Below are 60,948 nucleotides of genomic sequence, written 5' to 3'. Positions count from 1 at the left end.
CCAGGCTTCCCTGTCCTTCACTATCTCCCAACTTTGCTCAAACTCATATCCATTGAATCGGTGATGCCATCCAACCATTTCAACTTTTGCTGCCCTCTCCTCCTCCTGCCCTCAACCTTTCCCTGATGCTGGGGACTTTTCCAATCAGTCGGCTCTTCAATATCCATGGGTGACTCATAATGAATATTCCTGGGGACATGCTTAAGAAACATTTTAGGAATGTTAGAAGGGTACTGTGCTTATATAACCCTTTGAATGGGGTCTTAGAATTCTATTTCTTGAACCAAATTCTCTCTTAGGAAGATAAACAATCTACTGTATGTGTGTGTGCTCAATCTCTCAGTTGTGTCCAATTCTTTGTGGGCTCATTGACTGTAGCCCACCAGGCGCCTCTGTCCATGGAAATTTTCCAGGCAAGAATACTGGAGGGGTTGCCATTTTCTACTCCAGGGGATTTTCCTGACCCAGGGATCAAACCTGTGTCTCTTGCGCACACTGTATTGTATCCTCCCAACCCACATGAGCAAATGCACACATTTAAGTTCCAACCCCACTACCTCCAAATATCACTACTGTTTTGGAGACAGGGCTTTTAAAGAGGTGATCAAGTTACAATAAGGCTGGAAAGAGTGGGCCCTAGTCCAATCTGACTGGAGGCCTTAGGAGGAAATTTCCTTAAGTGGAAATCTGGACAAATGAGTTAAATGTTATGCTTCAAAAGATATTATTAAGAAAGTAAAAAGACAAGGGCTGGGAGAAAATATCTACAAGTCACACACCTGACAACGGACTTTTGTATCCAGAATATATAAAAAACTCCCACTTCTGTTATTAGTATCCTATAATAATATAAACTATGATTCTATAATAAGAATACAAGTTAACAGAATTTAAACATGGGCAAAAGATGTGAACAGACATTTCACCAAAGATGACACATAAATGACCAGTAAGTACATAAAAAGGTACTTAACATCATTAGTCATCAGGAAAATGCAAATTAAAACCACAATGAGATACCACTTCACGTAAGAACGGCTATAACAAAAAGAGAGATTAAGTGTTGGTAAGGATATGGAAAAATCAGAACCCTCACAAACTACTGGTAGAAATATAAAATGATACAGTTCCTTTGGAAAAGTCTGGCAATTCCTCAAAATGTTAAACATACCACATCACCCAACAATTCCAATCCTAGGTAAACACCCAAGAATACACAAAAACTTGTTCATAGATATTCACAGAAGCATTATTTATACTAGCCAAAAGGTAGAAACAACCCAAATGTCCAACTAATGATAAAAACAACACAGTATACAGGTGACCTTTGAACAACATAAAGGTTAAGGGTGCTGACTTCCCCTTAGAGCTGAAAATTCAAGTAATGCTATGTCTGCCTCAAAAACAAAGGAAATGATCCATAAAATGAAAATACAGGTAACTATATTGAAAAATATCCAAGTTTAAGCAGACCTGACCAGTTCAAACAAACGTTGTTCATGAGTCAAACTGTATAATCATACAATGGGATATTATTCAGCAATAAAATGGAATCAAATACTGGTATGTGCTACACCATAAATGAACCTTGAAAACATGCTAAATAAATGAAGCTAGTCATAAAAGGTCCTATACTGTATAATTCTGTTTACCTGAAATGTCCAGAATAGGCAAATCCATAGTATGAAACATACATTTGTGGTTGCCAGGGGAATAAGAGGAACAGGAGACGTAGAGTGACTGCTGATTGGTACAGTGTTACTTGTGGGGTAACTGAAATGCTCTAAAATTTGATTGTACAGATGGTTGCACAATTCTGTGAATAAACTAAAAAGCACTGAATTGTGCTATACTATTTTGAAGGGTGAATGTTATGGTGTGTGAATTACCTCAATAAGCAATTTAAAAACACAATAAACAACAAAGCTCTCCTTTGGGAAAGCCCAATGTTCCAACAACAAGGTTTTCCAAACTATTTACTTATCTGGAGGAACAACAATTTCTTGGATACACTTCCTAACTTCTATTAAACACACTGCCATTTTAAATTAAAAATACTTTTTAAAGGACAGTTACATTGAGTTATAGCAGGGTTTCTAATCCTCACTGAGGGTCAGGATCACCTTATGGAACTTTAGAATTAACACTGACTAAGACTCTATTCCTTAGAGATTTGGATTCAAGTGGTCTAGGGAAAGACTCAAGCAGTGTTACATTTTTAAAAGCTCCCTCCCATGGATTTAAACAAGCAGCCAGGATTGGAAATCATATTGCAATTCAACAGAATATTAAACCATATTTTAAAAATCTTCTTTTAGGTGAAGGCAGACCTTTTCTCAAGCAAAACAAAAAGCAAATATTTAAGAAAAATTTGTTTCCAATCATACAACTATAAATAAAAAGCCACATAAAACAGTCATAAAACCAATTATTTAATTGAAGCTATAAAAAGAGGCAATACACTTGATAAAATAATTAGGAAACAATATTTAGCAAATTTTAAAAGATTTAAAACAGAACACTTTACAAAAAGTTGTGTGGGAAATAAAATCCTTAAACTATGAATAGAAATGTAACATTACAGAGTACGTTATAAAATACAATGACAGAAATATAAAAGGACTATGTATACTCTAAGCTGAAAACTATTAATAATGACCAGATATTTAAGTTTAAATTTACAGTTCCTGGGTAAAAGGATCATATTACTTTACACATCTTCCAGACCAATGGGCAGTATTTTCCAATTAACCATGAGTGGTATCATCTTCTACAAAGTCTTTGGCCATCTCTGCTGTGATCACATCAATATGACTAACCTGAAGAATAAACATTAAAAACAGAATCTGTTAAATTGTAAAGAAACTTACCAGTGTTCCCACTGGATACTGTAATATTTTAAAAATACAGCCAATTACCTATAAATTTCATATTTCAAGTCAACTGACTCTAAAACACTGACTGATAAAACCCTTATTTTAATGCTGTTTGTTAACTGCTAAGTTGCTTCAGTCATGTCCGACTCTGTGCGACCCCACAGACGGCAGCCCACCAGGCTCCCCCGTCCCTGGGATTCTCCAGGCAAGAACACTGGAGTGGGTTGCCATTTCCTTCTCCAGTTTGTTCAACACATGAGTTTAAAAAATATTTTGCATTTTAATGCTCTGAAGATACAGATAAGTACTAATGTCTAAATATCTGAACCACATTTTTGTTCAGTTTTTTATTACTTTGCTATTTCAAAGAATTTTAAGGCTGAAAACACCTGAAGAGCCATGTGGTCTAACCAAATATAAATCAATGTATGTAAATGTTAAAGACTGCATTAAATAAGCACTAAATAGACTAGGGAGGAGGATAATGTCTCTTAATGCCAATGAAAATAAAACTATGCAATGAATGCCAAAAAAACCCCCTGATAAGCTTCATAAACATTTTAAGGTTTTTTTCACAAAGACTTCATCCAATAAGCAACAAGTTTCTGAATTTTTTCTCATGACTTAAGTAACAACAACAAAAAGAACTGAATGGATACAATGGATTAAATACTATATGAACTTAAACTTCATGTAAAAAAATTTTACCTTATTTCTGAACTTCACACCATAGAATTTGTCAGCTGACTCAAGCAGTTCAGGCCTAAAAGTAGTTGTAATGAATTGAGCATGTACAGCAAGCTCCATAATCATATCTGTAAAAAGAAAGAGTAATAAAACCGTTTTCTCAGTAGAACTAAAAATTTAAAAAGCAATGATCTTTAATCTTACCTAAAATTTAAAACTGCCTGTTTGCATACATCTATAGAAAGCATCCATTTATTTCTTAAGCTAGGGATAAACCTTTAACACCGATATCTTAGTTACAGAATATAAAAGCAGCATTTTCTAACTGGATTAGAAAATGTAGGATTAGAAATAATATCAAAGTAAATTTTTCTCATCCAGAAAAACCAAAAACAACCTTTTCCTGCTACCCACTCCCCCAAGATCTTTTGAACTTACTAAAGATCAGGTATAGATTATTTAAACACTGAATAAAATCTGTTTATGAAAAACAAGTTTTAAAAGGAGAGACATTTGTATAAAAAGCTGAACTGGAGTTGGATTTCCAATTGTTTCATGTTTCTCATAGAACTAAACTTTGTAGTCTAATAAAGAGAAATTATTTTGTTTATTGAATAATACCCTGTCTAGTCTCCCCAGATACCTCAGGCAGCAAGAAATATATGATAGAAGAGGCAAGCTATCATTTCTAGTAAGTTACTATGAAACTATGAAATCAAAACTGTACCCGACACAGCCTTTCTGTGCTGAGCATCCAGAGCCTGGTCAATCTCATCAAACAAGTAAAAAGGAGCTGGGTCACATTTCTGAATGGCAAAAATCAGAGCAAGAGCTACCAAGGATTTCTGTCCACCCGAAAGCTGTTGCATTTCTCTCATTTCACCTTGTTTTCCTGTAAATGACACCTAAGAAAATATTTAATTAGAGTTACTATTTCAAAGGGGTAAAATCACCATCATCACTTAAAATTAAATTGCATACAGTGTACCAATTTAAGATTTGCAAAATATTCCACTATGATAATGCTCTCAGGAAAATTGAATATAAAGTTATTTTACCCTAATTCCAACTCCAGTGAACTGGTCAACTGATGGAACACTGCTTTGTGATCCAGAGCCCCTCTCACTTTCACCACTCCCTTCTCCTTCATCCTGAGACTGACTGCCTTCCACATCTCCTTTCTTCATCACCAAAGTAGCTTTGCCACCAGGCACCAACTTCTGGAATACTTCACTAAAGTTTTTGGATACCTTAAAATGAATAATATATAAATAGGTGTCAAATGGATATGTACTTTTTAAAACAAAGACAAAAATTATTTAAAAGGAATAAAAAATATTTTCATTTTTTAATCTTAAGAACAAGAATAACTTGAAAATAGAACAAGAAGAACAAGAATAGCTGTATATATACTGGATGTCTGTAAATATTAGAACAATTATCAGTGGAAAAAAAGCTTTTAAATCTTTACAAATTGAATGATAAACTTTTAGCTTGTGTATTAACTACAAACAGAAACATACCTGTTTGAAAGTTAACTGAATAGCTTCATATTTTCGAAGTTCAAGTACATTCATCAGTTCCATGATTGATTTGTACCCCCTGTCCAACTCTTCTTGTCGCTTTATTAACTTTTCTTTCTGCTCCGAGAAATTTACAAACTGATCTAAAGCTTTTTTGTTAACATGGCTATACTTCTTCAATTCTGTGTTGCACTGTTCAAGTTTTCGAAACAACTATAAAGAGAAAAAAACATAAACTCACATGTAGGAAAATTTGTAATGAGATTTCATATTTAAAACAAATTAGATTTACCTGTTTGAGGCTCAGTGTTTGGTATTTTTCAAATGCTTCCTGTGGAAGTGATCCAAGTTCTCGAATTTTCTTCATACACTCTTCTTTCTTCTTCAGCAGCATGCCTTGTCGATTTGTCATCTTTTCTAGTTCTTTAGTATCATGATTTATAGCATCCATGTGTTCTTTTTCCATATTTTTCCAGCGCTCCATACTCTTCTGCAGCTCCTTAATTCCAGCTTCTGTTTTATCGATGGAATTGTCCAAATCTAAAATGGGGGGAAAACCAAATTAGGCCATAACACTTTTGTATTTTGGCTGAGCCATGCGGCTTGCAGGATCTTAGTTCCCTGACCAGAGAGTGAACCTAGATCCTTGGCATGAAAGCAAGGAGTCCTAATCACTGGATCGCCAGGGAATTCCCCATAACACCTAGGTTTAAGGTGTTATCTGACCAAAGATTTTAATGGTCAAATCTATCAAAATAAATAGGTTTAAATTTTCCTGTGAAAATTTATGAAAGAATTCAGAATAAAATTGGGAGTATATACAAGCCATTCAGTTTATAAAAACCTAAAATAATTTTCTTCTCAGCAATTAAGTGTCAACAAACTTGATTCAGCTATTCCATGCTTTTGTCAATGAAACTAATAATGTATGGTCTCTTAAAAACTGCCACAAACATTTCAATAAAATGAAGGTGACTATAATCAACACCCTAAACTCTGTTCACTAGAAACTGTTTACGACAAAAACTTCTGGTACATGCTTTTGCCTATTTGGGTATTTCATTTTGTAATACAGTCTTATAAAATGAATAAGCTAAATTTAACTAGATATCAAAAACATTTTTACAAAATAAACATTCACCTTCTGATCTTGCCATGGTATCTTTCACCCTTTTATTGATGGCTTCAAGTTCTGAGGTTGTAGCAGTGAGAACAGTACCCCCTTCTGTCTCTCTCAGTTCATTGAGTTCCTATAACACAAAAGGAACACAGGAGCATTAAGCCATAAAAATATAAACTTAGTTTCAAAATGCTATGACTGCCAATGTTTATATAGCTGTTGATATGTTTGAATAAACACTTAAGGAAACCAAAAAACATACTTCAAATAGTTGTAAATACTTAAGGTATCCATTAAGCAAGAAAAAAATGATTAATGACTAAAAAATTTCTTAGCATCTGACCACTACTGAGAAAATAATTGTAACTAATATTTACTGAGTACCTACAATGTGCCAGATAATCACACAAAACATACTGCTATGCTTATTTTACACAAGAGGAAACTGGAGCTTAGAAATATCAAATGACTTGACCAACACAGCACACTAGGTGGCAGTGTGAGATCTCCAAGCCAGGGCAGGTCGTCAGACTGCTAGTCTTTCTGTCCCCAGAGTCCATACTCTAAATCAGAGCCTCTCACGTAAGCATATTCAAAAGGTTGTGCTCATCAAGAAACCATCAAAAGAGAACGTACCTGTTCTACTTGGTCCAAGCGTTTTCTCAAATTCTCATTGAGGTAAGTCTCTACTCGAGTAATAATACCTTCTAATTTAATTCTTTCATTCAGTAGTTGTCTGTTTTCCTAGAAGAAAAAAGAAAAACAAAATTGTTTGTCTACATAGGCATGCACATTTCACATACAGGAATGCTGTTAATCTGTTGTTGTCTCCATTCAGATCAGATCAGTCGCTCAGTCGTGTCTGACTCTTTGCGACCCCATGAATCGCAGCACCCCAGGCCTCCCTGTCCATCACCAACTCCTGGAGTTCACTCAGACTCATGTCCATCGAGTCGGTGATGCCATCCAGCCATCTCATCCTCTGTCGTCCCCTTCTCCTCTTGCCCCCAATCCCTCCCAACATCAGAGTCTTTTCCAATGAGTCAACTCTTCGCATGAGGTGGCCAAAGTACTGGAGTTAAAAGACCTTTATTTTCTTCATCTACTCTCTTATCTATCCAGAAAGGCTATTTTTGTGCCTGGTTCTTTTTATAAGGCATACTACCAAAAATATCTTTCTTTTCCTGCTTTTCACTTTTTGAATTTAGTGTTAATTATTTACATCTATATTTAAGAATCAAATGTTATTAAAATGTTTAATCAAAAGTATTTTTAAATATGTAAAAGTGGTCACATCAATAAATAGCAAAGCTAATAAGCTCGATTTTACTAATGACAAACAGGCATTAAATAAGATGAAAGAAAATAAAGATTTCCTATACAACCTTATCATAAGGTTTAGAAAAACTTACTAAAATCTCATTTACTTTAATGGATACTGGAAGTCTTAATCTTATATTTTCTCAGTATCTCACACTCTTTTACTAGCAAGAAAGACACTTTTCACAACAGTTGATTACCAACAAAATTTTTTTCTGTCAACTGTACTTGCCTGCTGAAGTTGACGAATTTCATCATTCAGTGCATCTACCCTCTTCTGATCTTCAAGACTAAGTTGAGAAAGCAAATCAGTTCCCAGTTCTGCTTTCAGTGATTCTCTGGTGGACTCCATAGCATGCAAACTTGCCTCCAAACTTTGTAAGCTACGTTGCTATATGACAGATTTTCCATTTATTAGTAACAGTATTAGTCAGTGTACACTTACAGTAGTGAAAAACTGGAGACCATCAATATTTGATATTAAAGTGAGCTTAAATAATATTATCTCAAATATTAGATGCCCATTACATTTGATAATTAGAACTATGCAACAACAAGAAAAATGTTTACAATGCAATGTTATGCAGGATCTGTGGAATAAATATATCATATTCCATGGTCAACCTATATAAAAATCATTATGCATATTCATAAGAACAGAAAGAAGTTGCTAGAATGTTAGGGTGGTCTAATTGTGGGTATATACACTACACTTTTAACTTTGTTGTTTTAGTGTAATTGATGTACAAAATTAGTAGTTTGTGTCAAAACTGCTCATGTTTATGAGACCAATGGATATTATCATTTGTAATAGCAATAACAATTCACTTTCTAACTCATTTTAATATAATTTGGGCAAAATGCAGTCAAATAAATCCATAAATAGCATTTACAGACACAAATGGTACCTGGCTGACTATCAAACAATACTTTTATGTCATGGCTCAAAATGCCTACTGGCTTAATGAAGTTGGAAAATATGAATTTGGCATACAAAAGTAGACTCTTGAGTACTGATGAGTAAAAGTGTGATAAAGATACATGCAGATACCCAAAGTATGGGCCTAAATGAAAATGGAACATAATGTATATGCTATATAACCTACACAATATATAGTCTACCCCAGATCTATATAATTAAATATATTTTTAAAAAGCATATTTACGAACCTTGGGCATAAAGGTTTTCTCTGACTGCTGCCTCTTCTCTTTTAACATCTTCATTTCTGATAATATGCTATCTCGAGATGCTTTAAATTTCCTTTGCTGAGTCTCTATTTGCTGCATTTGGTTCATAAGCTGATCAATTTCATTATTAATCCCTATACAAGGCTAAGGAAAATTCTCTTCAGTGTCTACTAACTTGTATCCCCTTCCTTTTCTTTATCCCTAGATTAAGCTATTTCCCCAAATTTAAGTACCATAACAACACAGAATTAAATCCTATGTCAAGTCTGTTCAGTCATAAAAGCAGCTTTAAACATTTTAACCCACTTCTCTCTCAAAATAACATACAATTTTACCAACTGCTATATAAAATAAATAAAACCATGGGAAAGTCCTAAAGGAAGCTAAATGATACACATTTTAAAATATATATCTTTTTCATTCAGCAAGTATTTACTATATAAACTTATGCTTAAAGCACTATATAAGACAGTCAGATGTAAAGAGGAGGCTTCACGTATTTTCCCAGGCAAGATCTGTGCTCAAATCTTGCCAAATTTGGGCAGATTTCAAAGTATGCAAAGTCAAAGCTAAGACGTTTATTTACCTTCTTCTCTGTGCTCTTGCTTCCAACTGATGACAAAGAAGCTATACACTCACAATTTTTAAAATGCCAGTTTCAATAAAAATATCCTAATGAAGCAGTAAAAATAATTATTTTCACTGCTTGACTACCTGTATTTAATATTGTGTGACATAATGCAAGGTATAGACACAAAGCACTTTTGCCTTATACCATGGTTATTTTAAGAAAATGGACATGCACAACTGTTTTAGTTTTGAGCCGAACTAGTCACTTTTCACAGAAAACCATTTTTATCTGAAAAAACGGAAAGAACCATGGTTACTAAGACTTGCATTTTGATGGACATTTCCTCCACTAATACTAAATCTTAAACTCAAGATAATAACCCCTAATAGACATTTTTCAATCCTTATATATTTAACTTCTATGTAATATGTGGCATTCCTGATACTGCCCACTCTTCTTCCAGTGAAACCCTATCCTGGTTTTCTTCCTATAATTGTCTGACAAATCCTCCTCAGCTCCCTTTACAATCTTAAATTTCTGTGTTCCTCAGGTTCTTTTCTCTCAGAAATACACTCATTGCCATTAACTATGTAACAGTTAAGCAAAGGATATTACAATGGTTTTTAGTTTTCTCCCTGTTTTCGGAAGTTAAACGGACATACTACACAAGCCTTAAGTAAAAGTCAAAATAAAACACATGGGATACTTCCCCCCACTGTGTATGTGAAAATACATCTAACACTCAAAAGATTGTATATTCCAACCAAAACACAGGTCTTTCTCTATAGCAACATAAGACAAAAAGATATTTTCAATATTTCTGCGCAGATTTTCATTGAGCTTTGCTTCAAGCTCACCAAGTTCTTCTTCCGCTTTTCTAACGTCTTTTTGTAATTCAAGTCTAGACTTCCTTGTATCATAATAGCCTCCAGTCAAAGCACCTCGATGACTAACTTGGTCACCTATTAATAAAACACAATAAAATTAGTAATTCTGTATAACAACATCTTTATTCAACAATAAATTGATTCATAATCAAACGCCTAGATTAATCTAAAGGTTTTACCTATTTAATAAGAACTTAAAAGTTAAGAGTTTAAGCCACCCCGGAAAAAATGTTGTTTTACAATATGAACACTTGCACTTAAAAAATATACCTTCCAGGTAAACCTGAACATTTGCCAGAAAGGAAAGAAGTGTTAAAGACTAACAGGAACATGTCAACAAGACACAGAACCTAGCTTGCAATTCCCAATGGCCATAACTGGAAATATGAAAATCAAAAATAATAATGGCAATCTGGAACACATTGAATAATAAAAAAAAAATCCATGAATCACAGCAATACATAAAAAGGAAAAAAGGAGGGGGCTTTTCTTTACAGAAAAGTGACAGCTAATAAATATAGAAGCAATCACGGAATTTTAGAATGATCATTTTGAAATCCTCAATGTATTAATCAAGTCAGGCAAGGGTCACCAAAGGATGCTCAGCCCTTGGCAAAAAACTTTTGGGAGAACCTGATATTCATGTGTCCATATCATTTATTACTTACAAAGGGGAAAAGGTACCTTTACAACCAAGATCTGCTAGAGGTCAAAGCTGACCACTAACAGTGGGACACGCAGTAAGAAGTACACATCACCCATGCCAAGAATGCTTAACCTAACCTAATAAAGAGGAAGCAGTAAGACAAATCCACAACACAAAAGATTTTTGAGAGGGCAGACAGAAGAAGCAAGAACCACAGTCCCACAGTGGCTAAAACGAAAACTACATCAGAGAAAGTTAACCAGGATGAAAAAACCAGAGGGTTTTGTCCCAGATGAAGGGGCAAGACAAATCCCAGAAAAACCACCAAATGAAGTGGAGAGAGGCAATCTTCCAGAAGAACTCAGAATGATAGTCAAGATGATCCAGAATCTCAGAAACAGAACAAAGATTGAAAAGATGCAGACATGTTTATCAGAGACCTAGAAGAACTAAAGAACAAACGAGATGAACAATACACTAGAAGGAATCAATAGCAGAACAACTGATGCAGAAGAATGGATAAGTGACCTGGAGGACAGGATGCTGGAAATCACTGCTGCAAACAGAATAGAAAAAAGAATGAAAAAAAATGAAGACAGAACACAAGAATTTCTTTGAAAAAGTAAATTTCTGGGGGTGGGAGGAAAACTGGAGAACTGTGCTATACTGAAACTGTTTATGCTCCCCTGTAAACATATAGGGGAAAAAAAAAAAAGAAAATGAGGACAAGTGAACCTATATACCAGAGGTTCTTAACCTTCACTCAAAATAAAATTCAGGAGGTCCACTGCTAAATCTCGTTTTTAATATCTTAAAGAATAAATTACTATGTCATATTTCTAGAAATACCGTGATAACCATGCCAACTGGTTTCTTTGGTGATCCAAAGTATTTTGTTTAATACATTTAAAAAATTTTTGAGAAAGGTGCCAGAGGCTTCACCAAACCAAGTCCATGGTGCCAAAAGGTTAAGTAAGAAATTAATTCTACTATGCATTAAATGATTATACTTATGAGACATCAATTAAACATAAAGTGTTGACCTTGTTTAAATTCTGACTTGAATAAACCAACAGGATTTAAAAATGAGAAGTAACTGGACATGAATTTTCAAATACTTTTAAAGGAATTTATTTGTTCAAAGCTAATAATACTATTACGAACCTTCCAAGGTTATGCAGTCCATAGTGAAAGCACGGGCCAACTGGGTTGAAACTTCCATACTACGACAAATAAGTGTTTTTCCAAATACATGTTTGAAAGCTTTGTCAAATCTGGGATTGTACCTCAATTTACTTATCATAGGAATAGCATCCTAAAAATGAGTATGTTGTTAGCAAGCAAAGAAATCACAACACAATTAAAATGTGTTAGCAGAATTGTAAATTACATTTTTCTGAAATACAAATAAACAAAATGCCTTTACATTTCAAAACTGTTGATTTTTATACTGAACAAGTGAGAAAAATCATTCTACTGAAATATCCTGGAAATTGTACTCATGTAAGTCATCCAGGTTTTCAATAGTATAGAGGTTTTCAGAGTACGGTGATAAAGAGCTCAGTGGCTTTGGAGCCAGACTGCTCAAGTTCAAATCTCAGTTCTGCTTCTCAGATGTGTGCTCTGGACAAGTTGCTTAACTTCTATACTCATCTATAGAGCTACAGTAACAACAGTACCTTCCTCACAAAGTTGTTAAGATTAGGCGAGTTATAAATGTGAAACATTTAGGGTAGCATCTGTCACACAGAAGGGACAAATATAAACTAGTAGTATATTCTCAAAATATTTTCATTTTATTTTCATCTAATAATACACATATAACCTTAGTTAGATACTCAGAAAAATATTTTTTCAGATAAAATTTATTTTCCCTTTTTTCTCTCTCAACTGGCAGAATCAAATTTTTACATTAGGAAATACATCCTACATACAGAAAAAAGCAATAAATATGTTGTTGCTGCTGCTAAGTTACTTCAGTCGTGTCTGACTTTGTGTGACCCCAGAGACGGCAGCCCACCAGGCTCCCCCGTCCCTGGGATTCTCCAGGCAAGAACACTGGAGTGGGTTGCCATTTCCTTCTCCAATGTGTGAAAGTGAAAAGTGAAAGTGAAGTTGCTCAGTCGTGTCCAACTCTTAGCGACCCCATGGACTGCAGCCTATCAGGCTCCTCCGTCCATGGGATTTTCCAGGCAAGAGTACTGGAGTGGGGTGCCATTGCTTTCTCTGAATAAATATGTTAAGCTTGAATTAATAATTACAAAGCAAACACCAATATAACCACCATGTAGGACAAGAAACAAAACACTGCTATAAAACCCAGAAGTCATGCGTGTAGCCCTCTTCTAATCATAGCGGTTATCTCCAATGGTTACCTGCTGGTGATGACCACTCTTATAATTTTGTGGCAATCACTTCCTTGCACTTGTAGTTCTGTCATCTAAGATTACTTTTGTTCAGGTATTGTAAAGGGAACAACACTATATGCGTTCTCTCGTGACTTGCTTCACTCACGTATCACATTTAGGATTCAATTTCTCCTCCTCAAACTTCAGAGAGTTTGTAGATTTAAAAGAAAAGGCTAGACTACTTAAATAGCTCATAAGATTCTCACTGTTCCTCTTCAACTGTAGCTCATTCTCCTGGGTTTTAGCTTTAACCTTAAAAAACAGTGAAATAACTGCTACTACCATCAACATTCTGAAGCCAAATGCCTCAAAGCAATTACATTTTTATCAAGGATGATGTCTAGGTAATATTTTTAATCTGTTAAAAAGCATACCAGCTAATAACAAGAGCAACATTATGCTTTCAGAGCCTATCATCTTGCTAGATATTTTTAATCTAATTTATAAGCTGTTTCAAAAAAAGAATATTCAGAAATCTTATTTACTTTAAATGATACTTCCGCAGGGAATTCTTCTCCAATTATTAAATCTTAATTTTGTCTCCTTGAGTTACACTCTCAGAATACCCTGTACTGATGTATTTTAACACTTTGCACATTTTGCAATGGTTTATGTCATGGCTGTGACCTCTGTCTTCCTTCCTTTCCTCATCCAGCATTAACTATCCTCTACGGTAAGAAAGGAATGTTTTCCTCACAGACCATGTGAACCAGTGTACAGTGCTAAACCAAGAAAAAAACTTACTGAAAGACAGACTTTAACACACATCAACTCACATTGGTTTCAGGATAGGCAGTATCCCTTACATCTAACTTGTTAAGAGGCAGGAAAGTAACCTCTCCAGGAAGATTCATTTTATTAAACTCCATCAAAATCTTCGTGCTGACTTCATCTGAATCAACAATGTGATAAAATAACCTACATGTAAAGAGAATGAGATAGGTCCAAAGTGCTTTAAACATTTAAGCAAACAAGTTACTTTTTTCTGTGCAATCCAATTTGTATGGGGAGGGCTATAATATATACTCTAGAATTTTAGAAGAAAAAAATTTATTAATAAAATTCTCAAAACACTGCAGTGCATACTTTTCACATGGACCCCTCCACACACAATGGAGGGAGAGAAAAGTACAAAAAGGAGAAGTTCTAGTTTCTACAACTAGGAACAAACACTTAGCATCAATGTCTTTAAGTGGAATATTAAATAAAAGAGGATTGGAATATTAAATAAAAGAGGATATATTTAAACTACAAAAGGTTGTTTCTTAGGTTATTCTTATTCCCTCTTTTCTTTAAAAACTCAAAACACAAGCAAAAAAACAAATCTCACCTGTTTCCAGCAGTGACTTCCACACATGTGTAGAAAGCAGGCTCACATTCAAAGTTATTCATCACAATACCATGATAGCCATTTTGAACATGCTGGTTTATTCCTTTTCGACGGAAGTGGTCTAGCACTTTATTTATGCTATCTATTCCATTTAAAATGGCCTGTTCAGAAACAAAAAATTGTAAAATATTGCTAATGGCACTCATGCTGATATAAAATGCCCCTATTACTCTATACATTAAAAAAATATACCAAATTGGGAGACTGGAATTGACATATACACAACTACATATAAAACAGACAACAGTAAGAATCTACTGTACAGCACAAAGAACTCTACTCAATACTCAGTAATGCCCTATGTGAAAAAAGAATCTAAAAAAAGAGTGGATATACTTATATGTATAACTGATTCACTTTGCTGAATACCTGAAACTAATACAACTCTGTAAACCAACTATTTTCCAATAAAAATTAAAAAAAATAAAAAATATACCACAGATTAAACACCTTCTCCAACAACAGGTCAACTCCTTTTAAATATGCCAACTACGTGCAACACCTTGTATTATGGATTCTGTCCCATGACATTAGCATTAAAAATGGACCCTTCATCTAGAACTCAAAAGTGCTATTTTTAATAGCATGGGTGCTTAAATGATATCCAGTATTTCATATTTATAAGACAAGTTAATTTGCATTCTTCTCTTGAAAGCTAATAAATTCTTATGCAGTGATAACTGACTCAATGCAAACTGAGGTAATGAAAGAACCTACCCACCTTTCCTGTTGCAGCTCTAAGGAGTTGCTGTTTCTTTTCAAGATCTTCTCTTTTAGCAGCAAGTGCCTGCTGTTCTGCATTCTCTTCTCTCCACAAGTAACTAATCAATAAAAAAGAGACTGTCTTCAATTTTAAAATTAAGACAATATGCTAACAGTATACAATTTTGAGGGAAGATAGTTAATTTATAATTTAAATACCATTTAACAGCCAGTAACTACCATTACTCAAAAATATTAAGGCATACTTTAGTCTATACTAACTTTCTTTCACTTTGTAATTCATCTTTCTTATTTTTTACTTCATAGTATTTTCTGTCCAGTTCTTCAACCCGAGCTTTGACTTCATTAAGATCCTGATCCAGTTTCTATGGAAATAAAAATACATCAAATTTAAAATCTAATTTCATACAAACTAATCCCTAGTAACAGAAAGCAGGTCAGTTGTTACCAGAGGATGGAAGAGGCCAGGAAAGGAGAGAGGGAGGAATTACCAAGGGATATGGGAAACATTTTGGGGTGATCAATAGGCTTATCTTAATTGTGGTGATGGTTTAACAAGCACATACACGTATCAAAACAATTAATCTGTTCATTAATGACCTTACTACTTCTATAATATATACTCTAGAATTTTAGAAGAAAAAAATTTATTAATAAAATTCTCAAAACACTGCAGTGCATACTTTTCACATGGACCCCTCTACACACACACACACACACACACACACACACACACACACACGAATACAAGAGATTTAGGAACATACTAAGAAGCAAAAGGCTCTTTTGCACAATGTACTTAACACTGTAAAATCATCTCTATCCAATATAAAGAACAGAGTTCACCCTCACAAGTGGTCATTTTGATACACTTAAATGCAACTGAAATATTGAAAAATAATTTCAAACTTGAAAAAGAATGAATAAAACCTCTCACTGCAAACTCCTGTTTTAGCACCAAGCTTTTTCAAAAAGGGCATCTGTTGAGGTTGGTATTTCCATGAACTCAAGATAAAAATGCTTTTTATTTCAAGACAGGATGTAGCTATCTCAACTAAAACTATACTAACAAATTCCCAAAGAACTGACTACCTCAATCAATCTGTTTTCCATTCCTGACCAAAGTCCAAAGCACACTGGCCAGTAGTCTATTACTCCTGGTCACTTGTCCTACCAGCTGAGCTGTTTATGGTTACAGAATCGGTTCTGTTTGCTCCCTATTATGTTTTTGTTTTTAGGTGACTGATTACATTAAACATTAGATAAACTGATGATATGAGTACAAGGAAAAGTTGTTCCTTTAAAAAACTGATTTAGTTTTGAACACACTCAAAGACTAGTCACTGAAAATTGGATTAAAAGAACAAGTGAAAGTGAAGTCGCTCAGTCGTGTCCGACTCTTTGCGACCTCATGGACTGTAGCCCACCAGGCTCCTCCGTCCATGGGATTCTCCAGGCAAGAATACTGGAGTGGGTTGCCATTTCCTTCTCCAGGGGATCTTCCCGACCCAGGGATCAAACCCAGGTCTTCCGCATTGCAGGCAGAAGTTTTAAACTCTGAGCCACCAGGGAAGCCCTAAATGGGCAAAAACCTCTAATATATAAAATGTAAGTGCATATGGTAACAGATAATATGTACTTTATAATGGGCTTCTCAGGTAGCTCAGTAGAAATGGAGTAGCCATCATAGTCAACAAAAAAGTCTGAAAAGCAGTACTTGGATGCAATCTCAAAAACAACAGAATGATCTCTTTTCGTTTCCAAGGCAAACCATTCAGTATCATGATAATCCAAGTCTATGCCCCGACCACTAATGCTGAAAAAGCTGAAAGTTTCTATGAAGACCTCCAAGACATTCTAGAACTAACACCCAAAAAAGATGTCCTTTTCATTACAGGGGACTAGAATGCAAAAGTAGGAAGTCAAGAAATACCTGGAGTAACAGGCAAATTTGGCCTTGGAGTACAGAATGAAGCAGGGCAGAGGCTAATAAGAGTTTTGTCAAGAGAACACACTGGTCATAGCAAACATCCTCTTCCAACAATACAAGAGAAGACTCTACACATGGACATCACCAGATGGTCAATACAGAAATGAGATTACATTCTTTGCAGCCAAAGATGGAGAAGCTCTATACAGTCAGCAAAAACAAGACTGGGAACTGTGGCCAGATCATGAACTCCTTATTGCCAAATTCAGACTAAATTGAAGAAAGTAGGGAAAACCACTAGACCATTCAGGTCTGACCCAAATCAAATCCCTTACAATTATACAGTAGAAGTGAGAAATAGATTTAAGGGACTAGATCTGATAGACAGAGTGCCTGATGAACTATGGACGGAGGTTCATGACAATGTACAGGAGGCAGGGATCAAGACCATCCCCAAGAAAAAGAAATGCAAAAAGGCAAAATGGCTGTCTGAGGAGGCCTTACAAATAGCTGTGAAAAGAAAAGAAGTGAAAGCAAAGAAGAAAAGGAAAAGACATAAGCATCTGAATGCAGAGTTCCAAAGAATAGCAAGGAGAGAGATGAAAGCCTTCCTCAGTGATCAATGCAAAGAAACAGAGGAAAATAATAGAACGGGAAAGACTAGAGATCTCGTCAAGAAAATTAGAGATACCAAGGGAACACTTCATGCAAAGTGGGCACAATAAAGGACAGAAACAGTATGGACCTAACAGAAGCAAAAGATATTAAGACGAGGTGGCAAGAATACACAGAACAATACAATAAAGATCTTTACAACCCAGATAATCACGATGGTGTGATCACTCACCTAGAGCTAGACATCCTGGAGTGCAAACCAAGTGGGCCTTAGGAAACATCACTATGAATAAAGCTAGTGGAGGTGATGGAATTCCAGTTGAGCTATTTCAAATCCTAAAAGATGATGCTGTGAAAGTGCTGCACTGGATATGCCAGCAAATTTGGAAAACTCAGCAGTGGCCACAGGACTGGAAAACATCAGTTTTCATTCCAATCCCAAAGAAAGGCAATGCCAAAGAAAGCTCAAACTACCACACAATTGTACTCATCTCACACGCTGGCAAAGTAATGCTCAAAATTCTCCAAGCGAGGCTTCAACAGTATGTGAACCATGAACTTCCAGATGTTCAAGCTGGATTTAGAAAAGGCAGAGGAACCAGAGATCAAATTGCCAACATCCGCTGGATCACTGAAAAAGCAAGAGAATTCCAGAAAAACATCTATTTCTGCTTTATTGACTATGCCAAAGCCTTTGACTGTATGGATCACAACAAACTGGAAAATTCTTAGAGAGATGGGAATACGAGACCACCTGACCTGCCTCCTAAGAAATCTCTATGCAGGTCAAGAAACAACAGTTAGAACTGGACATGGAACAACAGACTGGTTCCAAATTGGGAAATGAGTACGTCAAGGCTGTATATTGTTATCCTGCTTATTTAACTTACATACAGAGTACATCATGAGAAATGCTGGATTGGATGAAGCATAAGCTGGAATCAAGATTGCTGGGAGAAATATCAATAACCTCAGATATGCAGATGACACCACCCTTATGACAGAAAGCGAAGAGGAACTAAAGAGCCTCTTGATGAAAGTGATAAAGAGGAGAGTGAAAAAGTTGGCTTAAAACTCAGCATTCAGAAGACTAAGATCATGGCGTCTGGTCTCATCACTTCATGGCAAACAGATGGGGAAACAGTGGCTGACTTTATTTTTGGGGGCTCCAAAATCACTGCAGATGGTGACTGCAGCCATGAAATTAAGATACTTGCTCCTTGGAAGAAAAGTTATGACCAATCTAGATAGCATATTAAAAAGCAGAGACATTACCTTGCTAACAAAGGTCCATCTAGTCAAAGCTATGGTTTTTCCAGTGGTCATGTATGGATGTGAGAGTTGGACTATAAAGAAAGCTAAGGGCTAAAGAATTGAGCCTTTTGAACTGTGGTGTTGGAGAAGACTCTTGAGAGTCCCTTGAACAGCTAGGAGATCCAACCAGTCCATCCTAAAGGAAATCAGTCCTGAATATTCATTGGAAGCACTGATGCTGAAGCTGAAACTCCAACACTTTGGCCACCTGATGCATAGAACTGACTCATTTGAAAAGACCCTAATGCTGGGAACGACTGAAGGTGGGAGGAGAAGGGGACAACAGAAGATGAGATGGTTGGATGGCATCACCGACTCAATGGACATGAGTTTGAGGAGTTGGTAATGGACAGGGAGGGCTGGCGTGCTGCACTCCATAGGGTCACAAAGAGTCAGACAAGACTGAGCGACTGAACTGAACTGAAATGGTGGCTCAGTGATAAATAATCTGCCTATCAAGGCAGGAGACACCGGTTCGATCCCTGGGTGGGGAAGATCCTCTGGAGGGGGAAATGGCAACTGACTCCAGCATTCTTGCCTGAAAAATTCCATGAACAGAGGAGTCTGGTGGGCCACAGAGTTGGACACGACTGAGCACACATGCACATATTTTCTAACAGTAATTCAAAATGTCAAGTCACAAAGTCAAGGAAAGACTGAGGAGCTGATGCAGATTAAAGCAGATAACAGAAACATGACAACTAAATGCAATATATGATCTTATATTGAATCCTGAATTGTTTTCATCCAACTTTAAGGAGAACTGTATTTACATGTGCAGCTCATAACAGGGAAGTCCCCTTGGAATGCTAATCACTACTCATATTCATAAGAAATACCTTGCGTGCTACATCAAGATTGGTATACACTCTGGTGAAGAATGCTGATAAAGAAGGCTATTCAGGTGTCGGGGGTAGGCAGTATATGGGAAATCTCAATACCCTCCTCTCAATTTTGCTGTGAACCCAAAGATGCACTTTAAAAAATGTCTAAAAATAAAGACTGGTACATAAGCATACACTTATCTTTAAATATTTATATATAAATACATGTAAATATTATACATTAAATGCATATAAGTATACGTATTTAAGATTTTATGTTTTCAGTGACTTTTCTGATAAACTGACCATACCAATGGTGAAGACCTTGTAAGGTAAAAAGGTTCCTTCTAGGTGTGTGTATATATAAATAAATAAATATATATATTCTTACCCTACACCTGTCCTACACACTCCCTTCTCACCACTTCGATCATCTTCCAATCACCTATATATATCCACAAGTATCACTTAAGAAAGCATTTTTCTCTTTCTAATTTTAAATAATTTACAATCTTTCTTATTCAAAGTAATAGTTTTATCTTCTACTTCAATTTTTAAGAAAATGCTAACTAAACATGCAGAGTGAATGTTTAATTCATTTAGAAAGTGTTATAAAATCACCAATGTGTTAACAAAATATATTCTGCAGTAAGTTATTACATTGATAGAATATTACATTATTACATAAAAATGGAAAACTTTTAAATTACTATAGTCATTTTAGATTTGTATGTTACTTAAAGTTAAGTGTACAGTCCAAGTGCATGTTACTGACTCATAAATATATTTTAAAATATATTTAATCTATATGGACACTCACTGACATGGCAAAAAAATCTTTAAATACAGAATTACCATATGTATAATATTAAACTGTCCTGGTCTTATCTAATTAAGTATCTGTCTTGTGTATTTTATGATAATTATTTACAAATAAAACTTAAAAGAAACAGATAAACCTGCACATGTTCACACTCAAAGATTTCACAAAGCAGCTATAAAAGTTCTTACATTATACTGCTCCAGATTTTTCTCTTTATTTGCCTCAGTGTCCTCCAAATCCTTATGTATAGCAGCAATCTGTCTTTTCTTGTCATTAATAGCTTGATCTAAAGACTTGAGTTCCTTTTTAATCCACTTATCCCTTTCTTCTTTTGATGTAAACTGGCTTCCTCGACCCTGCTTTGCATAAAGGTCCGTTCTCTCTTGGGTAGCTTGGGCCAATCTACACAAGACAGAAAAGAATGGATTGAAAAGGAGAACAGGAAATAACCAAGTTTAATTGCAATCAATACCTCAAGAGTACAGAGAGACAATAACCATTTTTGTAATTCCATACAAGAAGGAAAGGAGAATTCCCTGGTGGTCCAGTGATTAGGACTCTGTGCTCTCACTGCCGAGGGCCTAGGTTTGACAGTCAGGGAACTAAGACCCCACAAGCCACATGCAGAAAAAGGGGAAAAAAAAAAAAAAAAGGAATTAAGTATAAAAGCAACTGTTATCTAATAGTGCTTCTAGGACTAGCTCTATATAACATTAATTTAACTTCAAAATCACAGTGAAATTCAGGTAAAACAGCCCATCCTCTAAGGATTTAAGGTCCTTCCTGGTCTGGGTAGGTCAGTAAACCTAGACAAATCTAGCACCCTACCTCAGGGATTTTCAAAAATGCTCCAACTATATTTAACTATTTAAACATTTTCAACACCTTACAATGAAAGACATTATGAAAGTTAAAAGGCAAGAGAAAACACATAGAACATAAGGACAAATATTAACCCCCAAATAATACTATCAAACAGTAAGAAAAAAAAAAAAAAAACCAGGAAAAAAATGGACAAAGGATATAAACAGGAAATTCATTAAAATGAACATATGAGGCATAAAAACATGATAATGTACTAGATTGTGAAGTCAGCAAACAATGGCAAGTCCAATCTTCAGACAGAAATTAAAATGTCTAGATGCTAAAAGATGTCAAGTATGAAAAGAAGGTGGCAGAATGAACACACAGCAGGATACAATTTGGATAAACAAAAGAACAATCATCATTCATGTTTTTAAAAGTCCAAAATTTAGCTATATTACTTATGAGCAAGTTACTGAACTTCCCAGAGTCTTAAATGTGTCAAACTTATAGTGAGGATACTGTGGCTCACCGAGGGCTTATGCCTCGGTGATACGCGTACACTAATACTGGCCCACAGTAATGGCTGTTACTTTGGAATGGGCATTTAACTTTTTGCCCTTAATTACTTTTTGCCTTTAATTACTAACTTCCTAACCTATAATTCTTTATACAATAAGGTTCTATAGAGGAACCATGTAGAAAATTAGAATTGGTGAAAAAAGTCCCAGACCTAGCAATTCCTCGCTCTTCTTTTTCTTTTACACTGTTGAATTTAGGTTCTGTTTCTGCCAGTTCTTTCTGCTTTTCTTCTATTTTTTCAAGCAGCTTCTGCCTTTCTTTTAATAAGCGTTTCTGTAAATAAAGCAAGATAAGTAAAAATGCAATCTGTTTAAAAACTTTTCTTATTTTTAAGTCTAGTGTAAGATATTTTCTCATGAAAAGAATTCATGAGAAAACTGATCCTGCAACATAAAACTAATTTTTAAATGTAAGTAACTGATAGTACTCAGTTGCAACTTGAATGCAAATTATTTTAAAGTGCCAAATTTTTTTACAAAAATTCAAGCATGCACCCCTGTCACAGAAAGGACTGTCCTCTGCAGTTCCCACTCACCTGAACATTTATGTCTTTCATTTTCAGCATTTTAACTTACCCTCTGTTCACTATTGCCTGCCAATTCATCTTGTAAATCCTTGGCTTTAAGCTCCAATTTAGTTCTCTGCTTAATTTGTTCCTGTCTTTCAGCACTGAGCTGTTCCTTTTCTTCCTTCATAGCTGAAATTTTTGTTTTCAGTTCTCTAACTTGGCGCTCAATATCCTATTCAAAAAGTATCAGATAGAAACAAGTTAGACAACTAGAAATACAAAAGCAAAATCAGAACACCATTATTGGTTTGTCTTTTTCTCTTATTTGAACTTTCAGTACTACTCTCTTTCCAATACTCAATCCCAGTGACACCACTACTTGAAGTTACCATTCCATAATTCTGGTACAGAAAGTTTAACTTACAAGTTACCCTAAGTCTAGTTTAAAACCTTACCTCCATTTTATCTCTTGCATCCTGCTGAGCATCTCTTAATTGTCTGGATTTTTCTCCACTTGTCTCTCGCTTAGCAGAAAGCTGGAAAAAAAACCAAGCTATGATTTCTAACCCATTTTGGATTTGTTCAATATTTTATAACATCTAGTAAAAATCTTTAAATATCTGCTAAAACAAGCATTCACTTAAAAAAATTTTCCCCCCAAAATAACTGTATTGGTTTTAAATATAAAATGCCTAGTTTTCAGCATTACCTAAAACAAATTTTTGTACAAAATGTCAGCAATACTAATTACAAAATACACCTTAAAAAGTCAAGAAAGAAATTCGTGAAACCCTAAACGTTGCTTTCTTCTCACCCTGGTCTGCCTGACACCACCACCTACTTATATTTCAGATGCAACTACAGCAAGGACCACGTGGGTCATTTTCCTTGGAGTAAACTCAGAGTAAATTTGCTGAGTAATGAATTCACTAAGAAGTTTTAAAATTTTGAGGTCTGTATTTAAAAATCATTGAAAAGTATAAATATAGTATGAGTTTAATATATTCATAAAAATAAAATTAAACAAGTGGCAAAGGTAAGTATTTTACCTCATCAAGTTTAGCACGAGTCTCGTTAAGTTCCTGATTGTAAATGGTATATTCCAGGGCTCGTCTCATCTTATCCCACTTTTGATACTGAGCTAGTTCTTCCTTTTCTTCCTCTAAGGTATGTAATCTCTCTTCAATGTATTTTAACAACTCATTGATTTTTTCCCGTTTTCCCTCTTAAAAAAAATGGGAGAAGGGTGAAGGAGTTGAATAAAATTTTTACGCAGTATCAATTCTCAAATATAGTGTGTAAAACTTAATCTTAAGCACTTTAGCATTATTTCTTTGATATTAGGTGGTAACCAAATCTAAGATACTAAAATGGCAATTAAAATGCTTTATTATGGAAAGTATGAAAGAATAAACTTATACATGGTGACACTGATTCTTATATTACACATTTACAGGCCTTTGTTTAAGCTTCCTTTAAAAGTTAATGTGCCTCCCCATGACATTAGGGAAAAAAAAACACAAAACCCTACTTAATATCACTGGTGTCACTGATTCTCAATTCTTGTAACAGCATTATCTATATAGCTGCATATACTGAATACTTACTATATTCCAATCATGGTGCAACTTTGCTCCTCTATTCACCACTACAAACTATAAAAAAGGACTGCACAGATGGGAAAGCTTTGGACCACAAAGGTCAAGTCTAAAGTCTCAATATCAGGTAACTGTTATTTAGACTTTGAACGTAAGGCTCTCTGACTCTAAGCCATGAAAGGGCACAGCACTTGAAAGGCAAAGTTGAGTTTCCATAATGAATGTACTAAGGAAGAATCCAAGTTCAAAGTTTAAGTTTTACATTTACTTGCTTGTGAATAAATTAAAACCTAATGCCAACTGATATTTCCGCATTTTTTTTTCCTGAGGAATACATCCAAATGTGTTATCCTCACTAATAATGAGAAAGACTTTAAAGGCACAAAGCAGCTGACCTAGAATGGTACTATTATCTCACAGTAACAATTCTTTATTCAAAGGGACAAACTTAGAATTCTCAAACCTTAAACTGCCTAACACTAATTTTCTTTCCAATCAGTCTACAAGCAAATTATTATACAATAATAAATATTCCTGAGAATAGACAACTTCTCTCAAGTATCATAACACAATGAAAAAGCAATACACAGAATAGAAGAAATAAGGCAGAATAACATTTATTTTACCTGTTTCCTTCATTAAAGATATGCTTTCTTCTTTTCGTTCATCATACACTCTAGTACCAGCTACTTCTCTTAGTAGTTTTAGTCTCTGAGAATCTGGTGCTGTGGCCATCTGGTTAATCTAAAAATTTTAGAAAAATAATTATTTACAGAGCTAGATTGCTCTTTAAGAACTCTACCTTGAAAGGTATTCACATGCCAAGTTTTAAGTATGAATTCACAATAGGAGAATAGCAATGAACAGAAAAGATCTTGCCCTCAAGAAACGTACACTCTAGTGGGAAAAAACCCAGGAAGCATACATACCATTACAGTATAAGTGCCATGAAGAAAAACAAAACAAACTAAGAAATTATAGCATAAAGAGTTAGGGTGACGGCAGCGCTCTTATAAAAGAGGCAGACAACATAGATGGCTTCTATGAAATGACCTATGAGCGGAAATTGAAATAATATAAAGGGACCTATGCTGCATGCACACAGGAAGTCTCAGGTAATTGCTTTCAAATCAGCCTCCTTTTAAAGACATTTTTCATAGTCTTTTCAAAAATCTCGCTCTTGAAAGTGAAACACATATTCTTCCTAATCCCGTTTTCTGCATGCTAACTTTCTAACACATAGCTAAAAACGCCTCCAACATGAAATAAGAAGTGGACATTTTAAAAGGATTCTCCCCTAGTCCAAAACAGTACAACAAAAAACTATCAGGACACTGCAGGGTATGTTCTAAGAAAAATAAATTATTTTAGATATATACAGTTAAAACATATGAGGAAATAGTAGAACAATCAGCTAAAGTATATAACTCCTAAAAACTGTAAAAAATACAATTCGATTGAGAGAAAATAACATGTAGCATTATGGCAGATTTCTGGTAATGTAAACTTTCTAGTATATTATACTAACAGAGTATTAATTTCAGAAAATAACTTTTTTCAAATGTGATTTTTATAAAGTTTCTACAATACTCTTAACTTCTACAAACCAAAAATATCTGCAGATCACTAAGAAAACATGATCCACTTAAATAATTCTGCTGAAATACTTTTATCCCACTATGCAATGGATCTATTTTGCACTTTATGGCCACAAAAAAGGTATTATTAATACAAACTTCAGTGCAAAATAAATCAATGAAAACAGAAGATAGTAAGGTCCATTATCACCCGAATTTAACCACTAGAATGAAATCAAATTCATCATTCAATGAATATAATCAGAAAACAAATTCCCTTTAAAAAGATACACATTTTTTACCTTTCCTTGTTTAACAATATAATAAGGATTGCTTCGAGAAAAACCAGCACTTTCAAGGAGATTCATCACATCATTTTTCCTGTTGATAAACAATTAAAAAAGTTTTCAAATATATAACAATCCAACAATAAGCAAAGAATACACTAACCCTTGAGTTAAGGGGCATGAAGAACTACAGAACAGTCATTAAATACAGTTTATATCAGCCTCAGGGAATCTTCTGATTCTTATGCTTGAGCTCTAAATAATAATTTCCTGAACACGAGGCAAAAGTACCTCATATATGAGCCAAGTAAAATACTTTTACTCTCATGTATAAAAATTATAAGCATAAAATGCTTACGTGACCATTTTCTTGTCTAAGAAATACTGATCCTTTTTGGCACCGATAACTCTTCGAAGGGAAACTTCCTCTTTGTCGATCTAAGAAAAAAACATAAATGCTCAAACATAAATCTAACAGTAAATGTTTTGGAAACATTTCAGTTAATAGGGTCATTTTAGAGTCCGTCACCATAGCAATTATTTTGAAACTTCAATTACCTCACTAAAGATATGCTGCTGCTGCTAAGGCACTTCAGTTGTGTCAGACTCTGTGAGACCCCAGAGAAGGCAGCCCACCAGGTTCCCCCGTCCCTGGGATCCTCCAGGCAAGAAAACTGGAGTGGGTTGCCATTTCCTTCTCCAATGCATGAATGTGAAAATGAAGTCGCTCAGTCATGTCCCACTCTTCGAGACCCCATGGACTGCAGCCTACCAGGCTCCTTCGCCTATGGGATTTTCCAGGCAAGAGTACTAGAGTGGGTTGCCATTGCCTTCTCCAAGAAAGATACGCTATGAATACTCAATTCTATGACAAAGACCTTTTTCTACAACAGCTTGCACGTTCCCACTTGTTTACCAGAATATTCAAAACTTTAAGATAAAATTAGAATGTAAGCTATAGCTATTTTAGTATAAACTAAATCATAAAAGCCTTCCTGGGTAGCTAAAACAGTAAGGAATCTGCCTGTAATGCAGGGTTCAATCCCTGTGTTGGGAAGATCCCCTGGAGAAGGGCATGGCAACCCACTTCGATATTCTTGCCTGGAGAATTACATGGACAGAGGAGCCTGGAGGGCTACAGTCCACGGACTCACAAAGAGTTGGACACAACTGAGTGACTAACACACACAAATCATAAAAGTCTAAGTACAGCTATAAATAAAAGTTTCAAAGCACGAGAAAAGTCAGCTGCATCAATAAAATTCTCAACATTATTACTGAAAAGAAAAAAACAGTTACTCACCGGTAACCGGTTGTCTGAATTGTCAAAAATAATCTCCACAAAAGCAGAAATAACACGAGGACCAGTACCCTCCTAAAACACAAGAGAAAATTCATGTCATTTAAGTGGTATTTTCATATTCTTTAAATACTTTATCACAGCAATCCAGTCTATGCCCCAACCACTAATGCCAAAGAAGCTGAAATTATATGATTCTATGAAGACCTACAAGACCTTCTAGAACTAATACCCAAAAAATGAGGTCCTTTTCATTATGGGAGTCTGGAATACAAAAGAAAGAAGTCAGGAGATACCTAAAGTAACAGACAAGTTTGGCCTTGGGAGTACAAAATGAAGCTGGGCAAAGGCTAACAGAGTTTTGCTAAGAGAACACACTGGTCATAGCAAACACTCTTTTCGCATAACACAAGAGAAGACTCTACACATGGACATCATCAGATGGTCAATATAGAAATCAGATGGATTATATTTTTTTAACAGAAGATGGAGAAGCTCTATACAGTCAGCAAAAACAAGACCGGGAGCTGACCATGGCTCAGATCATAACTCCTTATTAAAAATTCAGACTTAAATTGACTAAAGTAGGGAAAACCACCAGACCATCCAGGTCTGACCTACATCAAATCCCTTACGATTATACAGTGGAAGTGACAAATAGATTCAAGGGATCAGATTTGATAGACAGAGTGCCTTAAGAACTATGGATGGAGGTTCACGACATTGTATAGGAGGCAATGATCAAGACCATCCCCAAGAAGAAGAAATACAAAAAGGCAAAATGGTTGTCTGAGGAGGCCTTACAAATAGCTGTGAAAAGACGAGAAGCGAAAGGCAAAGGAGAAAAGGAAAGATATACCCACCTGAATGGAGGGTTCTAAAGAATAGCAAGGAGGTAAGAAAGTCCTCCTAAGTGATCAATGCAAAGAAATAGAGGAAAACAATAGAATGGGAAAGACTAGAGAACTCTTCAAGAAAATTAGAGATACCAAGGGAACTTTTCATGCAAAGATGGGCACAATAAAGGACAGAAATGGTATGGATCTAACAGAAGCAGAAGATATTAAGAGGTGGCAAGAATACACAAAAGAACTATACAAAAAAGATTTTCACGATCCAGATAGCCACGATGGTGTGATCACCTACCGAGAGCCAGACATCCTGGAGTGTGAACTCAAGTGGGCCTTAGGAAGCATCACTATGAACAAAGCTAGTGGAGGTGACAGAATTCCAGCTGAGCTATTTCGAATCCTAAAAGATGATGCTGTGAAAGTGCTGCACTGGATATGCCAGCAAATTTGGAAAACTCAGCAGTGGCCACAGGACTAGAAAAGGTCAGTTTTCATTTAATCCCAAAGAAAGGCAATGGCAAAGAATATTCAAACTACTGCACAACTGCACTCATCTCACACGCTAGCAAAGTAATGCTCATAATTCTCTAAGTGAGACTTCAACAGTATGTGAACCATGAACTTCCAGATATTCAAGCTGGATTTAGAAAAGGCAGAGGAATCAGAGATCATACTGCCAAAGTCCACTGGATCACAGAAAAAGCAAGAGAGCTCCAGAAAAACACCTACTTCTGCTTTATTCATTACGCCAAAGCCTTTGACTGCATGGATCACAACAAACTGTGGAAAATTCTTAAAGAGATGGGAAATAACAGACCACCTGACCTGCCTCCTGAGGAATCTGTATGCATGTCAGAAGCAACAGTTAGAACGGGACATGGAACAACAGACTGGTTCCAAATCGGCAAAGTCAAGGCTATATATTGTCACTCTGCTTATTTAACTTACGTGCAGAGTACATCATGCAAAATGCCAGACTGGATGAAGCACAAGCTGGAATCAAGATTGCTGGGAGAAATATCAATAACCTCAGATACGTGAAGACACCACCCTTATGGCAGAAAGCGAAGAACTAAAGCCTCTTGATGAAAGTGAAAGAGGAGAGTGAAAAAGTTGGCTTAAAGGTCAACAGTCAAAAAATGAAGATCATGGCATCCGGTCCCATCGTATCATAGCAAATAGATGGGGAAACAATGGAAACAGTGATAGATTTTATTTTCTTGGGCTCCAAAATCACTGCAGATGGTGACCGCAGCCATGAAATTAAAAGACGCTGCTCCTTGGAAGAAACGCTGTGACTAACCTAAACAGCATATTAAAAAGCAGAGACATTACTTTGCTAACAAAGGTCCATCTAGTCAAAGCTATGGTTTTTCCAGTAGTCATGTATGGATGTGAGAGTTGGACTATAAAGAAAGCTGAGCACTGAAGAATTGATGCTTTTGAACTGCGGGGTTGGAGGAAGACTCTCAAGAGTCCCTTGGACTGCAAGGATATCAAACCAGTCAATCCTAAAAGAAATGAGTCCTGAATATTCATTGGAAGGACTGATACTGAAGCTGAAGCTCCAATACTCTGGCCACCTGATGTGAACAACTGACTCTTAAGAAAAGACCCTGATGCTGGGCAAGATTGAAAGCAGGAGAAGGGGACGACAGAGGATCAGATGGTTGGGCGGCATCACGATCTCGATGGACTTGAGTTTGAGCAAGTTCCGGGAGTTGATGATGGACAGGGAAGCCTGGCGTGCTGCATTCCATGCGGTTGCAAAGAGTTGGACACGACTGAGCGACTGAACTGTACTGAGAAAATCCTCTTGCCAAAGCAGCAGACACCGGATTAGGATAACAATACTCAACCACAGAGCTTTTTTTTTCTCCTCCAAATAGACTTTGACTGTGAATTTAAAAAATGAGAACTATGCAAAAGATGTCAAAGTTAGATGTACATAGGCTTTATTCTACATACCACTTCATTTGAGCAAAAGACCCCATAACCACCCAATTTTACCTATTTGCTAATACATAAAACTTTGAGGCTTTTCCCTTATAGATTCATCTTAATGTTAGAAAGGAACCCTAACAAAGCATATAATTACTGGAACTGTCTTTTTAAACATTTGAGATATTCTGTATAATTTTAAATCTGCTATGAAAACATATACATTTAACACGTCACATTTTGATCATTTTGTGACCCAGCTACTTACCATGCCCAGATAATTTCTAGACTGTGAACACTGTTATGAAGTAGTTCAATACAATAAAGAATAACACCTAAAGAAACTATTCTTTTAATGCTAATCTGAGAAACCTAAACAGAGACTTGCTTATAGGGAATCAATCCTGATTACCAGACTGAAAATTCAAATAAAAAAAAATTAAAATTAAAATTTAAGAGTGGGAGGAAGGAATTCCTTGCCAGTCCAGTGGTTAAGACTGGGTGCTTTCACTACCGTGGCCTTGGTTCAATCCCTGGTTGAGGAATTAAAATCCCACAAGCCACATGGCACAACCGGAAAAAAAAAAGAGTGGGCAGGGGTAGTGGGGGGTTGGGGATGATGGTTAGAAAAGAACTTTAAGTCTAGAGATACTGTGTAGATACACTGAAGAATCTTGCTTTCTGGTCTTAAAAGTAATTATAAGCTATATTTAAATAAGACAGATAAGGTACACCATTTTATCATAGACTTTTATACTTTCTTACCCTAAAAGTATTTACTACTTATAATTTAATGAAAACATTCTAACAGTTTTCATTACTATAAACATACTTTCTTATTGGAAAATAATGTTCCCATTTAAGTACAAATATGGCTAAAAATAATTTTATGTGCTTAAGTTTGTAATGGTTGCTTTTCTGTGGCTCCATATTAACTTGATTCTGAGTCTCAAAGTTTCTAATCCCCAACCTAACTCGTTTTTCTCCTCAGCAAACCAGATTCCAGACCCTTACCAGGCCATACTCTTTAAATAAAGAATTTATATTTATATGGAAGATATATCCATCCATAGGGAACTCCTACAATTTTTTTAACCATTATATAAAAATTAAGCCTTTATCCTGCATTAATATAGTACATTAAATTTCACAGCAGAACAATATACATAAGAAACATATTGTGTCATGTTCACAAAAGATCTGAAACTTGAAAAAATAATTTTGTTTGGCAGAACTGACAATGTATTTTTAGAAGTACTTAAAACTGGTAATGTTTTAAAGCAGTCTCACTCACATGTAACAAAGCCAATCGCTGTTCCGGACGAAGATGACTAAACTCATCACTGAGAACAAACTGAATTGCTAGAAACATAAAAATAACTATTAGTACAATCTAAAAAAGATTTATGCTTTAGTTATAATCTTCCATACCTTCAGAGAACAGTGTATCTTTCAGGTAATGAACAATTCAGATTAACTGTTTCATATAGACAAAAGGAATGCAGAAAATTTGCCTGTACAGATTAATCACCTACTAAATGATGATATTAGAAAAATATTAACAAGCTTTCACTAAAACATTTAAGGTAAGAAAATAAAAAGAAAACACTGAAATACAAAAAAAGGCAAGTAGAACTAAGGTGTAACTTGATCAAAGTATACACGTTCAGGTTTCATGCTATATTTGCTTTTATCCACTACATATAAATGATATAAATTAAAATATTTAACAAAATAGGATATATTCCTATAATATCGCTGATTGGATACTTTGTCAAAAGAAACAAAACTAAGTAGGAAATACTGGGAAACACTTCAGATTTCTACTCTCTGCTGCAGTACTTACATGCCCTTTATCTTCTATAAATAAGGTGTCATTCATGCCACTTCCTCAGAATGCCTAACTGGACAACCCTCTCCTAGAAATGTAACTCTTTAATCAACTTTTGTATTCCCAGTCCACCCAAGAGACTTTTGACACTCTAAAAGAGTGAGTCTGTGTATATGAATGTGTATGCTGGGGGTGATGGTGGGGATTGGTTTTCTTTTATAATCACCTTGGAGGGGACAAATTCAAACTCCTGTGCTGCGATTCATGGGGTCGCAGGGAGTCGGACACGACTGAGCGACTGAACTGAACTGAGAGATTATGAGATTATTACTTCCACTCCAATCCTACTCTTCTCATCATCCCCAAATTACAACTACTGATGGGATACAGAGTTCCCTTTAGAACTGTGAGCAGAGAAGGGACAGAACTCTGCTATTACTAATGCTCCCTTTTCCTCAAGCACCACTCAACTAAGACGTTCAAAAATTCTTCAACCTACTCCTTATATAGTCCAAATCTGTTAAAATATTTTTCCTCAGCAAAGAATTTAACACAGGCATTACTATTCTTAAATGCATTTTATCTTTAGAGCTAGTTTTCAAAGCTCTATTTACTACCTTCTGACAACTGTCTTTGTTGAGTCTATACAGTTTTTTATACTCCTCCATCTTTTATTAAAATAATTGATTTAGATGAAACAGATAAGCTATTTCCCATAACAATGTTAACTATTCTACTGCACTTATATTCTCTCTCTCTCTGCATTTACAACATTTATATATGCACTGAAGTTTAGAAAGCACTCCTATACATATAATCTCATTTGATTCTCACAACTCATCTAAGGTAAGCAGGGTAAATACCTGTTTTTAAAGTAAAAGACTACTTTGAGAAGCTGTTTTGCATAATCTCACATGGCTAATTAGCCACTAGTGTAGAGCTCAGATTCTTACACTCTAAACCCTCTACATTAAATTTCAATCGTGTTTGAAGAAGTACTTCTTCTATTTCATGCAGACATAACCTCAGATAAACTACCTTAAGATACCTAGGTCTTATTGTATTTAGAATTCAAAATACAATACCTACCATAAAAAAAGTTACTTTTTCCAGATCCATTTCTGCCCACTGTAAAATTTTAAAAAGTATGTTATTTTGTATAAAAAACAGTAAAATTTTAAACTGAAAGTATTCAAAGATATAAAATCCTATTTTCTAACAAAACATCTTAAAACTTAAATGCAACAGAACAGTGAACAGCAAATAATAAAACAGCTTTAATTACCAAATGGGTACAGTTTTTGTATCGTCTTCAGTTTTTTTCGTAAAGAAATGTATTTCATTGTTTACTTTTTTGCTCTTTCTCAATAGTTTAAAATTAACAGGAATAACTAAACATACTACCGGGTCTTCATTACAATGGACATGTAATTCTATTTTAATTGTATACAATACTTCTAACAATTTAAAGATTCACATGCTAAAATTTTAAAATACTTAAACAGTCATTAAAAATTCTCAAACCATTTCCATGTTAAAACAGTTTTCTGATCAGCCCTATCTATACATCAAGTATAGCCTCTCAGAATCACAAAAATACAGACAACTATAAGGCACTTGTTTTACTACCTGAATTCAGAAACAAGCAATTCTATACATAAAAGAAAATCAAATGCATCAGATATAATGAATTTACTTGAACTTTTCTTTTCAGCAGAATTTTCATTGTTAATAGTCATGAATAACTATGTCACTCTCTCTCAATCTTGACCAATATCCTGAACATTTAGCCCCAAAGTCATTATCTTTAATCCAAAGTAAATTCTAAAGAGATAGGAAAATAATGAAGTGCTTAAAAAAAAAAAAAGGCATATAACAGACACAGGCCAACTTAAAGGGGGTCTTCTACTAGGGAAATCTAGGACAATTTGAACACCAAAATAATTAGATGAATTATAAATTAGGGCTTGGGTGGAAGTGGAGGAGAATAATTCATGAGTCCATACTGAAAATAAAAAGATAAATAAACAGCTAAGGAGAAAGGATGCTTGATTCCAGTAAAATAACAAAGGGTAAATGTGAGAGGAGTGCTGGAAATAGAGTATCACCGTCCTGTAACTACCAGAATAAAGGCAAGAATTATTGATGAATACTAAATCTAAGGGGGAATTTTGATAAGGAACACAGTATTTGCAAGGTCCCCAAATCTCTCCACATTATTTATCAGTTGCAAAGGAAAAAACACTAACTAGAGTGGAAAAATGACACAACCTTTACTGATCAAAAGCATAATCATCAATAAGAAGCAGATGGAGATCACATGCCTCCACATCGAATACCTTGAAAAGGACACATCATTTACATAATGTTTCTCAAAACCAACACTGTAAAAGACAAAGGCTGTGGAAATGACCCAGATTAAATGAGAATAAAGAGACATGACAACTAAATTCAATGCCTGATCCTAAATTAAATCCTGTACTGGGGCGGGGTCTAGTTATGTTGACTGGGTCAGTCAACATAACTAGAAAATAAAAATAAAAGATTACTGTACTGATGCTAAATTTACTGACATTGATAACTATACTGTGATTATATAAGATGGCTTCACAAAATCTGTCTGGACGTGATCCAATGCAACCACAAACCAGATATATCTTCTTTGTAAAGGTATGACCACTTCTCCCCTCACTCTTGCCCTCAGACTGCACTCTCCCATTAAGGCCCTAGCAGCTAAGCAGGCTTGGGGCTCTGTTTTCCAGGAAAGCAGGACTAACACAAGCATAGATCATTAACAGGAAGAATAGCTATCTCTGGGTAGAGGGATAGTTTAATTTTTTTTCCTTTTAGCTTCTATGCTCTTTATGTTTTACAAAGTCACATATATTTCTTTTGTTAGAAGGATAGGGAAAAAGATAACCTTAAAAAGGTTTATGGTTATTACATTTAAACATCAAACAAGTATCATCACACGAGGTTTCTCCCTGCCTTCAAATCATTATTTTTCTAAGGGTCGAAAATCATTAAACAAAGTGATATGCTTTCAAAAGATATGTTTAGGATCAATCTCAGTGTACATTACTTTTGGTCTTTCTTACATGATTAACAGACTTGTTTTTATTTTTTAAGATTTTTTTTTTTGATGCGGACTGTTTTTAAAGTCTTTTTTAAATTTGTTACAATATGATTTCTGCTTTAGGCTTTTGTGGCTATGAGGCATGTGGGATCTTTGCTCCTGGACCAGGGATTGAACCTGCACCTTGTGTACTGGAAGGTGAAGTCTTAACCACTGGACTGCCAGAAGTCCAGACTCGTTTTTAAAATACATTAAACAATATCATTTTTTTTCAGTTAAACAAAAGAACATTTAGATAATTTCCTTTGTAACTGTGACTATTAACAATCCTAATGTTGCAACCAAAGTAGTAAAACAGCTACCTGGTAAGAGGCCCTACAGATATAATTTAATCATTTTAGGTAATGATGGCCATCATCTTACAAAACCAAAATGATTGAAATGTCAAGAACAAACCACCAACCAAACAACTGTCATCGCTCAGTCGTATCCGACTCTCTGTGACCCCATGGACTGTAGCCGACCAGACTCCCCTGTCCATGTGATTTTCCAGGCAAGAGTACTGGAGTGGGTTGGCATTTCCTTCTCCAGGGGATCTTCCCCACCCAGGGATCGAACCCAGGTCGCCCGCATTGCAGGCAGACGCTTTACCCTCTAAACCACCGTCAGTCCTCCAAATCTCAAATCGCTGGGTTCCAAACCCAAGGATTTAATCAACCACAGACTGGGGGTTTTCAGAAAGTTCCAAAAACAAACCAGAATTTGCCACAACCTGGCAACTATTTACACATGATATACATTGTACTTACAGCTATTTACATAGCATTTACACTGTATTACAAGTAATCTAGGGATATGCTTAGGTTACATGCAAAAACACTAAGATTTGATAACAAGTTTTAGTCGCATCCAAGATACCAAAGAGAAACTATAACTGTATAAAACTGATATTAAGATATTTAACCACTTTTAATTTATGAGTTAAGGAAATAATCTAAATCTAGTAATTATTCACTTTTCTCCATTTCTAAAGATTTTCTGATTGATGAAAATCAAAAGACACTTATAATCAAAATGTAAGTAGAACTCTAGTACAATCAATCTATTCTTATAGCACACTAATGATTTTTCAGTAGGTTAAGGCAGAAGGAAAAGTATGTTTTTATTACCAACTACAAAGCTGCAACTGCTGTTTCAAGGACAGGCTTTTTCGTGCCCTCAATTTTTAAATTTTATTATTTCAAAATAAAATATGATTCTCAAAAGTTTCTCTGGGAACATTAGTATTCACTGTTCACCCTTAACTTATTTCTGTATTGTCAACTAAACTGGCACTTGCCAAGAGCATTTGCCAGCAACAGAACAACAAGGGCATTTGCCATTTGCCTCTGCAGAGATTGAACCCTGTGCTGCTGCAGCTGCTGGCCTTCAACACCCCCTGAGCTGAATTCAGGGCGGAGAGTCAGACCACTGTGCTCTCTCACTTTCCCACCAGGGAAACTGGTGCAACAGGTCTTCAGATAGATATTTTCAGGAACTGATTTCACGATCCCAATCCCTGCATCTCTTCAGATCTAGAAAATAACTAAATCCCTTCATGATGACATTCTCTCCTCTTGACTAGCAGAAAACTTTGTGTCAAGTAAGCGCTTGCGAAGTAATGTTCAAAATTCTACAAGCGAGGCTTCAGTTCTCCTTAAGAGAACTCCCAGATATTCAAGCTGGATTTAGAAAAGGCAGAGGAACCAGAGATCAAATTGCCAACATCCACTGGATCAAAGAAAAGCAAGCGAGTTCCAGAAAAGTATCCACCTCTGCTTCACTGACTACGCTAAAGCCTTTGACTGTGTGGATCACAACAAACTGGAAAATTCTTCAAGAGATGAGAATACCAGACCACCTTACCTGCCTCCAGAGAAACCTGTTAGAACAGTCAGAACTCAACATGGAACAATGGACTGGTTCAAAATAGGGAAAGAAGTGTGTCAAGGCTGTATATTTTTACCCTGCTTATTTAATTTATATGCAGAGTACATCATGAGAAATGCTGGGCTGGATGAAGCACAGGCTGGAATCAAGATTGCTGGGAGAAATACCAATAACCTCAGATATTCAAATGATACCACCCTTATGGCAGAAAGTAAAGAGGAACTGAAGAGCCTCTTGCTGAAGATAAAGAGGAGAGTGAAAAAGCTGGCTTAATATTCAACATTCAAAAAATGATGACCATGGCATCCAGTCCCATCTTTTCATGGCAAATAGATGGGGAAACAATGGAAACAGTGACAGACTTTATTTTGGGGGGCTCCAAAATCACTGCAGATGGTGACTGCAGCCATGAAATTAAAAGACGCTTGCTTCTTGGAAGAAAAGCTATGACCAACCTAGACAGAATATTAAAAAGCAGACATTACTTTGACTACAAAGGTCTGCCTAGTTAAAGCTATGGTTTTTCCAGTATGTGTATGGATGTGAGAGTTGGACCATAAAGAAGGCTGAGCACCAAAGAATAACTGTGGTGTTGGAGAAGACTCTTGAGAGTCCCTTATACTGCAAGGAGATCAAACCAGTGAATCCTAAAGAAAATCAATCCTGAATATTCACTGTAAGGACTGATGTTGAAGCTGAAGCTCCAATACTTTGGCCACCTGATGAGAACAGCCAACTTATAAGAAAAGACCCTGATGCCGGGAAAGATTGAAGGGAGGAGAAGGGGGTGACAGAGATGAGATGGTTGGATCGCCTCACCAACTCGATGGACATGAGTTGGAGCAAACTCCCAGAGATAGTGAAGGTGAAGGGAAGGCTGGCATGCTGCACTCCATGGGGTTACAAAGAGTTAGACACAACTTAGCGACTGAATAACCACCAAAGGGCTTGAATGTACTGAACTTCCCCTTCACCAAAATCTTAAGAGACTGACCTTCCCCCACTGCCTCTTTGGAGCAGTCTCTCAGAGTTATCTGAGGTGCTTGTCTCCTGGGCTGCAGTCCTCATTTTGCCCCAAATAAAACTTAATTACCAATTCGTGCATTTTTTTTAGTTGACAGTATGAACCTTACCTCACCTCAAGCTATGGACTCCATGGTGCATACTCTCCCTGACCCCCAATTCATATGTTAAAGCCCTAACTCCACTATGTGAAGCTTTTTGGAGACAAGGGGGTCTTTGGGAGGTAATTTACATGAGGTTAGGAGTGAAGCCTTTATGGTAGGACTATTGCTCTTTCAAGAGGGAGAAGTTCAAACAAAGGTTCTCCAGAGCAGTGAAAAAATTAATCCCTGTTGTTTAAGCCATCTAGTCTATGATATTTTGTTGTGGCAGACCAAGCCAACTAGGACACTGTATAGCTGAAATCTATGTTGATAGCGATTCTATACTTTTCTGGTGTCTAGAAGCACTCATTTCATCTATTCTTTAAAAACTCAGCAGATGGTCAGAAAACACTTGCTGTCTGTTATCACTATCATCTGTAGAACCTATATATTAACTATTATATTGAAGGACAATCACCATTCGCCCCCTCATCCTCACATAATTGCTTTCTCATTTAATCTTCCCAACAACCCTAAGAAACATGTATCATTATTTCCACTTTACAAGGGAGAAAACTGAAGCATCAGGAAGTCTGAAGAATACACAGCATAATTGGGATTTGAATCCCATTCTGCCATGATCCAAAGTTGATGCTTTTCCCACCAAGTTGCATGGTCTGTCCTTGGACATTATAATAAGAAAAAAAAAAAAAAATCTTAGAATAACCTAATTGTGAATAAAGAATGGTCATCTTTGAAATAAGGCAATAGTGACCATTTTTAAAGTAGGAAATGACATACCAAGAATAGCTGAAATGCTAAATTTAGTGCCATTCACTATAAACTTAAATCTATTAAAACACATACACACAAGGCTACCAAATAAAAATGAATACTTTGTCTTATTCAAGTATTTTTAAACGTAAAAAGGAAACAATTTCATTAGTGCAGATAAAAGTATTCATACAGAAAAAAAAAGCATATAAATTTGCGTAATATTCAAGACAATTCCTGTCTCCTTAAGCCTAATATAGGCAAATTTAAACAACTATGTAGACAGAAAACTGACAGCATAAACCATGAACACTTACCAATAACATTATGTTTTGAACTGAACGGGTCTACAATTGTTTGATCTCTATAACTTCGAAAACCCTGGATAATAACCTAACAAACAGAAGAGAGATATTTTTCAGAAAGAAATAACACACCCCAAAAGAACTAACTTCTAAGCTAATATTTTCCTTTTGCCCTCCTTCCCTTTATGGTTTCCCGTTTAATGCCAAACAAATATTTCCACGTCAGAGAAGAAAAATTTATCTTGGAAAATGATTTAAAAATATTCTTAAAACTGCCCGTATATCAGTAACCACTGCCAGTGTTGCTTATGAGAAGTTATAATTAGTAACCTGTTGGGGAGCGCTCAAAATCAAATACACTGTCTAAGGTTGGCTGGAACACTAACCATCACAGGGCCGGATAAAAGTCTATCACGTATGCAGCGGGGCTCAGCGGGCCTGGGCGCCCCTTTCAGTCACACTCTGGCCAAAAAAGAGCCGCCCATCCAGGACAGGACTGCTCAGAGTCCAACACATCCAGCCGAGACACTTCTCTTAAGGAGTGTGAATGGGCTCATTTTCGGGGTGGCCTCCAGCGCGGGAAGACCATTTTGACAGAAAGTAAACAACGGAATGAGGAGGCGCTACACATTCTGCAGGAAGGAGGGACCCTTTCACGTCTCCGGTAACTCGGGGAGGAGCGAGGCCCCCGGCTAAGCTGACGCCCCAGCTTGGACCCCACAGGCGTTCCGAGGCCGGGGACACCCTCTCTTCACATACGCCACGCAAAAGGCTCGCGAGGGGGCTGGCCAGCCCCGCAGGGCCAAGCTGCTTCTCGGCCACCCGGGAAGGCCCGTTCCCTCCAAAAGGCCCACTTCGCCAGCCCCTCCAGCTCTCTCAGCTAGAGCCCGCTTCCCTCAGGCAAGCGGCCTGCGGAGAGGCTCGGGCTGCAAAGGGGCGCCCCTCCCCCACAGTCCGTGTCCAGCCCCGCGCCACCCTGCAAGAAGCAACACCTCCGACAGGAGCTGTCCTCACGAGCCCCTAACGGGCGGGAGGGACGCACAGGCCTCACCTGCTTTATGTACATGGTTCCGCGCCCCTAGCCAGGGAGAAGGGCTCCCCGCGAGAAGCAACAACTCGGCAGCGGGGTTAGGTGAGGCGCCTAAGAGACCCCTCCCCCCCAAAGCGCCGCTTGCACCCCTCTCGCCAAACAAAATGGCGGTGCCCATGGAGGCGGAGTCCCCGCCTCGGACGGAACCACCCTCGCAACTTCCCTCGGAGCGTGGGGGGAATCAGAGTCAGATCTGCTCTGTCTTTTTGGCAAAAGGGCCTTCTACAATGTCGTCAGCTGAATTTCATGTGACTCCTCAATTTTTAAATGAGTTTTCCCTGAGAATCAGTCGGAAACTTCATTCGGAAAAGCCTTGGTCGTGAGATTGACCTGTATTCCCTCCGAGCGCGCAGCCAATGGTTGCGGCCACAAGGTGGCGAAAGGTTCGGCGCCAAAGCTGAGAGAGGTGTCCAAGCGCCAGTAGCTGTGAGAGTTGACGACCCCGTGGTCTCGCGCTGTTTGGAAATACCGAGCTGGGGCGGGCGGCACGACCGCCCGAACCTGTAGAGTACACGACCGCGGGAGAAATTCTGTGGGCAGAATCCCTGGTCCTCTATTATTCTCTCACTTGTATAAGTTTAGAATGGCCCCCGCTGGCTCTGGACTCCCCACTCTCAGGACAGCCCCAAATGGACTTGACGCTAGAAAATTAATTTTAATAATGTCATAGTTATTAATATCCTGGAGCTGTTACTCTTCTGCCAATTGCTATAAATTTAGGCAGATTGGACGACTGCTACGCAAACATTTAGTTAAGATTAAAACCACTCCCCCCTCCCCCCTTTTTCCTAACAGCCTAAAAGCTTGCAGGTGCTAGTGGCAACCCTGGCGTATCTGATCTGCATCAATCACAGGAGAAAAACTTGGTTCTCTGGGCCTCTGTAAAATTACCTGCCACTCAGCAGTCACTCTAGTTGGTCGGTCCTCGCCACCCGTCCCGCTACGGCGGGCAGTTCTAGCGCTGATTATTTCTGCATTGAACTATTTCAAATGTCTAACTTCATCCCTGTCAACGCCTCTTGATGCTGAAGAAGACTTTATGTACCTTTTTAATAGATGAAGAGGACAGGGACACTTCAGGGAAGACAAAGGACTTATTAGAAGTGGGCAAGGGATAGAGAAAGCACTTCAGGGAAAACATACGACTTTTAGGAAAGTCAAACCGGCCCTTAGGAGAAGAGATGGAAGTCGATAGTTTTTGTGACTATTACTTCAGTGATGAGTCAGACTTCCCCGTGTGTTCCCAGGGAGAGGATTTATGGCAAGTGTGTTATTTTGAGCTCTTTTGAGAGGCAGATAAGAGATTTCAGAAACTCAAATACTTTCTGCCCAAAATAATGTTTATGCCACAATAGTGGATTCTGGATCCCTTCCAGAGGGTCTCCAGAGTATACCTGTCAGGTCCTCCTTCCCAGGTATGAGAAGCTTGATATCAATATAGTGGACCAGCATCATAATCTGCTCAGTGAAAGAGAATTAACGACTCCAGACTATATTATGAGGGCTCTCTGTTGGCTCAGCAGTAAAGAATCCACTTGTGATGCAGAAGACCACCTGTAATGCAGAAGTCCCCAGTTCCCTGGGTGGGGAAGATCCCCTGGAGAAGGAAATGGCTACCCACTCTGTTGCCAAAATCTTGGCTCTTGGTGCACCAATGCCAAACAGAAATATGGAGACAATTATGGAGGAGAAAGAAAGAGTGGCATTATTACTTGCCAGGCAAGGAGGGAACACAATAGGCTAGTGCCTCAAGGACTGTGACACTCTCCCTACCCCTCAACCCACCCACCCCAAGTATGGAAAGGTTACATAGTCAGACAGGTTCAGAATTGGGAAAGGAGTACTCAAGGCTGTATATTGTCACCCTGCTTATTTAACTTATATGCAGAGTACATCATGAGAAATGCTGGGCTGGATGAAAGACAAGTTGAAGTCAATATTGCCAGGAGAAATATCAATAACCTCAGATATGACACCACCTTTTGGCAGAGAGGGAAGAGGAAACAAAGAGCTTCTTGATGAAGGTGAAGAAGAGAGTGAAAAGGCTGGCTTAAAACTCAACATGCAAAAAATGAAGATCATAGAATCTGGTCTCATCACTTCATGACAAATAGATGGGAAAATAATGGAAACAGTGATGGACTTTATTTTCTTGGGCTGCAAAACACTGCTTAATTAAAATGAAATTAAAAGACCCTTGCTCCTTGGAAGAAAAGCTATGACAAATTTAGACAGTACATTAAAAAGCAGAGACATTACCTTGCCTACAAAAGTCCATCTAGTCAAAGCTATGGTTTTTCCAGTAGTCATATGTGGATGTGAGAGTTGGACCATAAAGAAGACTGAGTGATGACAAATTGAACTGTGGTGTTGGAGAAGACTCTTGAGAGTCCCTTGGACTGCAAGATCAAACCAGTCCATCCTAAAGGAAATCAGTCCTGAATATTCATTGTAAGGACTGACGCTGAAACTGAAACTCCAATACTCTGGCCACCTGATGTGAAGAACTAACTCACTGGAAAAGCCCCTGATGCTAGGAAAGATTGAAGGCAGGATGAGAAGGGGACGACAGAGGACGAGATGGTAGGATGGTATCACTGACTGGATGGACATGAGTTTGAGCAAGCTCTGGGAGTTGGTGATGGGCAGGGAAGCCTGGCGTGCTGTAGTCCATGGGGTCACAAAGAGTGTCGGACACAACTGAGCTACTGAACTGAAGCTGAGGGTATATATATGTATGTTCATGAAGGGGTTTGGATGGTGGATGCATATTCATTAAGAGGCTGGAGCAGGGGAGAATTCAGCATAGAATTAGGGTAAAGTAGAGTCAGAGCTTTGGTTGGTTGAAGTCGTGAGGGTCAGGACAAGTCAACATCATCATCCCTTAGGTTCCAGTTGATCTGGTGGTTGAGTGCTTTGCATGCATGCATGCTAAGTTGCTTCAGTCATATGCAACTCGTTGCAACTCTGTGAACTGTAGCCTTCCAGGATCCTCTGTCCATGGAGATTCTTCAGGCAGGAATACTGGAGTGGATTGCCATGCCCTCCTCCAGGGGGTCTTCTCAACCCAGGGATTGAACCCATGTCTCTTATGTCTCCTGCATTGGCAAATGTATTCTTTATGAATAGCCCCATCTGGGAAGCCCTGGGCGCTGCAAGGAGGATTGACATTTTGCAAAACAGTTCAAGAGATTTCCTCAGGCTAATCTTCACTGTGGAAACAGAACTGAGGGTTTACAACTGATTTATTGTCTTTGCTATTGTTACTTCGCTTGTGTGTTAACAGTTTGTTCTTTCGTTCCCTTAAGATCATTATTTACTAAGACCTGTTCAAGGGCAAGCATTGTGGCCAGGCTTAGGTCACAAAGTAGTTTAGGACTAAAATGGCTTGTCTGCTGTCCAAAAGCTATATCCGGTTCTTTTCCTCCAGGGGACCCCCTACCCTAGTTGCTTACAGGATTTGTCAATTGTTAAGAGTATCTGTCGTGATTGTGCATGCATGGACCAGGGAAATGACCACAGCGGTGAGTTTTTTGGATCCACTGCAGCCCATATGAAACAAACAAGGACCAGGACTTCATTTTTCAGCTGGCCCTTGCACACCTCCAGTCTGTCAGGACCCAGAAACATGTTTGAGGTCCCCTGGCATCAGTGTCAGTACAGATCTTGTCTTGTTGAATAGTGTTGTTGAATATAGTGCTGTTGAACCCAAGTTCGTGTGCCTGATGCACAGTGAGGCCAAACAAACTGAAATGTTTTAGTTTGGAGCAGAGAAAGGTTTATTGCGAGGAGAATGGAGCAGCTTATGTTCAAAAAGCACAAACTACCCAATGATTTTCTGGGAAGAGTTTTTATAGGCAAATTTTGGCAGAGGTGTGTGACCTTCTGGTATAGTAACGGTGGTATTCCAGAATCTCAACTATCAGCCCTCTTGTTCCAGCCAGTCTGGGGTCCACATGCTTGTTCTCAGCCTTCAGTTACCGTTCTTGATCTGCTTGGGGGACTTAGTGCCTGTAGAAGAACTTAAGAGATGTGCATCAGATTGTAGTGTGTGTACCTTGAGAAAGACCCAGGACCCCTCCCCATCACTGCTCTATTGTTTCTTGCCTCCTTTTAATTTCTTTCAACATTCCCTTACTTCCCTAGTTAGTAACTTTGAATATGCCCTTTGGAATTCAGGGAAAATCTAGAAGGCTGAAGCCTTTTTCCTACAAACAAGAAATGGGGGACACAGAAAGGCTTTTGGTATGTGGCAGGGCCCCTAGGGTCCTGCCTGGGTTCAGTAACACTCAAAAATCTGACTGCTCTCTTTCTCCGATGGGTCAGTTACTCTGAGAACTCTCAGGGTCAGATCGGAGGAATAAATATACTGAATATACTTGCAGGAGGAATACACCTTGCTCAGGACCCAGCCTTCTATTCAGTTTATGGGCTGTGGTGTGGGATCTGGCTAAAGTCTAGAAATTGGGTGAAGGGTTGTGATTTTTCTGCTGTGGTGACTGACATCAGCCTCCACTCACCTAAGCCTAATCTAACATGGTATGTAAATGAACCTCTACCACAACTGGCTGCCTGTTTCACTCATAGGAACAACGTGGTCTTAGCTGTAGCCATAAGGGCTAAAAATAGAAAATCGTAGATGATAATATAGGAGTAAATCTTTGTGACTGTAAATTCGGCAATGGTTTCTTAAACATGACACTAAAAGCACAAGTGATGAAAGAAACATAATTTATACTCTAACAAAACTTTTGTGCAGGGACTTCCCTGGTGGTCCAGTGGTTAAGAATCTGTCTGCCAGTGCAGGGGACACCAGTTCGATCTCTGGTCTGGGACGATCCCACGTGCCGTGGAGCAATTAAGCCCGTATGCCACAACTACTGAGCCTGTACCTTACAGCCTACAAGCCATAGCTACTGAAACCTGCGCACTCTAGGGCCTGTGCTTCTCAACAAAAGAAGCCACCACAATGAGAAGCCCCTCATACTGCAAGGAAGAGTAGCAACTTCCCCCAACCTCTCCACCACCACCGCCCTCTGCAACTGGAGAGAAAAACATACAAGCTGCGCACAGCAACAAAGACTCAGCATAGCCAAAAATTAAAAAAAAAAAAAAAAAAAAACTTCTGAGCATCTAAAGAAATAAAACAAGAAGAAAATATTTGTGAATTGTATTGATATATTTGAAAAGGGACTTGTTTCTGAAATGTATAAGAACTCTTACAAAAACAGTAAAAAGACAACTTGGTTTAAAAATGGGTAAAAGCTTTGAATACAAGTTTTCCCAAGTGATCAGTAAACATATGAAAAGATGCTCACCATCATTAGCCACAGTCAGCTACCACTTCATATGCACTAGGATAGCTAGAATAAAAAAGACAGACAATGACAGGTGTCAGCTTGGATATGGAGAAATTGGAACTGTCTTACTGCTGCTGGAAATGTCAAATGGTGCAGCCGCTTTGTTCCTCGAAAAGTTAGATATAGAATTACCACATGACTCACGATTTCATTTCTAGGTATATATGCAAGAGAAATGAAAACTTCCACACAAAAATGTGTATATGAATGTCCATAGCAGCATTATTCTTAACAGCTAAAAGGTAGAAATAACTTAAATGTCCATCAACTGATAGATGAGTAAAATGTGCTCAATCCATACAATAAAGTATGATTCAGCAATAAAAAGTAATACTGATACACACTGAAGATTGTACTGACACACTTAAGAATACCAAAGGAGTTCCCTGGTTAGTGGTTAGGATTCTGGGCTTACACTGCTGTGGCCTGGGCTCAAGCCCTGGTCGGGGAACTTATGTAATGCAGCCAAGGGGGAAAAAAAATGGGATGAACCTTTCAAACGTAAGCTAAGTGAAAGAATCTAGTCACAAAAGAGCACATATTGTATGATTCCATTTATATGAAATGTCCAAAACAGACAATCATAGACATATAAAATAGATTAGTAGTTGCCTCAGGTTACAGATTGGGTGGGAAGACTGGGAAGTAGATTTGAGCAAAGTTTTTTTCTTTTTTTGATCTGTCTCATAAAGTAAAGGAAATAAAAGCAAAAATAAATAGGACCTAAATAAACTTAAAAGTTTTTGCATAGCAAAGGAAACCATCAACAAAACAAAAAGCATACTGAATGGGAGAAAATATTTGCAAATGGTATGACTAATAAGGAATTATTATCCAACATATGTAAACACCCCTTGCAATGCAATATCAAGATACAAACAACTTGATAAAAACTGGGCTGCTGCTGCTGCTAAGTCACTTCAGTCGTGTCCAATTCTGCGTGACCCCATAGACGGCAGCCCACCAGGCTCCCTCATCCCTGGGATTCTCCAGGCAAAAACACTGGAGTGGGTTACCACTGGGCAGAAGAACTGAATAGACATTTTTCCAAAGAAGAAATGCAGGTGGCCAACAGGGACATGAAAAGATGCTTAACATCATTAAACATCAGGGAAATGCAAATCAAAAACCACATCACACCTGTCAGAATAGCTATCATCAAAGAGCATGAAGAACAACTGTTGGCAAGGATGCAGAGAAAAGAGAACCCTCCAACACTGTTTGGTGGGAATGTAAATTGGTGCAGCCACTGTGGAAAAAAGTATGAAGGTTTCTCAAAATACTAAAATTGGAACTACTGTATGACCCAGAAACTCCACTCCTGGCTATATAGATGTATATAAAAAAATCCCACCCAAAACACCAAATCAAAAATACATGTGCACTACAATGTTCATAGCATCATTATAAGCAACCCAAGTGTCCAACAACAAATGAACAGCTAAAGATGTGGTATGTATATATATATATGTATGTGTGTGTACACACTCATACACAATGGAATACTACTCAGCCATAGAAAAGAATGAAACTTTGCCACATGCAGCAATGTGCATGGATTTAGAGGACGTTATTGCCTGCCCGTACAGAAGATGTAGGTTTGGTTGGGAAGATCCCCGGGAGGAGGAAACTGCAAACCACTCCAGTGTGCTTCCCTGGGAAATCCCATGAATAGAGGAGCCTGGCAGGTTACGGTCCATAGGATCTCAGAAGAGTCAGGACTTACCAACTAAACACACACACGACACACACAACATGCTAAGTGAAACGTCAGACAGACAAAGAGAATGCACGATATAACTTATGTGTGAGATCTAAAAAATACAACAAACTAGTGAATGTAACAAAAAAAGAGACTCACAGATAAAGAGAACAAACTAGTGTTTACTGTTGAGGAAATGAGGAAAGGGCAATATTAAGGTGGGGTAGTAGAAGGTACAGGGTGTAAAATAGGCTACAAGATATACTGTACAACATGGGGAATGTAGCCAGTGTTTCGTAATAATATAAGTGAAGTGCAGCCTGTAAAAATTGTATAAATAAATAAACATCAAATTTAGGTAGCATTTACAAAGAAGATAGAAGAATAAGTTCAAAACTTAAAGAGTACGCTGAAAGATTATTGAATTTTTAAAAATTGATAGACATGGAGGTTCAAAATTTCCCATATAAGCATTGTCCCTTGTGCCTAATAAAGTAGCACTTTGGGATGCTAAGATTTAAAAAATAGTGCAAAACTCTCAAGAATCTTGGAAATTATGGGTGAATCGTGTCTAAGTAGGTAGATCAAATAACATTATTCATAGCTGGACAAATTCAGCAACTAGCTCAAGACAGTGACAGATTAACTCACACACAAAAAATACAGGTAGCAAGGTATTTTTGTTTTTTCTTCTTTTCAAATTGTTGAATGCACACATGCTGCTAACATGACAATTAATTTGAAATATGTATATGCAATTTGGGGCTTCCCAGGTGGCGCTAGTGGCAAAGAATATGCCTGCCAATGCAGAAGACTAGGGTTTAATCCCTAGGTGAAGATCTCCTGGAGGAAGGCATGGCAATCCACTCCAGTAATCTTGCCTGGAGAATCCCATAGATAGAGGAGCCTGGTGGGCTACAGTCCGTAGGTCACAAAGAGTCAGACACAACTGAAGCAACTTAGCATGCATGCATATGCAATTTGAACATAGTAGAGATACGAGGAAGAATTTTTTTCAGCTTCATTGATGACAAACACAACTAAATCTGAACCACATAAAACTGTGAAGGATTACACTCTTAAGGAATGTGGTTTAAATTTAGTATAGGAATATGTTCTGATAGTGCAGCTGCGTTGACAGAAAAACATTCTGAAGTCATTACCCAAATTAAAGAGCTTACATGAGTGTATAAATCAACATACAGCTTCCTTCATCAAGATAGCTTTTCATTGAAAAAATTTTAGCTGAACTAAACGGTGTTAAGTTATACAATAAAAAATTGTGAATTATGCAAAAACCACTGTATTAGGTTTGAGATTTTTTTATTTATTATGTGATAACATGGAAACACCTACTGTTGCATATGGTAGGAGGCATGAGATTCCATGCTGACTGAAGCGGTGACTGAAGTGGAATGCTCTATTAGCAATGTCTAAATGTGAAACAAATTTGCAGTGTTCCTAGAAAGTGAAAAACACTTTCATAAGGTCTCTGCCTTTTAAAAATGTGGTTTGGATGACAGATTTGTTTATTTGTGTGATATTTTGAGCATTTCTGGTGATCTTGCTACTTCTAAGCAAGGAAAGACCACGATATGATTAAAATGGCAGATAGGATCGGAGAGCAAAAATGAAAGCAAGAATCTTGAAAAAAGAGGGTTTCCATAGACTGTATAACATGCTCCTTAATTTAACAACAATTATCAGTAAAGTAGGTGATGATCTTGATGTTGCACATCTGGGAAGTGTTATGGCCAAATGCCTTACAGATTTGACAGAACTGTTTACATTTTATATCCATCAAAAGAAGATCAATGCATGGGAAATTTACAGATCTAGAAACCATTGCTTTCCTTGAAAGGTGACTTTTCAACTTTATAAACTTAAAGAATAAATTGGTGGAAATGCCAATGGATTGTGGATTTTGAACATCAGAATCACTTGCTTTCTTCTGGATAAAAGTGATAGATGAAAATCTTGAGCTTCCTGGAATGGCTTTAAATTTTCTTCTTCTATTCCTGTTAACAAACCTCTGTAATACTGGTTTCTCCACTAGAGCTTTTATTAAAACAAAACATAAAAACAGTTTCAACAGTCATTATACCTTGTGAGTAGCATTATATTCCATTCTGCCTGCTTTAGCTAGACTTAACAAGCCCTTATAAGCATATTTGTCCACTAAAAACAATATTGATATGAATAGTATTCATTTGTAAAATAACATTATATTTTACTTACAATTTTTGTTTAATTATGACTGAAGAATGACAAAAAAATTATTAGTATAAAAGCAGTTCTCTCTATTCATCACTTATAACATGTACATTCAATGAACAACACATACAGATTTTGCAACTATTTTACTTTTTCCCTATGTTATGTTTGTTCTGATTATGTTTATTGAAATGCAATATTGTCTATTGAAACCAATAATAACAATTAGGTTGTTATTTTGTATGTCTTTGGCTTTTAATGTAATTTATTCAGTAATTATTTTTTTTTTTTTTTTTTATCGTTACCATCTTTCTAAATTCCATATATATGCGTTAGTATACTGTATTTATGTTTTTCCTTCTGGCTTACTTCACTCTGTATAATAGGCTCCAGTTTCATCCACCTCATTAGAACTGATTCAAATGTATTCTTTTTAATGGCTGAGTAATACTCCATTGTGTATATGTACCACAGCTTTCTTATCCATTCATCTGCTGATGGACATCTAGGTTGCTTCCATGTCCTGGCTATTATAAACAGTGCTGCGATGAACATTGGGGTACACGTGTCTCTTTCCCTTCTGGTTTCCTCAGTGTGTATGCCCAGCAGTGGGATTGCTGGATCATAAGGCAGTTCTATTTCCAGTTTTTTAAGGAATCTCCACACTGTTCTCCATAGTGGCTGTACTAGTTTGCATTCCCACCAACAGTGTAAGAGGGTTCCCTTTTCTCCACACCCTCTCCAGCATTTATTATTTGTAGACTTTTGGATTGCAGCCATTCTGACTGGTGTGAAATGGTACCTCATAGTGGTTTTGATTTGCATTTCTCTGATAATGAGTGATGTTGAGCATCTTTTCATGTGTTTGTTAGCCATCTGTATGTCTTCTTTGGAGAAATGTCTATTTAGATCTTTGGCCCATTTTTTGATTGGGTCATTTATTTTTCTGGAGTTGAGCTGTAGGAGTTGCTTGTATATTTTTGAGATTAGTTGTTTGTCAGTTGCTTCATTTGCTATTATTTTCTCCCATTCTGAAGGCTGTCTTTTCACCTTGCTAATAGTTTCCTTTGATGTGCAGAAGCTTTTAAGTTTAATTAGGTCCCATTTGTTTATTTTTGCTTTTATTTCCAATATTCTGGGAGGTGGGTCATAGAGGATCCTGCTGTGATGTATGTCAGAGAGTGTTTTGCCTATGTTCTCCTCTAGGAGTTTTATAGTTTCTGGTCTTACGTTGAGATCTTTAATCCATTTTGAGTTTATTTTTGTATATGGTGTTAGAAAGTGTTCTAGTTTCATTCTTTTACAAGTGGTTGACCAGATTTCCCAGCACCACTTGTTAAAGAGATTGTCTTTAATCCACTGTATATTCTTGCCTCCTTTGTCAAAGATAAGATGTCCATATGTGCGTGGATTTATCTCTGGGCTTTCTATTTTGTTCCATTGATCTATATTTCTGTCTTTGTGCCAGTACCATACTGTCTTGATAACTGTGGCTTTGTAGTAGAGCCTGAAGTCAGGTAGGTTGATTCCTCCAGTTCCATTTTTCTTTCTCAAGATCGCTTTGGCTATTCGAGGTTTTTTGTATTTCCATACAAATTGTGAAATTATTTGTTCTAACTCTGTGAAGAATACTGTTGGTAGCTTGATAGGGATTGCACTGAATCTATAAATTGCTTTGGGTAGTATACTCATTTTCACTATATTGATTCTTCCAATCCATGAACATGGTATATTTCTCCATCTATTAGTGTCCTCTTTGATTTCTTTCTATGAGGCCACCATCACCCTAATACCAAAACCTGACAAAGATCCCAGAAAAAAAGAAAACTACAGGCCAATATCACTGATGAACATAGATGCAAAAATCCTAAACAAAATTCTAGCAATCAGAATCCAACAACACATTAAAAAGATCATACACCATGACCAAGTGGGCTTTATCCCAGGGATGCAAGGGTTCTTCAATATCCGCAAATCAATCAATGTAATACACCACATTAACAAATTGAAAAACAAAAACCATATGATTATCTCAATAGATGCAGAGAAAGCCTTTGACAAAATTCAACACCCATTTATGATAAAAACTCTCCAGAAAGCAGGAATAGAAGGAACATACCTCAACATAATAAAAGCTATATATGACAAACCTACAGCAAACATTATCCTCAATGGTGAAAAATTGAAAGCATTTCCTCTAAAGTCAGGAACAAGACAAGGGTGCCCACTTTCACCATTACTATTCAACATAGTTTTGGAAGTTTTGGCTACAGCAATCAGAGCAGAAAAAGAAATAAAAGGAATCCAAATTGGAAAAGAAGAAGTAAAACTCTCACTATTTGCAGATGACATGATCCTCTACATAGAAAACCCTAAAGACTCCACCAGAAAATTACTAGAACTAATCAATGATTATAGTAAAGTTGCAGGATATAAAATCAACACACAGAAATCCCTTGCATTCCTATACACTAATAATGAGAAAACAGAAAGAGAAATTAAGGAAACAATTCCATTCACCATTGCAACAAAAAGAATAAAATACTTAGGAATATATCTACCTAAAGAAACTAAAGACCTATATATAGAATTCTTTTTTTTTTTTAACTTTACAATATTGTATTGGTTTTGCCATATATCAACATGAATCCTCCACAGATATACATGTGTTCCCCATCCTGAACCCTCCTCCCTCCTCCCTCCTGCCTCCCTGTACCATCCCTCTGGGTCGTCCCAGTGCACCAGCCCCAAGCATCCAGTATCGTGCATCGAACCTGGACTGGTGACTCATTTCATATATGATATTATACATGTTTCAATGCCATTCTCCCAAATCATTCCACCCTCTCCCTCTCCCACAGAGTCCAAAAGACTGTTCTATACATCAGTGTCTCTTTTGCTGTCTCGTATACAGGGTTATTGTTACCATCTTTCTAAATTCCATATATATGCGTTAGTATACTGTATTGGTGTTTTTCTTTCTGGCTTACTTCACTCTGTATAATAGGCTCCAGTTTCATCCACCTCATTAGTAATTCACTTTTACTGAATTTTACAAATGGAATGATTCTCGACATATCAAGAAAACATAAAAACTGGCCCTTCACCACATTTGGTTTGAGAAGCACCATTCTATGCATCAAATTCATATATAACATGAGGATAAACTACTAACTTTGGATAGATCACAGTTTAGTTTTTCTTTTTTGGCTTAAGCATGGAGAAGTATTTATTGGCTCTTGTAAATCAAGCAATTCAAAGACATCAGCTTCAGATATGACTTGACTCAGGGCCCAAACCATGTTTCCAAAATTTAGATTTTACATTTCTCAGCTGTGTTGCCTTGACGTTGTCTCCATTCTTGGCAGCTCCCTTCTTAGGCTTGAAAGATGATGTCATCAGCTCCTGGAGTAGCATCTTTCTATGCTGAAATTCAGTGCAAAATAGTGAGCATCTTTATCCTAGCATTTCCAGAAAACATTCTGGGGTCCACTCTGATTGGATTGTGTCAACCCATGAACTCATCTTTGCTTTGATTACTACTGATGTCATCAAGATGCAGGACTTTGGCCGAGTCAGAATCATTCATCCCATTATTATTTTTTTACTGAAGTATTGGTGATTTACAGTATTGAGTTAGTTTCAGACATACAGCAAAGTGATTCAGTTACGTGCTTGGTTGCTCAGTCAGAACTATAGCCTGTCAGACTCCTCTGTCCATGAAATTTTCCAGACAAGAACATGGAGCAGGTTGCCATCTCCTACTCCAGAGGATCTTCCTGACCCAGGGATCGGTCAGTTATAAATATATACATATATTTTTTTCAGATTCTTTTCCATTATAGGTTATACAAGATATTGAATATAGTTCCCTGTGCTTATCTAAATCCTTGTTGTTTATCTCTTTTACACATTTGATGGTGTGTAGGATTGATTACAATTTGAGTAATGTGAAGTCCAGTGAGTTAGGGAAAAGAAGGACCACTTTTTTCTAGCAGGAAAGATGTACATTGTTCTGAGTTTCACTTCTTCACCATTCCCACTAGAGGGCAGACAAGAAGTACTTATAATTGTTCAGTTCAGTTCTGTAACTCAGTTGTGTCCAACTCTTTGAGACCCCATGGACTGCAGCACAGCCAGGCTTCCCTGTCCATCACCAACTCCCGGAGGTTACTCAAACTCATGTTCATCAAGTTGGTGATGCCATCCAACCATCTTATCCTCTGTTGTCCCCTTCTGCCTTCAATCTTGCCCAGCATCAGGGTCTTTTCTAAGGAGTCAGTTCTTCGCATCAGGTGGCCAAAGTATTGGCGCTTCAGCTTTCAGTATCAGTCCTTCCAATGAATATTCAGGACTGATTTCCTTTAGGATGGACTAGTTGGATCTCCTTGCAGTCCAAGGAACTCGCAAGAGTCTTCTCCAGCACCACAGTTCCAAAGCATCAATTCTTCAGTGCTCAGCTTTCTTTATGGTCCAACTCTCACATCCATACATGACTACTGGAAAAACCATAGCTTTGACTAGGTGGACCTTTGTTGGAAAAGTAATGTCTCTGCTTTTTAATATGCTGTCCAGCTTAGTCATAGCTTTTCTTCCAAGGAGCAAGCATCTTTTAATTTCATGGCTGCAGTCACTGTCTGCAGTGATTTTGGAGCCCAAGAAAATAAAGTCTGTCACTGTTTCCATTGTTCCCCACCTATTTGCCATGAAGTGATGCAACCAGATGCCATGATCTTAGTTTTTTGAATGTTGAGTTTTAAGTCAACTTTTTCACTCTCCTCTTTCACTTTCATTAAGAGGCTCTTTAGTTCTTTTTAGCTTTCTGCCATAAAGTGGTGTCATCTGCATATCTGAGGTTATTGAGATAACCTCCCAACAATCTTGATTCCAGCTTGCGCTTCATCCAGACCGGCATTTCACATATAATTGTTGAGTGTGTCAAAAATCCAAAATTGCTCTTAAACTACAAGATTGAAGTATAGCAAAGCAAAGATAAAACAAAAAATAAAGCAGAGCAAGATCAATTACCTGGTGAACACTTATTGGTACCAATACTGTACTGTACCACAGTAAGACTCAATGAAGGGTTTGGAGCCCAGTGTCTTTGTATTTATAGCTAAAACCCAAGATATGTGTGTGTGTGTGCTTAGTTGCTCAGTCATGTCCGACTCTTTGTGACCCCTTCGGCTGTAACCCTCCAGGCTTCTCAGTCCATGGGGATTTTCCAGGCAAGAATACTGGAGTGGGTTTCCATGCCCTCCTCTAAGGATCTTCCCAACCCAGGGATTGAACCCAGCTCTCCCACATTGCAGGCACATTCTTTACCATCTGGGCCACCAGGGAAGCCCAAGAGTGCTGGAATGGGTAGCCTATTCCTTCTCCAGGGGAACTGCCCGATCCAGGAATTGAACTGGGGTCTCCTGCATCGCAGGTGGATTCTTTACCAGCTGAGCTATCAGGGAAGCCCAAAACCCAAGATAGTAGGTAAAAATGGGACAACTCAAGGCTAAAGGGACAGATTGGAAGGTGTTGTATGTTGTTTTATACTATGGGTATTTTACTGAGAGAGAGAGAGAGGTTGATTCATTCCTCAGGTCAGAAGCGTGGGTGGGCTGGAAGCATCTACACTGACAGCTTTAGTTCACAAGATGTGGAGGAGAAGTGGACAGACATGGCGGTGTCTCCCCTCATCACAGGGGTTGCTGAACCGTTGCTCTGGGGTACATGCACATACACTCCTGTACTTTTATTCCAATCGTCACTACAAATCTTAGCCCATCTCTCTATCCCAGTTTTCTAGCTGACTTCTTTAGGGGATTCTTTTCATAATTGGGCTTCCTTTGTGGCTCAGCTGGTAAAGAATCTGCCTGCAATGTGGGAGACCTGGGTTTGATCAGTGGGTTTGGAAGATCCCATGGAGAAGGGAAAGGCTACCACTCCAGTATTCTGACCTGGAGAATTCCATGGACTGTATAGTCCATGGGGTTGCAAGGAGTTGAACACGAATGTATGGATGTGAGAGTTGGACTGTGAAGAAGGCTGAGCGCTGAAGAACTGATGCTTTTGAACTGTGGTGTTGGAGAAGACTCTTGAGAGTCCCTTGGACTGCAAGGAGATCTACCCAGTCCATTCTGAAGGAGATCAGCCCTGGGATTTCTTTGGAGGGAATGATGCTAAAGCTGAAACTCCAGTACTTTGGCCACCTCATGCGAAGAGTTGACTCATTGGAAAAGACTCTGATGCTGGGAGGGATTGGGGGCAGGAGGAGAAGGGGACGACAGAGGATGAGATGGCTGGATGGCATCACTGACTCTATGGACGTGAGTCTGAGTGAACTCCGGGAGTTAGTGATGGACAGGGAGGCCTGGCGTGCAGCGTATCATGGGGTCGTGAAGAGTCGGACACGACTGAGCAACTGAACTGAACTAGCAACTTTCACTTTCACTTTTCATTATTAGTTCCTTCAACATTTGCTGAGTACCACCTTGTTCCTGGCACCTTGTAAGGCTGTGGGTACAGCTGTGAATCAGCTTCTGCAATCAAAGTATTTAGAGAATATAGCTCTTTCTATTTGGAGCCTTGAAGGTCCTGTGAACTGTTTTTATTTCAAGTCAGCATCTCCTTCAATCAGTAACAAGTGGGCCACTTAGAGCTGCCATCTCTCAAGTATTCTCTAGAAAAGGTGGAAAAACAAGAACGAAAAAGAGGGGATAACTACAGAACCACAGAGTGATCCAGAGTTGCCTTAACAACAAGCCCTTGAGGTGCCAGAGCTGGACTCAGACTTGGCCAACTGTCCGTGGAAGGATGCCACCTTTTGACTTAAAAAGAACTGCACTGAAGTGAGCCTTTGAAATCCAAAGGAAGAGGGGCCCACACTGCAAAGAACTCACCCCATGCCTACCTTAGGCTTGTTTCGATTCTGTAGGGACATAGGATATTCTCATTCCAAAGGCTGTCTGGAACTGCTGGAGGCAGTATAGCATGTGGGTAAGAGCCTGAATTAAGAATCAGACAAGCCTCAGTTGGAACTCAGGCTGGACCCTGTAGTAGCTGCACAACTTTGGACATTATCTTTGTGTCTGAGCTCTCACTTCCCCACTTAATAATAATAGTCACTCGTCGGAAGATGTTGTGAGGTTGAAACCATGTAAAGTAAGTGAAGTTCTTAACTGGGCAACTCCCCAGCGTGTGTTAACCCAGGGCATTGAGATAAATGCTCAGTTTCCATCATGTAAGTAGCTCAAGGAAAGGGATGTGCCTAAATTGATTCTATTTTGAATTCTATTCTATTCTGCCACATGCTTGGCAGGAAGAAGTCACTTTGTTGATAGAGAATGTATCCATGGCCACAGGGAACCACCCAGGTCACTGTCTGTGCCAGCAGCTGCCTCTCCTCTCTTCTCAGAGGAGAAGTGGTTGAGAAACGATCAAGGCATTAGTATTTTCTGGAGACCTGCACTGTGTCCTGTTATCTGAAGTAACTAAAGGGAAGGTGACAGGAACAAACAACGATTGAGTGCCTGCCTGCCATCAGTATTCTGCCCTTTCCACTATTCATTCATTCGACAAATAACAACTAGACCTTGCCAGAAATAAACAGGTAAAAAGAATGCCATATAAGGAGTGTCTAACTTAAAACATAGGATTAAGTTTTCTTGTTTGTTTTAAAATTATTGTACAGTAGATTCTGCTAGTACACAGTTCTATGCATTTTAAAAACATATAGACCCATGCTGATAGCATCACACTCAGAACACAGAATGTAGTGTAGGAATTTTAATTTCTAATTGGATGTTGTACAACTACGTCCCAGAGAGTTTGAGCAATTCTCCAAGGTCAGGTGTCCAGTGCTTATTTACACAGATGATAGAAGGAAATGCAGATTTTCACCTTGGAGTAAGCTGGAGGTCAAGGAAGGGCTCTGCAGCCAGCATTGGTCCTTGAGGTGGAAATCCCCTCTTTTTCATGGACGGTGTCAGTGAAAACTTCTTGGTGCAGTGAAATAAACTCTGTAGACTTTAAGAAAGCCTTCTGAGAATTTAGAATTTAGCTGGGTTCACCAGTTTACTCTCAAGGCACAGCTTGTCTGGAATAACTGATTTTAACAAGGAAGTATTATGACTCACTTTAAACAGAGACTACAGGGACTTACCTGGCGGTTCAGTGGTTAAGACTCAGTGCTTCCACTGTAGCGGGTAGGTTCCATTACTGGTTGGGGAACTACGGTCCCACATGCCATGGGATGTGGCCCCCAATTTTTTTTTACTACAATGTACTCTTTTTTCAGTAACTCCTGGTCATTTTTGTGGCTGTTGATTGAGGTACCCTTGTTCTGTGGGCTGCCCCACCACAAACCCACTTTTAACCCAGTGTGTTTAATGAGCTCTATCCTGGACAAGAAACATTTCGGTGTTGTGAAAATTATAAATTGAAAGTCAATGAAGATGAGTAAAAGGTCAAGAGCCCCTTCCAGGGAGGGTCGCACATCTACAACATCTAGTACGTCTTTCCACCTCTTAAACCGCCTGCTGTGGTTGCTGAAAGCACTTTGGAAAATTTTTAAGCCAGGGTTTTTTGTTAGTTTAAGTTACTAATAATTGCACATGATATAAATAATATTAAGTGACCAAGAGTCTCCCTCCTGCCCCCAGACCTCATCCCTTGGACTCCCCTTCCAGGGGCAAATGCCATGACACGTTTTCTGTGTATCCTTTGCAAAGTCACTAAACAACCAGAAGGCATTTTATTTATTGTCTGTAGAATGTGCATTTATGTACAGCCTAAAAGAAATATGCCATCCCATTTCTGCTGACTCTAGTCATTCAATTAATTTAACTGGAAGCTGGTACCAGGCATGTGGTGAAAGTGAAAGTTGTTCAGTTGTGTCCAACTCTTTGCCACCCTATGGACTGCAGCCTGCCAGACTCCTCTGTCCATGGGATTCTCCAGGCAAGAATACTGGAGTGGGTTGCCCTTCTCCAGGGGACTTTCCTGACCCAGAGCTCGAAGCTGGGTCTCCCCCATTGCAGGCAGATTCTTTACCATCTGAGCCACCAGTGAAGCCTTGGTGCCAGGCATACAAGGACCCAATAAAGCAGCTGTGACTTTCAAGGAGCTCTTATGAATCAGAAGGACTCGGGGCAGCATTTGCCTAAAAAGCATTAAACACGGAGAGCTTGGACTGGTGGCCCAGATGCCCCACAGTCCCGCCCATTTGGTCCTGGCACACCCGCCACTAGCACCATTTGTGGCAGGGGTTGGTTTTCCAGACGCTCCTGCAGGGTTGGTCCCAAAGCTTCCAAGGCAAGTCTAAGCTTGCCTTCCTTGTGGGAAGAGAAATTCTTCTCCTCAAAGTCCCCAATAGGACCCCAGAGGCCAACCCACAGCAGGGTTGACCACTAGCCTTGAGCAAGCCTCATGAATGCTTTCTTTCCAAGGTGCTTCGAATTCCCACCCTAGCATCACTGGACTGGGAGGGACCTTAGAGTACCCTTTCCAGACTCCCTCTCCCACACAACACGTCCTCGTCATGAGGACTTCTGACCTCGTGTGGGTGGGAAGACACCAAGGACCAGGCACTCCTTTTCTGGGCAGCCCACTCAGTGGTCACACGACACACACGGTGAGAAAGCTCTCCCCTCTACTTGACAACACACGTGGCCCAGTGACGCCCATCCACCATTCCCAGGGCAGGGTGATCCAACAGGCCGACCATCAGGGCTGCTGCAACAGCAAAGTGGAGGCATCTGAAAGCATAAAAACAATTTCAAGGGACACTGATATGTGATAATTTTTAAATTATCACATATTTTAAATTTAAAAATTTAAAAATTTTAAATTATCACATATATAAAAATATGTGATATTTTTAAAAAGAGAAGGGAAAAAAAAGCACTAAAGTGGTTCATGAGAAAACTCAGAACTTTATTGGACTTCTTTATACTTGTTTTTAGGAATTAGATGCTTAATTAGGTGCGGGGAGGGTGGGCAAGAAATACCCTTAGAGGCTTAAGACTTCAAAAGATCTTAAACAATGTTCCTGGATTCCTTTACCCAGAGGAAGTGTCCCCCACCAGACAGCCTCTCAAATATCTCAAATATCTGATGACTTCTTCCGCTCTCACACTCAACCTTCCTTGCAGTTTGTTAACCTCCAGGAAGCCCGTTCTGAGCAACTGGGAGAGGACTGGGGTTTCCCCCAAGACACACAACCCCATCTGTGTTTGTCTTTCCACACAGAGTCCTGAACCCTGTGCTTAGAGACAGCAGTATGCCTTGAGTGGGTGCCCACGAGGTGCCCACGGGGTCAGTGACTACTTCTTACTTCATGGCTGAGGCTTGAACATCCACCCACCTGTCCCCGTCAGTCTTACATCACCCGTCTGGAGGGATGGGGTCCTGGTTTGCCTCCTTACCCAGCCCCAGGACAACCAGGGTCCCACTGGGCTCTCCGTAGCAGGGGTGTGGAAAAGGGCTGAAGCTGAGAGCTTGCGCCCCTCGGCCTGGTAGGCTAAGGGCACAGGAAGGGTGACTAAGTCTCCCTAGTAGCGGGGAGTGGGGGCATCATACATACCACGGCTCTTATTACTAAACAGGGCATGGCAGAGTGAGGGCTCTGGAGCACAGGGGACCCTGAATGAAACAGGAAGTGGTCACTGTGATTCAGCCACGGAGCTTTTTCCTGAGTGTCATCTGTTGGGAGTGACACAGCTTTGGGGGAAAGTCACCGTGCTGAGGTGGGGGTGTGGATGGGCAGGGGGATGTTCAAGGTATGGGCCGGGGCTGCCACAGAAACTGGGCGGTGAAACCCGGTAGGACAGCAGATGCCTTCCTGTAGCATTGTTGTCTCCAGTGAGCCAGCCAACACCAACCTCAGCCATGTGGGGAAAAGTTTCTCTGTAGACGGGATGGCTCCCAGGAGGCAGCATCTCTCTGCCTTCCTGGAGTCAGAGACCCTATTTACTAAAGCTACCATTGGTACAGGTTACTTGACTTCTCTGAGCCTCCATTTCCTTAATAAAATAATGGGAATAATAATGGAGTTATAATAAAGCTTTGTTACTTGTTACCACTAACAGCTTTGTCCTTGGACTGCAAGGAGATCCAACCAGTCCATTCTAAAGGAGATTAGTCCTGAATATTCATTGGAAGGACTGATACTGAAAGCTGAAACTCCAATACTTTGGCCACCTGATGCGCAGAACTGACTCATTTGAAAAGACCCTGATGCTGGGAAAGATTGAAGGCGGGAGGAGAAGGGGACGA

The 60,948-nt window shown here is 38.1% G+C and overlaps 1 protein-coding gene across 1 annotated transcript; it reads right to left on the bottom strand.

Annotated features, from left to right (window-relative positions):
* Window positions 1–2,411: 2,411 nt before the first annotated feature.
* SMC3 (structural maintenance of chromosomes 3) lies at window positions 2,412–40,493 on the bottom strand. The gene is made up of 29 exons (NM_174295.2): window positions 40,366–40,493; window positions 39,327–39,402; window positions 33,214–33,252; window positions 31,588–31,655; window positions 27,505–27,576; window positions 26,560–26,639; window positions 26,217–26,295; window positions 24,964–25,081; window positions 23,789–23,964; window positions 23,195–23,275; window positions 22,807–22,971; window positions 22,383–22,504; window positions 21,034–21,247; window positions 15,601–15,704; window positions 15,338–15,437; window positions 14,557–14,717; window positions 14,003–14,144; window positions 11,983–12,133; window positions 10,095–10,247; window positions 8,697–8,848; window positions 7,759–7,917; window positions 6,843–6,950; window positions 6,228–6,336; window positions 5,379–5,626; window positions 5,087–5,299; window positions 4,622–4,813; window positions 4,291–4,468; window positions 3,585–3,691; window positions 2,412–2,819 (listed from the first exon to the last, which is right to left on the bottom strand). The coding sequence occupies exons 1-29, from the start codon at window positions 40,378–40,380 to the stop codon at window positions 2,748–2,750; spliced, it is 3,654 nt and encodes a 1,217-aa protein (NP_776720.2). The 5' UTR covers window positions 40,381–40,493; the 3' UTR covers window positions 2,412–2,747.
* Window positions 40,494–60,948: the final 20,455 nt, after the last annotated feature.

The sequence above is a fragment of the Bos taurus genome, chromosome 26 (assembly GCF_002263795.3).
Source record: "Bos taurus isolate L1 Dominette 01449 registration number 42190680 breed Hereford chromosome 26, ARS-UCD2.0, whole genome shotgun sequence".
Lineage (NCBI taxonomy): Eukaryota > Metazoa > Chordata > Mammalia > Artiodactyla > Bovidae > Bos > Bos taurus.
This window is presented reverse-complemented; position numbering and strand designations above follow the sequence as displayed.

Coding starts and splice junctions, on each gene's coding strand:
- SMC3 (NM_174295.2), bottom strand. Junction 23,276..23,788: donor CTCGTGCTAAACTTGATGAG/GTAAAATACTTA, acceptor TTTTTTTTCCAG/CTTTCTGCTAAGCGAGAGAC. Junction 4,469..4,621: donor TCACTGGAGTTGGAATTAGG/GTAAAATAACTT, acceptor ATATTTTCTTAG/GTGTCATTTACAGGAAAACA.